The following is a 59,495-nucleotide window of genomic DNA, read 5'->3' on the forward strand; positions in this document are numbered from 1 at the left end:
TGTATATGCTCTGATTTCTACTTTTATATTAAAAAGCATACAAGTTTTTGCATAGAGAAAACATTTTGATGGACATACAGTCAATGTGTTAACAGTGGCTATTCCTGGGTAATGTGTTTTATGAGTTGATTCTCTATACTTCACTACTGTCTGATCTTTTCTTTTTTCTTTTTCAATAAGCACATATTACTTTTATAAACAGAAGAAACAAAACTATTTTTAAAAAATATGTCAATGTGACAGGGTCAGATAAATATTATTGATCTAAACAGGTAGACTTTGGAACCTGGCAGGTCAATGATGACATGTGGAAAAGCACACAGTAAAGGGTGATTCCAGATTGCAGGCAGAGGGTATTTACTTTCTGAATCATGGTATAACTCTCACTAAATGCTGGTGGTCAAGTAAGAGGGATGTCAGAAACTGGTCTGCTAAATGGAGGAGTGTTATGGGCTGCACTGCATCTCCTTAAAATCCATATGTTGAAGCCCTAATCCCTAGCACCTCAGAATGAGACTATTTGCAGATAGGGTCTTTAAAGAAGTGATTAAGATGAAGCTAGATGGTGGGCCCTAATCCAGTCTGATTGGTGGCCTTATAAGAAGAGGAAATCAGACACACAGAGAACCACTTGCGATAGGCAAGTACAGGAAAAAGACCATGTGAGGACTGTGAGAAGGCTGCCATCTGCGAGCCAAGGAGAGAGGCCTCAGAAAAAAACTAAACCCACTGATACCTTAATCTTGAACTTCCAACTTCCAGAACTTCAAGAAAATAAATAAATTTCTGTTGTTTAAGCCACCCAGTCTGTGGTATTTTGTTAAGACAGCCCTAGCAAACTAATTCACAATTTTAAGTTTTTGCATGTTGAAATGTGTAAATATTTCAGCCAAAATATTCAGCCAGATGCTGCCCTTTTGGCCTTAATTCAGAGTACCTTTCTTCAACAAGTATTTCATAAGGAAAACCTCATCAAATAAGTTGTCTCTACATATGATTCTGCATAATGTTAGGCTTCCTGAATTTCATTCCATTCCATTACAGAACATAAATTTATCAAATTAAAAATAGGTGCTTCAACAAATGAGTTATCCTGTAAGTTGAGATATTCTGAAATGCCATTACAGAATTTCAATATTTATATTGTATACCATTTGAGGGCTCATTTTTTAATTTGTTTGGTATCTCCTGTGTTTATGAAAGGATAAATTTCAAGTCTTCCTGTCTGCAAATCTTGCTTCTAATAACTGCATTTTGGCATTTCATTTGATAAATACTTTGATTAAAAAATTTCATAAGTACATGAAAAGATGTCACCTTTATTGGTCATCAAAGTGATGTCAATTAAAATCACAATGAGATATCACTATACAACAGAATGGATAAAGTAAAAAAGACCAACGCTACCAAGTGTCAGCGAGGATGTGGTACAGCGGGAACTCTGAGACTCTGCTGGTAGGAATACAGTCACTTTGGCAAACAGTATGGCATTACCTTATAAAGATTCATTACCATTCAAGCCAGAAATTCTACTTCTGGGTATCTACCCCAAAGAAATAAAAATATATGTCCAGACAAAACATGTACATGAATGGTTGTCGCAGCATTATTTATAATAGCCCCAAACTGGAAACAATCCAAATGTTCATCACCGTTGAGTGGATAAACCAAGGGCGGTTATTCATACCTTGGAAAAATACTCAGCAACAGAAAGAAATATGATACAGACAACAACATAGATCCATCTCAAAAATATTACGCTAGGGGAAAGAAGTCAAACAAAGATTCTATACTGGCAGAGTCCATTTATATAAAATTCTATAATATGCAAAGCTACAATGATAAAAAGCAGACCGATGGTTGTCTGGGGTCAGGGTGAGAGGAGATGATTGAATACAAATGGGTATGAGGAAACTTTTTAGGGTAAGAAAATAATATTATACCTTGATTGTGGTGGTGGTTAAATGATGGTACAAAATTACCAAAATTCACCAAATTGGACACTTAAAGTTAGTAAATATTACTTTGATTAACAGAAAAGATAGGAAAGAAGCCAACTATTTCGAGCAACATGCAACCAAAATTTAGAGGAGCTGCTTACAAAGAGTTTGATACAATGGTAGAGCACTTACATTGATTTACAATAATTTCCAGGCTCAAATATTTTTAATATCAGATTGAGGACATGCTACCAACTCTTTGAGGAGTTATGATCTTCATTTTGTAAGTGATCAAGCAGTCTGAGAGAACATGAGTAACTTGCCCAGGGAAATAGCTAGTAGATGGTGAGGATGGAATTCAAAGTAGGTCTGAGTTCAGAGCTCACATCCCATCTACTACATACATGCCTTTGATTTCTTTTCCCTTTTTTGCCCCTGACTTATTAATTGGATCTGACAATGGTGTTTAACATAGTCTTTTGGGGCCATTTGTACATGTTGTCATTAGCATTTAATGACAGGCCTCAGTTTTAACCTGTTTCAATGTTTTTATCACACCCTCTACCACAGTCACAGTGCTTGCCCAGCAGTGGGCGAGTGAGTCTCATGTGTCCCTCCTCCACACATTTATTTATTTATTTATTTATTCATTTATTTATTTAAATATGTCTTTATTGATTTCAGAGAGAGGAAAGGAGAGGGAGAGAGAGAGATAGAAACATCAATGATGAGAGTCATTGATCGAGCCCGAAACCCGGGCATGTGCCCTGACTGGGAATCAAACCCTGATCGCCTGGATCCCAGGTCGACGCTCAACCGCTGAGCCACGCTCGGCCGGGCGTTCCTCCTCCACACTTTAATCCCTTCCATTTGAATCACCCTGGAACACTCCCCTTTGTTCTCCATCAGTGGTTCACACCCAGGAAAGCACAGTCCTCCAGGGGGCATTTGGACCCACTGGTACTTAGTGGGCAGGAGTTAGAGATGCTAAATATTATGCTATGCCATGCAGAAGCATGAATGGATCACCCAGCTCCAAATTTCCAACAGCGCTATAGCACTCCCCCCAAAAACTCTGGCTAACTCTGGTCTTTAGAAACCCAACTCAGGTCATCTCTGTGAGGCTTTCTCTGCCCAACCTGGCCAAGTCACCTCTCCGCAGTGACACCAGGTTGTTGCTACCTCTGCTGCTCCTGCATAGCTTTTAGTCCTACGTTCTCTGGTTCTCTTCTAGGTAGAAAAGATTGTCTGTGAAACACATTGGAGGCACTCTGACCTCCGGAAGCCAGTCTGAGATTCTCTTGTACCCAGCAGTTCAGAAGCACCATGATTTGCTTGCTTGGTCAGTCACAAAATGATTTAAAAAGGCTTCAGTGGCAGTGCTGTAGGAATTCTGTTAGGGATTGTAGCTAGAGAGACAAAAGGGGGTCTTTCTACAGAATGAGTATAAATATGCATGCTACAGATAACTGTGAGAGCCCTGGGGCAGGGGTGGGGGGCCTCAGCTGTGGCTGACCTTTGCTTGGTACTCCAGGAGGCATCAGAGATGGCTCTCCTGAAACCTCCAGCTAGCACTTAATTCTGCGCAGGTAGCTACAGTGATTCATGTACCAGGCCATTAATCCAGTAAGAAGCCGCTAAATGGGCAGACGAACAAAAACAGGAGGCCCTTCTGAGAGCTGTAAATTATCTCTCATAACAGCTTTATATACTTGAAAGTGAAGGGTATCCGGAGCACCGTGGAAAGTACCTGGGACCTCAGTTTCTAATAGAAACCTTGGAAATTTGATTCAACCACTAACAAATTGAAGGCTTATTTTATACAAGTGGCTGGGCTGGCACAGAAATGAATAAAAAGACAGCCCTTAATGTGTCAGGAGCTCAAAAACTCGCAAGAGTGATTCTTGAATGCGATTTTCCCCTCCCACGCCCCCACACCCAGTGCTAAAGTACTAGCCCCTTAAAGCCCTTTCCAGGCTTTTCCTCTTCTTCACCCCTATTTCTGGATGATGGCTGAACAGCCTCTTAACCTGGCATCCCTGCTGTTGCTGCCCCATTCGAAGTCAGGATGCATACACCAGCAGGTGAACGTTTCCCAAAAAAACAGTCTAATCGTATCACTCAGTCACTGATGCAAAACCTTTTAATGGCACTCTGTTGTTTTAAGGATGAAACCTGAACCCCTTACCAAGGCCCTTCACCACGGCAGCCCTGTTTGCATCTCTTACCTCTCCTTAATATAATCCCCCAGTCAACCCAGACATACTGAGCCTCTGGCAGCCTCCCAGACCTCTATGCTCTAATGTCTGCCACCTTGTACCATGCGTCCCAACCTCCAGTCCAGATAACCAGGCTTTCAGGATTCAGCTCTGGTTCCATCTCCTCCTCCTCCTGGCCCCGGGTGAGGGGCACCAGTTTGGGCTCCCCTCACCGTCATGCTTTCTCACTCATCACACACACCACATCTGACTCCTTATTTGTCTTTCTCAGTCAACTTTAATTTTCTCAACTAAACCACGAGAACTATGCCCGATCCGTCTTTGCCTCCTTAGCACCTAGCTGTGTGCCTGGTACCTGGTAGGTACACAATAAATGCTTGCTGAGTGTATCTGATCAAGCGCCTATGCGAGGTCATAATAAATAAGACAAGAGTGATGCATTCCGAGATGCTATAAAGTGTGTTTATCTCTGTGTGGTCCCTGCTCTGTTTCTAATATTGCATTTGGAAAAGTTGTTGTGGACAATTGAATGCCTCATTGTTCTTAAATGGTGTATGGGAGTAGAAAAGAGACAATATTTGTTATATTTAGGGAAATCAAAATACAAGTCTCCAATATAATTCTGCTTCACAAATGATATGAACACTCATGTTCAAAATGATATATGCATAGAAGATGTACAGTTTAGAAGGCTGAACATTTTGATTAATTAGTTGAGTTAGAAACTTTATGATTTTGTTAAACTACCTTGTTTTGGACTTGGTTTTATTTACTTGGACTGTGTATTAGTTTCCTAACAAATGACACAAGCTTGTTGGCATAAAACAACAAAAATTTCTTCTCTTACAGTTCTGGAAGTCAGGAGTCCAAAATCAACGTGTTGGCAAGCTGTGCTCCCTCCAAAGTCTCTAGGGGAAAAATCCTTCTTTGCCTCTTCCAGCTTCTAGCAGCTCTAGGCATTCCTTGGCAAGGAAGCTACATCACTCCATTCTCTCCCTACATGGCTTTTCCCTGTTTTCTCTTCTGTCCCTTCTAGGGACACTTGTCATTGGATGTAGGTAATTACCCAGGTAACCCAAGATAATCTCATGCTGTGATACTTGACTGGATTACATATGCAAAGACCCTTTTCCAAATAAGGTCACAGGTTCCAGAGATTAGGGAGTAGACATATCTTTTTTGGGAGGGTGGGAGGAGCAAAAGTCAACCCATCATGAACTGGAAATAGTAATTTTAAGTACATTTATAAAAGCCATTGGACATCTGTAATACTTTCAACAATAAAGATAAATTTTTTAAAAAGCCATTGGGATGAAATTCTAGGGGGGTTACATAATAATTTCACCTTAAATAAATATGAATAGCCATTTTGAAAGGCTTGAGAGGGGCCTTATTTAATCAAATTGGAAGGGGCTGCAACTGAGTGAGGATTCAGTATTAATATTAAATGAGGACGCCACCTATTGGTTGCTAAGATTCACACTGGCAGAGCTCTGTAGTAATGACACTGAACTCAGAATATTTAACTGTGGTGGCACAAAGATTAAACCTAATTATGTGGTACCTGTTAGAACATTTGAAAATGTAAAATGGCTATATAAATACGCTGGGTATGTGGAGTCCAGTAAGAACACTTGGAAAGTTTATTTTTCTCTTGGGCTTTGAAGCCATTAACTTGAAGGGGTAAAGGGTAGAAACCGTTTTCCCCCTTAGCGCTAGTGATATTTTATATTCATTAAGGAAGAAGCGAGGAGAAGCAGTTTAGCTGTAGGAATCCTTGAGCATCAATTCGAGAGTCTACAACAAAATAAGTGGAAAAAGTAGTGAATAAATAGTACTATGGTGCCATGAAATTGGTCAGTTCACATCGTCCAGTGGTTTAGGCAAAGTGCTTAGTTTCAGACAAAATGTAGTGTACTGCCTGTTTTTGTAAATAAAGTTTTATTGGAATGTAGCCATGCCCATTCACTTACATGTTATTTGTGGCTGCTTTTGCACTCCACTACAGAGCTGAATGGTCAGGACAGAGACATCATGGTCCTCAAAGCCAAAAACATTTACTGTTTGGCCCTTTACAGAAAAAGGTTGCCAACTCCTGATTCTACTCAATAATATTGAACATTTTTGAACATATACCGTGTGCTAGATGCTGTGTTGTTTTATATGCTTTATTCATATAGTTTTATTTCATCCTCAAAGCTACACTATGAATTGCTTATTATTATTGCCTTTTTATAGATGAGAAAACTGAGGCTTAAAGGGACCAAGTAATTTGCCTTGGATCACAAATCTGCCAAGTGACAGAAGAGGGAATTGAACTGCTGTCTGTTTGATTACTGAACTAGAGTTTTCATTTATCAAGCACTTCTGTTTCTTAATTACCTAAGTTAGCACAGAGAACCAAAAAAATATAGTATATGTTGGCATATATTTGTTGTTGCTCTCTGAAAAATACAAAAATGCTTTTTAAGCCTTATTAGAACAACATTTAAAAATAAGCTATAGCTTATTTCAATTACTTAGTTAGTATTTAATATCTAAGTGTCATATACAAAGAGGCAATTAATTCACCTGTGAAGTAAGCCTTCTGCTCTTGGTTCTAAACATGATGAAAATGAAGGTCTCATTCAAAAGCTACACATGGGACGGGAACTTGACCAACAGATTTTATGAAATATTGTGGTTCTATTGGCAAGACTATCTTTGAGGAGGGGAAGAATGCCTTAAGCCATTTTATCTGAGGACCACTGCTAAACTCTTCCTACCCGACTCTCCTCCCTCTGGTTCTGTGTTCAACAGTGAAACTACCAGTTATTCAGCTCTGATGCACTGAATAATTGTGGGGGTGGGGGTGTACCATTCACATTGCAGTCCACAGGAATGGCAGGCCCAGGGTTCTGCAGTATGCAGCCTGGAATGGTATAGACAGGAGGCTCTGGAAAGAATGGACTAATCTTGCTGACACCTATAGTTTTAATGAGAGTTATGTCACTCGTAAAATAAATTGCCATCCAGCTGCATGCATTGCTATCTGTGAGCCTGAATTAATGTGAGTCCACCACTGAGACTGGTCTATTTTCTCTGTGCTCACACCACCAGAGCTTTGGATTTGGCAGGCCAAGAACCAGTCCCTGGAGCATTGTAATGTTGTCAAGGAAATAGATGCCACATTAAGAGGTCTCTGGGTAAAGAGCTATCAACTTCCTTGGCATTACTACGATTAGACCGCATGTCTTCCCATTTGTGGAAGAGGCCTTGCTGTGCCACTCAGAAGTGAGGAACTAACTTTCCAGCTGTTGGGTGTGCTGCTGGCAGTGAGCCCTGAGCTGTCTACAGGGACTGCATTAGTTGCAGGGCTGCCTTGTCGCACTGCTCCAACTTTTAAGTTCCAACAGTTTCAAAGGCTCAACCTGTTTTCAGAACTCTTGGTAGAGTTGGCTGGGGCTCCTATGAAGATTGTATTGCAGGTCTACTTGTCCTTCTGCCCAATCCTGCTTCTTTCCCTTCCTTGCATGGATGCTGATACATTGCCTGCATACCAATCTCCATCTCAGAGGCTGCTTTCTGAGAAACCTAACCTGTGACCACCACTCAAACCTCAAAATCAGAGACCCCACCTTTAGGGGCTGTCAATCCATAGAAATGACAATAAGGAACTCAATCTCCACTTATTCATCCAACAATTATTTAGTGAGCATTATTATGAGCCAAGAACCTTCCAGACTCTAGGAATAGAGCAGTGAATAAGAAAAGTCTGCCTTCCTGGAGAACTTTCTAGTGTGGGAGGCAGACAAAAACAAATAATTTATTATGTCAGGCAGAAATATGTACTTAAAGAAAAACAAAGCAGGGTGAAGGGTTAGAATGTTGGGGTGGGAGGGGCTGCCATAGGGAAGGCCTTCCTGAGGTGGTGACATTGAGCAGGGACCTGAAAGAAGTCAGCAATGCAAGGATTTGAGAGAAGAGCACTCCCAGCAGAGTCAACTAAAATGCAAAAGGCAGGTTCTTGTTTAGGAATGAGCATTGGGTTTTTGAGGAATATCAGGAAGGCGAGCTTGGCAAAGTGGAGTGAGCAAGGTGGCAAATAGTAGGAGGTGAGACCTGAGGCACAGACAGGTGTCTTGCATTTTGAGCACAGTTGGGAGCATTAAAGGGTTTTGAGCAGGAGAGCAACAGGATATAATTTATGTTTTTATTTATTTATTTTTAAATATATCTTTATTGATTTCAGAGAGAGGAAAGGAGAGGGAGAGAGAGAGATAGAAACATCAATGATGAGAGAGTCATTGATCAGCTGCAGCCCGCAACCCGGGCATGTGCCCTGATCGGGAATCGAACCCCGATCGCCTGGATCCCAGGTCGACGCTCAACTGCTGAGCCACGCCCGGCCAGGCTAATTTATGTTTTTAAAAGATCACTTTGATTGTAGTGGGGTAAAGAGTGGAAGCAGGGGAACCAGTGAAGAAGCTATGCTGCCATCTTGACCCAAACCTATTCAATGTTCTTTAAAAAACAAGCTTAGGGTATTTTCTTTCTATTGTCTTTTATATTTTATTAACTTTAGCTTTTATTCATTACTTTCTCCAACTTTCTTTGTTTTATTTTATTCTCTTTCTGGTTTCTTAAATTGACCACTTATTATGTTTTTAGATGTTTTTAAACAATAAAAGCATTAAGCCTATAAATTTCCATTTGAGTGTAATGTTACCTTTATGCACAGGCTTAGGTATGAAATATTTTCTTTGTTGTTAATTTCCATATCATTTTCTCAGTTTTGATTTCTCTCTTTGATCCAAGTTGTTCAATTTTGTTTTATTTTCAAAAGATAGTTCTAAAATTCTCAATTATTTAAGATTTTTTGACATAATTTTGTTGTTGACATAATTTTATTAGCTTATGGTTAGAGAAATCGATCTACAGAAACAATATATTTCAAGAAGGTTGTCTTTCTGAACAACTATATGGCCAATTTTTGTTTAAATAAGTAAAAAATTATAAAAGCCTAGAGAAAGTGGGCAAGAAAATAGCTTATTAGAGTGGCATAAACATTATTTAATTTTTCTATATTAGTTGAAAAATAAAGGTTGCTGGTTAAAGATGGAAAATTGAGCACATAATTCTACTCTGTTCTCTACAAAGTCCTCACTAAAAATGACAATAAATGGCTTTTTAAGAAATTGTAAATCCATCCACAAGAAGAAAGAGAATAAGAAAAGAGAGGACTGGAGCCTAATTTTGTGAGCTAAAATGTACAAAGATGAGTGGTAATTGACTGGGAGCTACTGACATAAAGTAATGAAATAGTAAACATCTTGAAACCTACAGAAGTGGGAATGACCTTTCCTTGTATCTTTCATGGTTCCTAACAATGGGACTGGCATATGACAGCTTATTAATAACTACTTTTAATCATAAAAATGTAGGTTAAAGAGGGAACTGTAAATACTAGAGGAATTCAAAAGCCTAGAACTTTCAGGAAACTAGGGACTAAAATAAGGAGGAACTGTGAATATACAGAAACTTGACCAAGCTTGCAAAAGTAAAGAAAAGAGAATAGAAGAAATGACCAATTAAAATATGTAATAAAATAAAATGGGGTGGAAGGAATGAAACCATGTGAGATATCATAATGAAGAAAATGATGCACCTGACCTAAGATGGAGACACCAGTAGAAGGTAAACATATCACGAGTATGTTCCACAAGGTATCACAGGATATGAAAATCCACCAGTTTCCTTTCCTTTCCTACACTTATGTTCATGCATACAGGGTGTCCCTCAAAAATGTATATACAATTTAACAGCTGATAGCTCAATTTTGAAAATAAAATGTATTTTAATAAACATCATCTTTATAGTTATTCAAAGTGTGTGTATACATTTTTTTTGGACACCCTATATGTACAAAAAAACTAATGGCCATGAAGAACACAGAAAGTCAGTGCCCAGATAGGTCTGCAAACCAACCCTACTAAAATAACCCTTACCTTCCATTAGCTGCCCCCATATTTCCTAATCATTTTCCAACCCCTAGCCCAACCCTCTTTCCCTTCGTCTTGTCATATCTCCACAATTCATCATATCCTGTTAAAAAGAGCTATATACAAGTTCTCAGGCCTAATCACTCTTTTGGGTATTCACTTTTTCACAAAGGCCAAATGCATAAAAATAAACTTTTCTCCTGTTAATCTGTCTTGTCAGTCTAATTTGCAGGGCCCCGGGTCACTAGACGCAAGAGGGTAGAGGAAAAGTTCCCCCCCCTAAAATTAGTTCCCCCCCTTACATAAGTATAACTGGAAAAGAAAAAAGAGCTCATGAAATTAGGTAACTGGCCTGATTTGGTCAATAAAACCAAGTCTCAGGGCATTGTTGTTTTGTTTTTTAATCTATGGGCATATCATCTCTCTAGGGGAAATTCTCTAGAAGCTTTAAATTATATTTGATCCAAATGCCTAATTAGAGCAAACTGCCTTGGAACTTGGTCTTATTTGTTGAAGATGTCCAGCTTTTTTGAGAATACTTGCAGGTTCTTACTCCTTACTGCTTCCTCTGGCCAACAGAAGTCCTTCATCACCTTATTTACCCTGGTTAACTCTTTGGATCTGAGCAACTTATTAGCAAAGAGGGGAAGGGACTGACAGATATCTTTCCCTTCCCCTCCTACCACCCCATTCTACGTTCCCCTTGATTAGTGCATTCTAGGAAAAATACTTCATTCTTTCAACATTATTTAATATCTTTTATACATTGGATCGGGTAGCAAATGTGGAATATAGAAAATCAACAGACAATGGTTCTTGTCCCTGAGAAGTCAAGAATATTCCAAACCCAAGTTCTAAAAATGGAACAGACAGAGCTCAGAGTCCCAAGGGTATAAGAGGCGTGTTCTTCAAGTGTTCAGGACAGTGTTTGGCAAATTAGGTTCTCATAATTTTTATAAATTCAGATGCTACACTGTGTCACATGGGCATAGAATTTTCCTTGATGTCCTGACCACCTGCTAATCAGCTTTCTCCCTCTCTTTGTATTGACTTTTATTTCAGCTGGACATCTGACATCCTGAGATGGAATTGTTCCTAAGTTATAAAGAACTTGGGATGTGTTTTTCAAAAGTACATTTTTTTTCAACATTCAAGGAATTTTAAGAAATGTACCATTTGCCTCGGGGTGGATGATTTAAAAGATCTCTCTGTGATGGCTTCAAATAAGTTGGTGATTGGGAAGCTGATGCATGAATATAAGGCATTATTATTCCACAGTGATGCTTCAGAGAAGGAAACCAGTTAGGGGACGATTTTCCTCCCTAACATTTTATTCCTGCTGAAATAAGTCAAAATACCCAATGTTCTTTGTATTCAGAGGTGACACTCGTACAAGCACGACTGTCAGCGGCTGTCAATCCCGGGCTTTGGAAGCAATGTCACGGTGCTTTAACTGGCTTTTCAGTTTGCTCAGCATGTCTTTGAAGCACTGCCTCTACTCATCTCCTCCACAGCTCACTGTTCAGCCAAATTACACTATTTCAGCAGGAACTCAGCTAAATACTTAAAAGGTAGCGAGCCAGCTTCCTCCTTGTTGAGGATTAACTCCTGTGTTTTTCAAAAAGTGAGCCTCTGGTCGGCACCATCCACATGCCTGGGGTGGTTGTTACACTGCATATGCCTCTACCTCATTCCCAAACCAAGGATTCAGAGACTGGGAGTGGGAGACACAGGTAACCTGCATTTGCCCCAGTGATTCCTGTGCACTGGTGGTTAAGACCTCTGAGCTGGGGGCTTTTACAGTCACTATGTTTTGGCTGAGCTGCTTGTATTCCTTTATACGCCGGGACAACAACAATCTGCAGAAGCTCGTTCCCACAAAGACACCTGAACATCACGAAGGGCAAGTCTATTCACATGATTCAAATCTTCCCAGAAAACTTTCTGTCCCTTAAAATATTTTATGGCCTATATTTTGAAAATGTCCCACATGCACTCAAGTATACCTTTCTAAATGGCCAGCTAGGTCCTAAGCAAAAGCAGAAAACAAGTCAAATTCAAAACATTCATACTTTGAAAGAAGAACAGCTTGAAGAGGGGGAGTAGGATTCTAACCTTCCACAGGAAGGGAGGAAGTGCTCAGCGTGGCTGGCACACAGGCAGAGCCCTTTTAGGTACTGCTTAAGAAAAGCAAAGCAAGTGCAACACCACCCTGGGCTTCCTCCCAAACGGCCATACGCCCAGCCCTCTAGGACAGACCGCACTCTTTCCTCTGGCCACCTGGAGCTCAGGTCTCCATTTCTAGCTGCATGATTTCTAAAACCACAGACAGCATTTCTACCCAACTGTTTTGTTTTTTTAAACTTTTGACTTTGAGATAATTATAGATTTGTAGGAAACTGTAAAAAAAATGCACAGGGAGGTTCCATAGACCCTGCACCCAGTTTTCCCAATGGTAACATCTTGCACAACTATAGTACAATATCACAACCAAGAAACTGACACTGGTCATTGGTACAATTACAGAGCTTATTCAGAGTGCACCAGTTTTACGTGTGTGTGTGTGTGTGTGTCTGCAGTTCCATGCAATTTTATCACATGCATAGATTAGTACAACCTCTACCACAACTAAGCTACAAAACTGCTGCGTCACCACAAAGTTCCCTGTGCTATCCCTTCAGAGCCATGCCCATCCCTTCCACCACCATCTCTAACCCCTAGCAACAGCTAATCTGTTTCCCATCTCTGTATTTCCCACAATTATTTTTTAATAGCATTTTAAAAGCCTTGAGGCAACCTCCAACCATGCTGAGCTTCCTGCCTGGACTGTCCAAGTTGTCTCTCAAGGAACCAATTACTGCTTTTGTCAGTGCTCTAGTTACAAAGTTACATAAATTTTTAGTCCTTCAACTATCACCCTAATATTCTTAAAAGCATTATTTTGAATGTACAACTTTGCTGAATGTGTGGTTTTTCCCAGCAATTTCTATTCTGTGTCACAGCAGAAATAACTATATAATGGCTCCAACACAATAGCAGGTTTTTTTTTTCATCTATTTGTACTGATTTGAGAGAGAGAGGAAGGGAGGAGCAAAGAGAGAGAGACATCGGGGTCAGAGAAACATCGATCAGTTGCCTCCTCACACCACAACCAGGGACATAACCCACAACCTGGGCACGCGCCCTGACCATGAATTGAACTAGAGAACTTTTGGCGCACAGGACGACGCTCAACCAACTGACCCACACCAGCCAGGACTGGAAGGTGTTTTTTTCACCCACAGCAAAGTCCAAGAAAGATATTCTGTCTGGCAAGATTTCTCCTAGAGTTGGCAATTGAGTAACCCGGACTCCTTTCACTTAGTGCTTCTGCCACTCTGGTGGTTAATTTTGTGTGTCAAATGGGCTGGGGCATAACACACGGAGAACAGGCACAAGGTTGAAAGAGGAAGCTCGTGGCCTGGGTTTGAATCCTCGCTCCACAACTTATTAGTTGTTCCACTTTGGATGAGTTATCACCCTTTCTAAGTCTCGATTTCCTCATCCACAAAATGAGAACACTGGCAATAAAAACATCGACCTCACTGACTTGTTATGAGGCTTAAATAAAATATTGTTCTCCTAGTTCAGGACTTGGCACGCAGAAAGTGCTCCGAGAGCTTAACCACTGTTATCATGATCATTATTAACAGTAACAGTACACTGTTTGAGGGCAACTCGAGGCCATGGGGTAGCACGGAAGTATTCGCACATTCTCTCCACTCCTGAGCCAAATATTAACCTTCAGAAAGTCCTGCTTCTTCCCCCGAATCTGCACTGCTTTTCTTTCATCTCAGTTTTTACACTATTCTTGTTCATAAACTTTCAAACACGTTCACTGCTATCGATACCATTCGGCCTAAACTCTGATCTCATTTTAAAACCGTCCACAAATCATAATTTTTATTTCATTTTAACAGAAGATCAGACCATCAATTAGTCATCATTAAAGATCATTTCTGAAGAATTTGGCTTTTAAGAAACTTCTAAGCAATTATGATGACCACATTTTACAGAACATGTCTCCCTCACCACCACCAGACACATACTTGTGCCCATTCCTAGTGCTTCTTTTTAAGTAGAAATAACTCTGCTGGCTCTCCTCAGCCCCTCACTCACTGCTACTCTCTCCCCGCTACCCCCCAGCCAGGCCTTTCTTTTTCCCTGTCTTTGGGGAAGGCAGCAGCCAGACTTCCCTGTGCCAGCACTGATTATGGATAAGCCTGGTTAATTCTGGATATTGCATAGGAAGCCATTGGACAATGTCTCTAACCCTAGACTTTATCGGTGATTAAGATGAATTTTGGCCTCTATCTGCCTTTATCCTTTGTCTTATTAAGTGTCCCAAAATCTGGATGGAGAAAGCAGTCTCATTTATGGGCCCTACTCAAAGTTCCGAAGAATACAGACACACTCCTCAATGAAAATACAGCTTCAAAAGATAAAATACAACTTCATTGCAGGTGCGAAGGAAGCTATACTGAAGCATCCAAAGAAGGAAAAACAATCTGACCAGAATGTGAAAGACTAGGTGGTGCTCAATGTAGATTCAGTTTGCATTTTTAGGTAGGATAGTGCTTCTCAAACTTTAATAGTCCAAAGAATCACCTGTGGATGTTGAAATTCATATTCTGATTCAATGAATTTGGAATGGAGCCCAAATTCCATATTTCCAGTAAGCTCCAGGTGATGTTGATGTTTTTGATCCACACACAACACCTCGAATAGCAAGGGTACACGATATCATGAATTGCTACCTTCTACACTCAGTCATCACTCATCAACTTCATTTTGAAGCAAATTTACATTAATAATTATTTTGTCCAGTCTAGTATTTATGATGTGCCTCTAGTTTTCTAAGTGCACATCCACCTGGATGTTTACTCATGTTGCTCACCTGTCCCCACCTTTCAATGGTTCTCCATTATGAGCAGGCTTTTGCTGCATTAACAATGCATGCCAAAATGTAGTGGCTTAAAACAACAACTATATTTTGTTCACTGTTCTGTGGGTTGTTTTGGGTTGGGTGTGGTGAGCTGCAGGGAACTTGGTTGCTGCTCCCCTGACAGTGCTGACTGTTGCACTGGACCACGAGTTTCTCAGCATCTCACTGGCTTCAGCTGGCTTGTTAACACGGCAGCAGAAAGGTTCCAAGTGCAGCGGTAGGGTCAGCCCAAATGTGCAAGCCCTTTTCATTCTACCTGAGCCACATTTGCTACCACCCATCTTACTGGTCAAAGCAAGTTGCAAGACCAAATTCAGGGTCAGTGTGGGGCAGAATTACCTAAGGGTGTGGCTACTAGGAGGGGGAAGTCCTTGTGGCTGCTTTTGCAATCTGAATATTCAAGTTCCAACTGGCCTTGAAGGCCTTCCCCAGAGAGGCCTATCAGGCTTGTTTTTTCTCCGCACTATTGCTCTTTCACGTCATTCCTCCTGGACCACTTTCTATCTACTTTTGAACAGAGCCCTAGACCACTTTCCAATGCTCCCTCCCACTTAAGCTTGATGTCTAAGTTGGATGGGTTCCTCTGGCACACGGCACATCGCATTCATACTCTTACGTTGACTTACGGGCAGGCTACCTCCTCGCCTCCTGGACCAGACATTTGTAAAGGATTTTGATTGTGGCTTGCTTTCCGCATTCCTGTAATGTCCAGCAAATAATATCAATTGCTCCTATTTATTAAGTGCTACTATTTATTGAGTGCAGTTACTTTATATATCTTTTATCTCATACAAAGTAAGTATTCTTATTGGCTCCTTTTTACAGATTAGGAGATGAAGCACAGAGAAATGAAGTAACTTGTCCAAGATCATAGAGCCAGGAAGTTGCAGAGTCAGGATGTGAACCCATTATCTATTGAACTCAGAGCCTGCCCTTTCCAACTAGTCTTCTCATTGAATCAAAAATAAATGGTTTGAATGAGCCACATGCAGATAATTAAGAATTGATCAAGGAGTGTATGTCTGTCCATTTGTTGGGAATGCAAGTCAGGGCTAAAAGAAGGTGTCAGGGTTAATGGGCTTCTCACGGAGATGAGCTCACATTTTTACTCAAGTCTATAGGTTCACAAAAAGGTCTTGGTTCTTTGTAGAACAGTTTCAGGCTCTGTAGAACTGAATCATTGATCAAATGATTTCAGACTCACAGAATACTGAAAAAAAAAATCTAGAATGCTTACTTATAAGTGTCTAGGGAGATGAAGAAGTGACAACTATACCAACACAGATATCAAATGGTCAGTATAACGTTTGATCAAAAGGGAAATGAAACTAAGATGAGAAGGGTGCAGAGCATGTTTACTTTCTACCTCCTTCCAAAGAGGATTTGAGCCCATTGCAAAGGGAGTGGCTATTTTTAAGTAATACAGTCACAGATGAGGCAGGGTGAGTCATTCTCGATTAAAATGCTGAAACTGCCACGAGGAAAGGAAGACTCATATTGAGTCATCGATGCTCCATCTCTCTTGGGCAGTACTGGAGAAATTCTCTTCTCTCAATGTCTCCATTTTCAATATTCCATGAGAACATCAATATTGATTGGGCTTCGCTCTCCTGGTTTGGGGTTGTGAAGTCTGCTCTATTCTGACTCTGATTACTCACTTCCTAGCATCATAGTTGCAGTTTGGGCAGCTGTCACCAGGGGATGACAATGCCTTAGGCTTAGTTATACAGATATAACATAATTGGTCAGTCTTTCTGTAGGTGTGGATAATGCAAGAAAAGTATTATTATCAAGCAAAGCAAATAATGCATTAACATTTTTTTCACTTGTAAAATATACGGTACACAACAGAGACTGTGAAGGAAAGAAATGTAAACACCTGGTGCAGCAGTCAGGATTGAGTGCAGGAAGCAGATATGACTGTGGAAGGGACTTGATGTGAGGAGCAATGTGTTTACAAAACCACTGGGAAGTCTAGGGGTGTGGGATCTAGACTGATTTATAGAAATGACTCTGAGAATACTTCGGAACTGACCCAGCAGGGGGAGCTATCACCTCTGAGGCTGCCACTAGGGCTACTGATATCAAGAACCCACTGCTGAGGCTGTGTTTCTGGTACTGGGAAGCCACACTGCCTCTGGACACCCAGAAGGCTGGAGACTGAATTCTGAAAGGCTGAAAAGACCTTTCATGTCTCATGTCTCTACTTCGTAGTTTGCCAATGATAACACACAGTCAAAAGAAGCAGGATGTGTTCTCCAACTTCCAAGTCTCATGCAAGTACATCTAATTGGCCAAACTTAATCTGCTTCCAGAATTAAGAACTGTGAGTTGGGAGGGAGTCTGGAAAATGTAGTTTGTAGTTGTCCGGCCTCTGGTAATACCCAGAGAAGGAAGCTGACCCAGCCAGTCTACACTTTTCACACCCAGGGTCTAATGGCTTGCTCACCACCATGGCAAGGACTGGCTGCAACAGCAGAGATCACGGTCTCTCTCTCGCATTTGCTGAGTGCTCCCTCTGTGGCACCTACTGCACTGACCCTTTTACATCTGGCACTGCCTCCTCCTCGCTATTATTATGCCCCTTTCACAGTGGAGTGAGCTGGGACCTACAGAGATTGGGTAATTGGCACAAATTTACACAGAAGGAAGAGGAGGCAGGCTCTGAACTCCACTGGCCTGATTCCCACCACTACTTGACCACTTCCTGTTACCACTGCTCTGCCACCTGTGATGGCTCTAAGTCCAAGGCCTCTGAAACTCCTCCTCGCTCTCTTTGAAATGTCAGCAAGCCCAGGCTCTGGGCCAGTTCACAGACTCCTGACAAGTCTCCTGCAGCTTTTCTCTGGCTCCTGCTTTTAACTGGGTATTGTAACTTTGTAACTGTCTCCCCAGCCTTACTGCTTGGAGGAAGCTTTCTCTACCTACCTGTCCTTCCCCTGGAGAGAGAATTGCTTTACTCATCCCAGGGAAGGTCTGAAATTACTTTCTGCTACATCCACATCTACTTTTATTTCATCTCTCTCCATCTGAAATAGAGAAGATGAAGGCAAGACCATGCTTTCTGAATTCTCTGAGTCTCAGCAAAATGTAATTACCACATTTTTTTCCCTCTTTCTAATCACAGGAGACTTCTCTGAACAACCTAGTTACTGATTCTACTGCTCCCTCACTTCCTCCTTCCAACTGCTCTTTGAAGCTTGGCCTTGGTGCGGAAGTTATTTTGCTTCAAATTGCTTGAGCGGCCTCATTAATGAGGTTGATGACAGCCAGATCCTGCCATGCTTCTTAAGAGACTTGTCATTTCGCCTACCCCAAACATTTTAGAACACATGTGAATGGAATGACAAAGGGATGTGGTCATTATTTGTCTATTTGCACCTGACACTGGAAAACACGTCCTCAATTTAAAGTACCCTAATCATGTGAGGTGTCACCTATTCATCCCTGGTCCCTGCTCTCTCTCTCCTCTCTCCACATCTGGGTTTCTTCAGCTACCATCAAATGATAAGTCATCATTGGGACCCATTATTATCATTTATTCACTCAAAAATGTTTCTGAATGCATGACTTGTGCCAGGCACATGCCTAGGTGCTAGGAAGAGTAGGTAAAAAGTCAGAGTTCCTGTCTTCCAGAGGCTTCTAATCCAGTTGCTTACACAAGTAATAAACTCATAAAAGAATTTGAAAATATATATATATATTTTTTTACTTCAAACTAGGTTCCTACTTCGATAAGGTGGTCAGGGAAGGCTTCTCAGAGGAGGTGACATTTACAATGAATGATAAGGAGGAGCCAGCCATGCAAGATGAAAAAGGGCAGATCACTTAAGGCAGCAAGCACAGCAGGGAGGTGGGAAAATAAAAATTTGGTGTACTCATGGTCTGCAAGGAGGTCAATGGGGTAGGAGCCCACCAGCTCGAGGGAGGATAGTGCTCAGTATCAATGAGAGCCAGACCTTACAGGGCCCTGTAAGTCAAGGTAAAGAGTCTGGATTGTAAGCTCAGTGTGATGGGAAAGTACTGAAGGATTCCAAGCAGGGGAAGGATGTGATTTGATGAATACTTGAAAGATAATTCTCTCTGCTGAGTGGGAACTGGACGGGGATGGGAGATAAGCAAAAGTGGAAGCAGGCAGGCCACTGAGGTTCCTCTGCAACCAGGAGATGACAGAGGCCTGGACTAGGCGGTGGGGGGGGAGGTGGAGAGAAAGGAGTGGGGTCTGGCCCGACAAGATTGCTGATAGATGAGATCTGAGTGGTGGGAGAACAGAGGTGTCTGTGATGACTTCTGGGTTTTCGGCATCAAGGAATCCTGGTACCAGTATGGTGGCGATCTTTTCTGCCCAGGGGATTTAATGGGCTTTCTGACTTGACTTAATAATATACTTTTGGCAACCCGTCCTCTCTGCATTTCTGACTATATTCTTGTTACTCCACCCACATCCCAGTGGACAGAACTATGAGGCTGCATAAATACCTGCCTGAAGCCTAGAGCACACAGTGCCTTTTGGCTCTGACAGTAGGGGGAAGTGGTTAAGAGCACAGCCTCCAGAGCCAGACAGCCTGGTGTGAATCCTGGCTATTTCTCTTGTCTAATGGTGCAATCTCACCTGGCTTCTCTGGGCTTAGCCTTTTCTCTTGTAAAATGGGATGAGAAAATCATACCTACCCCACAGGGTGGCTAGGAGGATTGGATGAGCTACTGCAGGTAAAGTCCTCAGAGCAGCACCCGGAATACAGGCTGAGTTATCTCATGTTAATGTAAGTCAGAGGAGCAGGTGCTTTTGATCTGCCTTCACTCTACACCCACCTTTATGGCAGGATTTAGTGCTTCGAGGCATCCCCAAAATAGATCTAATAATCCTGTAGTGGGTTAACAAGAAAAAATGATTTTATTAAATATTTCATAGGGACGTGGAGGATGGAGATTTCCTCTAGAAATTTCATTTCAAAACCCCCATTGAAAATTTGGCCTCTTCTCTCCCTCCCTGGGCACTTGCTGCATAGCTACATTCCCCCACCCCACTTCCTTCTTGCAGTCCTGGCCTCTGGACCTGGATTCTTCCTCTCACCTCACCTTTAGTTTTTTCACAGAAACCACAATTGGTTTTGCTAATACTGGGCGTGTGGATTAAAAGAGCATATAGCAGAAAAGAAAAAAGCCTAAACCTTTCTGGGCTAAGGTTTTATCTCAAGAGTTCGTAAAAGAATAGAAAATAAACCCAAAGAAAATAGAAGGAGAGAAATAATAAAGATAAGACTGGAAATTAGGGAAATAGGGAACAAAGAGAGGATTAGCAAGATCAACGGTGAAACATTCTAGAAAATACCTGACCAGTACTCCTCAAAACTGTCACAGTCATGGAAAACAAGAAAAAACTGAGAAATTGTTATAAACCAAGGAAACTAAGGACACATGGTGACTGAAAGCAATGTGGTATCCTGACTGACATATTTAAAAAGGCAAGCAAAGGTCCAGTACAGTGAAGTAAGTAGCTTCAGGTAGAATTGATGCCAAGAATTTTGTTGATTGTTGAGGTCTTGACAAAATCGATACCCTTACCCAATTTGGTTTCTTTCCTTTCAAGACTGAAGTGTTACAAGAGCTAGTGCAGAGTCTGAGAAGACCTTTGGATAAAAGGCCTTCAACTATAGCTTTGCACCCTTCCTTTGCTTCTGACTTCAAGGGATATTGGAGATGTTTGGGTAATAGTTTGGTAGGATCTATCTACTCACTGGGTTCTGCCCCAATTATGTTTTCAGTATCAGTGGACTTTGAAGGTCATAGAATGTCAGGTACCATGTTAAAACCATGATCTGGGTCTGTATCGAATATAATGGGCAAGGCAAAGGTATATCCAGGGCACACACAACTTGATTATGGATAGAAAAGTTCTCTGGAACCTTAAGAAATAGTTCCTCTGTTGAGCATTTAATATTACAATTCCATTTGCAAAGTAAGTCTCTTGTTATTAAATTTGCAGGGGTCATGTCACAGAGCAGGAAGAAATGTTTTTTGTTTTGTTTTGTTTTGTTCTGTTAATACTTGCCCAAGGATATTTCTTCCATTGAGTGTTTAGAGAGTGGAAGGGAGGGGTAGAGACAGAGAAAGAGAACATCGATATGAGAGAGACACATAGATTGGTTGCCTCCCGCACGCACCTGGACTGGGACCAGGGATTCAGCCTGCCACCGAGGTACATGCCCTCGGGAGCATTGGGAAGTGAACCTGATGCTCTAACCACTGAACAAACTGGCCAGGGCAGGAAGAAATGTTTTTCATTCAAGGGCCCAAGTGTTATAGTTAAGGGCTGGGAGTTAGGAAAAATATGTGGGTGATTTGAAAGAAGAAGTTGAGCAAAGATGTAGAAGGGTTTCACGTAGTAAGAGTAGCACGCTTACCTACCAGGATTCATGAGGCTGACCATCTATATTTGTTGAACTTGAATGTTTAAGGGTAGAAATCAGGATATTGGGAGCTTTTTCCTTCTCCAGAGCACCCACATTGATCGGAATTGATTTTCTTTGTCTTGGTTTTTGTAAAATGGGACATTCTTTTTTCCAGTGTTCCTTCTGTTTACACTATCTACACTGTCCTTGTCACAAATGGTGGCTTGGGAAGTGGGCCACCTAGCTGTTTCCAGATCATAGTTTATTTTGGATTCTATCTCACTTTTATCCTAAACCCCTCTCAAAATGTTCTGACAGGTGTTTTAGTTCAGACAAAGGGGTCATTCCAATTTCTATTTTTGAATTAGGCTTCTAGTTTCAGGTTTAACTCCACTGACAGAATGAGACGAAAGAGCTGTTTACTCCTGCACCTTCATTAACTGCTGTATGTTGCCGGGAGGTACTTTCTAGCCTATCATGAAAATTTCCTAGCATGCTTGAACTATGGCCCAATCAATTTTTATTGGTTAGTATCTGGGGAGACTACTTTTAGGAAACTTTGCCCTATTTTTCAGTTTTTTTTTTAAAAAAAATCCTAGGTTTATTGTGGAAAGAGAGATCCTATAGGTCCCTTTTTGGGCCACTTCAATCAGCCATCCAAGATTTAGCATTTGAGGTTCTGACCAACATGTGCTCAAGTTGATATAGGTTAGGTAACTCGGAATCATATGCACCCAAAAGAATTTTTAATTCTTCTAGGAATAGTTGCTGGTTTTGTTGGAGAGTAGGGAGGATCCTGAATTACAGCCCTTAATTCATCTTGGGTCCAAAGTTTAAATTCTACAGTTGCCTGCATATCTGGCTCGTTGGAGGGATGGATTTTTATAGGCAGCTAGTATTTGTGGTCATAGCAGAGTTGTTGAGGAAAGGTAGGGGTTCTGGTCAAGAGGAAGAGAATGGAGTAGTTGATGAAGGTGAGGAAAGAGAGATCAGAAAGATAAAGGGCAAGAGGGATATTGGAAATAGGGAGGCACCAGAATTAGGATTGTAATGAGAACACATATAAGCAGCATCAGTTTTTCCTGAAGGAGGAGAGGATTTAAGTTTAGAGGGCCCCAGGAGAACTGGCAATGGGGCGATGCTTATGCTCTTAGTGTCTCGGGCCCCCCACCTGATGGCTGACCCCTCTGAACACAGACCTGACAATCTGTGCCCCATGGCAGGTGGCAAATTAGAGTAAACTCTCTCTTAAATTTAAGGCAAACTCTCAGGACAAAAAAGAAAACAACAAAAAAATCAAGACGGAAGGAATCTCACCTAGTTTTATTGGTTACCGCCCAACAAAATTTGTCCAAATGGATGCCAGTCTGGAGAGAACTGCAAACTCATTGGTCTGTAAGGCCGCTCCAACAACAGGCTTATAGCGCCTGTGCCTGTGTTCTACCCTGTGATTCTGCTTATTACAAACAACACTTTTAGGAAGCACAGTACAAAACAGAAGTACAAAAGGGAGCCAACAAGGATGAAAAGGAATAGCCTGATTCCACCAAAGATGCCTAACAAATGGGAACCAATAACAAAACCTGGGTACCAATTTTAGAATAAACAGCTGAGGAACTCAATGCAAAGACAGCAGAGTTCATATCCAGCACTGACATACCACGAGGACACAGACTTGACAAGTGATAAACAAGTGATAAACAGACTTGACAAGCAAGGTACAAGGGGCTCTCTGTGGGTACCTCATCTGGTCCAAGGCTGGGGTCTACGGTGATGGAGAGTGCAGACTATGTCTCAGTGGAGTCTTCAGGAAAACTGTGGAAATAAACAAAGACCACCCAAATAATTAGATTTTCAGAGCTTGCTAGAGCAAGGGAGTTCATCACCATCACTTGCATTTGGAAGACTCAAAGGCAGTCAGGGGAGTGGAAAAGCTTTATGGTAAAATAATGAGGTAAAGTTTGGGGGTGCTCTGGTTGGAGAGGAAGATAGGTTGGCTAAAGAAACGAGCATCTTATGTCATTGGTGTGGGGAGCATACTTGGCTTTCTCTGGTTTGTTCTGAGTTGGAAGCAGGTGAAAAATAGGGAAACTGGCAGTTATTGAAAGTGTTCTAACTGTTCTGGGCAGGTTAGTGCAGGGGTTTGGTTTGGCTTCCTGGGCTACTTGAGGCTGATGCTGTGTGTTGGGGTTCTCATCTGGCCCTTGTCCATTTGTAATTTTTTTTTTTTTTTTTTTAATCATCACGTGAGGATATTTTTTTCATTGCTTTTTCAGAGGGAGTGGAAGGGAGAGAGACAGAGAGGAACATTGATGTGAGAGAGACACATCAATTGTTGCCTCCTGCACGTGCCCTGACATGGGTGGGGATTGCTCCTGCAACCAAGGTAACGTGCCCTTGGCTGTAATAGAATCTGGGATCCTTCAGTCTGCGGGCTGACGCTCTAACCATTGACCCAAACCAGCTAGGGCTGACCCTTGTCCATTTGTATAATCAGTCTGTCAAGGTGAAGATGTCATTGAGCAGTTAGATTTTATTAAACATCATAACTATCTCCTCCATGTCCCTATTTTACAGACGAGAAAAGCAAAGCTCAGGGACTGCGAGTAATGTATCTAAGGCCATACAACTAGCGACACAAGCAAAATTCAGAACTACAAATGTTGGACCATAAAATTATTCTGATGTTGCCTTAGCTGTTAGAAATAGTAGGTACTTAAAATTTTTCATTGGATGACTGAATGGATGACAATAATTTTGGAAAACTTCTTTTGAAATTGTCTCCACAGCCTGCGTTTTTTAAATCCTTCAATGATGGCATGTGTTGCTGCATTCCGTTTTTGGAAACAAACATTTTTCCAAATAAAGACTAATGTGAAAGAATGTGGATAATGTGAGAGAATCTGCTGGCTCAACACCTAGTGTGTGCATTCAGTAATAAGATGGATCTTGGGCTTTCTGCATATCCTGCATGTGATCAACAAGGCAGCTGTGAAGGCTTTTCCAAAGGAAAAGTTGTAAAAATAGTTGCATTTTAGGAATAAGAGCCCAACTTTTCTAAAGTTTGAAGGCCAATGCTTATTAAAAAAAAAAAAAAAAAAAGTGAAATCCTCATTATTTTTAGTTTATCTTTCTGTGTAGTTTTACACAGTTCTCAAATTGTCTACATCATTCAACAAATATTTGTTGAACATCTATTATGTGTTCAGTGTGTGCTTTGAACATAGATTTGAAACATAGCTCTGTAAACCAGGAGCTCAGAGTCTAATTAAGGAAGACAGAAAGTTAACTGAAATGCAATTCCACAAGTACCATGGTTGATAAATGGCAGGATGCCCTGGGAGCATACAGCAGAAATGGTGGTGAGTTGGTACATGTTAAACCACTGACTCCTGGTGGGGCGGAGGTAGGGAGGTAAGGGCCTGATTTTTAGTGGTTGCTTATTTCCACGGTGTAAATACTCCCACCACGACCAATTTCAAGCTACCAACAGGATGCCACCAAAAAGGAACTTGGATAGAGATGTAAGCAGCACACCATTATATCCTATTTCCATTATTCATGTATACAACAGATGGAAATAATGGCAAAAGCGCAGAAAATAGTAAAATAATTAGGAAGTGATGAGTTTGAGTATTTAATTTTGCTTTCAATAAAGTTAACTTAATTGCAAACTTATCTAATTTATTTTTAAAGAGCAGCTATATTTAAAAACCAGCTCACAAAATTACTGAACATTTAACAATCGCCTCTTGCGAGTGTGAACCAGTGCAAATGGGCTGCAGCACACCCCTGCACAAGAGCAATGCCAGGAATTACTGTAGATTCACCCAAAACGAAGATTGGAAGGAAACCGAAGGCAGGGATTCCGCCTTTTCATTTCTGTATCTCTGGCACCTAGCACTACGAGGCTGTTGAATGGTCACCGTAAATCATTAATGCAAATTTTAAAAAATTAGCCGCTACTATATCCTGGGCACTATTCTAGGAGCTTGGGTGGGAGCGATGGCGGTAAAAACCAAGGCCCTGCCTTTAGGAAGTTTACGTGTGTGTATAATGACAAATGTCTGTCCTACAAGGTGGTGGGTGATAGGGTTAAAATTCTGCAGTGCAAAGAAGTGGAGAATTGCCATTTTGTCAGGGGTTGTGAGACGGCCGGAGGTGGGATGAGCAGCTCCGGCGCCAGAAGCGCGGTCTAAGGCAGGCTGAAGCACAGGCCGCGCGCCAGTCTCACCGGGCGACGGGGCTGCAGCACCCAGTAACTCGGCGCATTTTTCCTTCAGACCCCACGCAGCGGCTCTTCACTTACTGCCTCAGCCCTTTCGCACGCCTGCCAAGTCCCTCCTTCAGCGACACTAGGGCTTAACCAGCCCGACCAGCGGCCGCGAGGCGGGGCTCACCTCCAGTCCCGCCTGAAGCCCGCCGACACCACCGCGCATGCTCAGATTCTCCAGCGCCCGGCGCGCCGTCCGCGGCGGTTCGCGCATGTGCGAGAGCGAGATGCAGACTTTGGACCCGAGGGCTCGCCGTACCGTCCGGGCGGCGAGCGGCGTCCTGGAGGTGCCGTGTGTCCGTCGCGCGTCTCCCGGGCTCCCGCCGCAGTTACTACCACTGGCATGAACCAGGAGAGTTTCTCGGCCGGCGAGAGGCTGGTGTCGCCGGCGTACGTGCGGCAGGGCTGTGAGGCCCGCCGCACGCACGAGCACCTCATACGGCTGCTTCTGGAGAAGGTACCGCGCGGTCGGGCGCAGCCCCCGCCGCCGCGCCCCCTGGCTCCGCCCCGCGTCGCCGTCCCGCGTGGGCCGAGACCCGTCCCCGGAGCCCGTGGCCGCCTGGCGTGCACGGTGTCGGCTTGCTGCGCGCAGCCCCTTCTCAGCCTCGCCAGAGCCCGCAGAGTCCAGAGACTGTTGCTAGGGGGAGTGTGGGCTCGAGGTTTTGAGCCCCAACTTGTGTAACCTCGGGGTGCGGAAGGGAGTGGAGGCCCCAGTTGGTTTCCTTTTTTGTTTGCGGAAAGGGCCAAGGTCGCTCCTCCCATCTTTCACTTTTCCCGAGAACTCAGGGAACACACGTTTGTGAACCACGAGGCACTGACTCGAACCACGTGCTGCCTCCGAGTGTCGCAGTCACCGCATTCTGAGTGCGCTCAAGTGTGAGCACCTCTAGTGTTAACAATCTGGTTGGAAGCGTCTTCGTTGAAGATAAGGTTTTACTGGTTTTTCAGTTACTGCAACTTTACTCCCGAGTATATCTCGTGTTCATTTACCCCTTCTCGCAACGTGTAGGTAGGTCATTGTAATACATGTAACATAAACGTTTTTCCCAATTGAGGTTTCTTCATAGTGCTGAGTTTTAGACAGCAAGGAGCCTGCCCAAATAACACATTAAAAAGTTTTAAACTTCATCGAAGTGTGTTCTAAAAAAAGACAAAACCATCTTAAATAGAATTATCTAATTATGTGTTTTTTGTTTGTCTTAAGGGCAAATGTCCAGAGGATGGTTGGGATGAAAGTACACTTGAACTCTTTCTCCATGAGCTCGCAATCATGGACAGCAACAATTTCCTGGGCAATTGTGGCGTGGGAGAAAGGGAAGGGCGAGTGGCCTCAGCGTTAGTTGCTCGGCGTCATTACAGGTATTTTTCTCAAATAGCATGTGAAAGCATTTATTCCCCCTCCCCCCCCCCCTTTTTTTTGGTTAAAAACAATGGTGACAATAGTCATCAGATTATAAAATGTCTGTCTGGAACATACTTCTTCCATACTCAAATGGGCATGTAAACTAGATGCAACAATTTAATCTGAGTAGGTGCTTTTCAAGACGGGGTAAAAGTTCTTGCCAGGTTCTGGGTGATTTAACAATACTGGCTAACAGAACAGTTAACCTAATAAACCTATTATTTGTAAGAGTTTAAAATATGTTAAGGTTATTTATAGTTTTCTGTGTTCCTTTTCTATAGTTGCAAGTTTTTTTAGAGAATGCTGTATAGCTAGAACTTTAAATCATTGTTCATCTGCATCTAAACTCACTCCCATTTTATAAACACCTTGCTTTGTTGCAAGAGATACAGGAAAAGTGTATATTAAATTTAATTTTAGATTATTAAGTCACTCTTTTGTATTTTTTCAAAACTTTTCATCAATTCTGATAACCATTTCATTGATAGTGGTTCCAAATATAATCACTTCTCTATTCTCCAACCTTCCTGTGAAATACAGGTAAACTTTTAAAAACTCCTGTCTTCCATGTCTTTAAATCATGATGAAATATTTCATTCCATTGTAAAATTTTATTTCCATCAAAACCACCAAACTTCTAGTTCAATCAAAAGGTACAAACTTCAAGTTATAAAATAAGTAAGTCATGGGATGTAATGTACAGCATGGTGCCTATAATTAATAATACTGTATTGTATATTTGGAAATTGCCAAGAGTAGATCTTAAAAGTTCTTATCACAAGAAAGAAAAATTTATTACTATGTGTGGTGATAGATATAAAACTATACTTGTGATCATTTTACAATATATACAAATATTGAATCATTATTTTGTATACCTGAAACTAATATGTTGTTATATGCCAGTTTACATGTGTCAGTTAAAAAATCTATTGCAGTTAAAACCAGTGATAATGTATAACTTGTGTGAAAAATTTATGTTAAAAATGGGCTGATAACAGTTGATGTTATCTGGAAAAAATGCTTTGTATGTGAGATTTCAGTGGTAATGAAGTGCAACAATATTCATCAGATTATTCTGTGATAATTTAGTGTTCTGTGATAATTCCAGTGTGCAGAATTTCCAATCTTTTTAACTATAAATTACAAATAGATTTTTGATTTTGAAGCATATTCAGAGATATTTTAAAATAGTGCATAACATCTAATATAAAATGAGTGGATTTGCATATGAATTTTCAAAGAATAGATTAAGCAATATTTGAAATATCAATGCATCCCCATTGGAACTCAGCCCCCTGCTCTGGTTAGGGGAAGAGGAAAGAAAGGAGAGAATTTAATGTTGCATATATTTTGCTTTTCTACTGTTGCACAACAAACTACTCTAAAACTTACTGACTTAAAACAATCATTTATCATCTCATAGTTCTGTGATAAACTGTCCTCAGAAAGGTGATGATTGCTTTGGGTTTCTCATGTAGTTGTAGTCAGACCTTGGCTGAGAGTTTAGTCATCTGAAAGTTCAACTGGGCAGTTTATCCAAGTTGACGCACTTAGATTGCTGGGAGCTCAGATGGCTTCTCTACATGGCTTTGGCTTCTCCCAGCATGGCATCTGGATTATAAGAGGGAGTCCGTCAAGAACAACCCTTCTAGAGGCTTGGTAGAAAGCTTTAAGACTTCTTATGCTCTAACTCAGAAGTTCTAGACCGTCACTTCTGCTACATTCATTCTGGCCAAGCAAGTCACTAAGACCAGGCCAGATTCAAGTGGAGGGAATTAAACTCCATCTCTTGGTGTGGCAGTACCATATGGGCATAGGAGAAAAGGAATTAATGGTGGCCATCTTTGGAGACTAGATATCACAGCATAATTGATGAATTTGTTTCAATTTAATAGGATAGTTTCATATTACTTATAGTTTGTGAAATATATCTATAATAGTCAAGTATTGCTTCTGGCATTTTTTTGTTACTGTATTTGTATAGTTATACAGTGGATTACTTAGAACACTGAATATTTTTGTCCAGTTGTTGGCCCATTTTTTGCTTAGGTTCATTCATGGAATTGGACGATCGGGTGATATTTCTGCTGTGCAACCAAAAGCTGCAGGTTCTAGCCTTTTGAACAAAATTACCAATTCTTTGGTCCTGGACATCATAAAGATGGCTGGTATGTACTGTTTTTTGTGTGTTTTTTTTGTTTTTTAATACAAGCATGCTCTTTTTAAAAAAAATGTATCTTTATTGATTTCAGAGAGAGGGAGAGAGAGAGATAGAAACATCAATGATGAGAGAGTCATTGATGGGCTGCCTCCTGCACGCCCCCAACTGGGGATCAAGCCTGCAACCCGAGCATGTGCCCTGACCGGGAATTGAACCCCGATCGCCTGGATGCTAGGTTGACGCTCAACCGCTGAGCCACGCCCGGGCCCATACTGTTAATCATAATACTTTTGGCTGATGAGCCACACACACCTGTGCCTAGTTTCAAAAAGGATATAAACGGCGTTTGAAAAGACCTAGGTATATAAGAAAAACCCTTTAGAGTAAGATAGGAAATAAGGGTCATAATGGATGAATTTGGCTGTGAGCTTCCTGAGAATGAGTACAGAATAAGCAGCACTAAATGTATAGCTCATTATTTGCTAGAAGTGTATCATTTCTTCAAGAAGAATGCTGGTTTTTCAGTGGAATAACTAATTTCTGTTTTACTTCTTATTCCTAGGTGTCCATACAGTGGCCAATTGCTTTGTAGTGCCTATGGCAACTGGTATGAGTTTAACTCTGTGTTTCTTGACATTACGACACAAAAGACCAAAGGCAAAGTATATTATATGGCCACGAATAGACCAGAAGTCCTGTTTTAAATCCATGATCACTGCAGGTAAAAGAAGAGAAGTGGTGCATATAATGTCTTCAATATCACAGACATTTCAAACTTTTTATGTAAATATAGATAAATGAAAAAAACCTAAACCTGTTCCTATTTCTTCTTTTTATTGTGATAAAATATACATAAAATTTACCATTTTAACCATTTTTAAATGTACATTTCCATGACATTAAGTACATTCACATTGTTGTGCATCCATCATCACCATTGTCTCCAGAACTTTTTCACCCTCTTAAACTGAAATTCTGCCCTTTGGACAGTAGCTGCCCCCTCCCTGCTACTCCTGTTCCCTAGCAATCATCCTACTTTCTTTCTCTACGCAGTTGACTACTCTAGAGCATTCGTCCTTTGTGACTGGTTTATTTTACTATGTCTTTGGGTTTTAATCCATGGTATAGTATGTGTCAGAATTTCTTTCCTTTTTTAAGACTGAGTAATTCCATTTCCTCTGTGTGTGTATGTGTGTGTATCCTACATTTTGTTAATTAACTTGTTGATGGACACATGGGTTGCTTCTCTTTTGAGTACTGTGAATAACATTGCTGTGAACATGGGTGTACAAATACCTGCTTGAGTCCATGCTTTGAATTCTTTTGGGTATATATGCAAAAGTGGAATTCCTGGATCATATGTCCCTGGTCTTTAAAATAGGATTATGATTAGCTATTTCACTAGATTGTTTTGAGAATGAAATGGGATGACATAGAAAATGCCCAACAATAATCCCTGGAGTATGAAGGGAGTTTAGACGTGTTTGTTGTATGTACACGAGTGGAGTACACATAAATTGTTACCATGAATCAAAGTGCAAGGATAACAGGTGTCATTAAGTATAGCTGAGACAAAACTTTACATTGGTATTTTAGTATTTGGTTTGCTTAATTCAAGTCGAATTTGAGAATTTAAGGTTATTTTTGAATGGCTTCAGTCTGTTGTATGAAATTGGGCTGTAATTAAACTGCATAAATAATCCTAAGGAAATTCATGTAAAAGGATTTATAATAAGGACATAGAGCAGAAACTGATAGACTTTTAAAAACATACTGATTTATTTTACGTGGTATAAATTTGTCATGTCTGTTAATTTGCATTCTATTAACCAAAGAATTGATAGATAAATTTTTGGAATTTGGAAAAGATTGCCTTTCTGAAAAACTGGAAACATTTTTCTAGCAGGTGTCATGATTTGGACTATGATCTATAGTTTATTCTTTTTCGAGATAGCTTCTAAGGAAGCAAGGCCATTGTATTCTTAAAGAACACGCCTGTATTTTAATTGTTTGAAAGTCAAAGTAGGGTTGAGTCTAGAGAATTTGAGAAATAGTAGAAAGTTAGCCATCCTCAGGAAGCTACTTATTTAAGTTGTATATGTTTGTTTTAATAGCTGTGAAGGTATAGATTTTAAAGTCCTGTAATACATCTCTGAACCACATATTTGAAATTATGATTATATAGTGGCAAAGGTTTTATATTTCTGTAGATAGAATTCAGACAACTTGATGTGGATTCTAAAACACTAAAGAAAACTACTTGCTCTTAACTTTGCTATAACTTGCTGTGTGACCTTGGGGAAGCCACTTAATCTTCCTGAACTTTGACTGCCTTATCTTTGAAATGAGTGAGTTGAGCTAAATGGTTTCTAAATCCCTTAGGCTTTTAAATCCATGAAACTAGCTTGTTGCTAGGTTTGGTATTTGGGAAGACTGAAGATGTGACTACATAATAACTTTATGTGCAAAATTTCCCAGGCATTTTCTATCCAACTTCTGAGACTTAAACTGTTAGGTTTTATTTTTACCCTAAGTATTTACTAGTATTACAGAGTACTTAGTTATATAAGAGCTTTGTACATTATTTAGTGTATACCTTATGCAACTTTTTATGTTTATGGATACCTAAATGTTTACCTAGGTTACATAGTTATTATTTTGGTGGACCTTGGATCACATGCTAGTTAAGTGTACTAATTCAATTGAAAATTGAAAAACAATTTTATATTTAGGTTATAGAAGGCCCTTGTAAGCTGTGAGATGAGCAGTGATCCCTAGGCTACTAAAATTCATTACCCTTTTCTTTAGAGGTAAAACATTAAGTTGATGATTGTGATTTGTTTCAATACTTGAGTTATTATTTGCTCATGTCTGAAATAAAGTGAACTTAAAAATAAAACTTTAGCATTGCCAGAGAATGTGTAGCTTTACTTTTCTGTGGACTGATATTGAACTGGACTAAGTGACCCTTTTTGTCATTAATGACTGTTACTACTTTCATAGGTATCTGTTTAACATTTGTTCATCTTACTTCCCAGAATTAGTCTTTCTTGTCATATCAAAGTGCTAAATAGATTTGTGGTGCTAATTGTGGTCTAGTGGTCCTCCACATTATTTTGACCTGCCTTTGATTCATTCCAGAATTGAGCCAGGTCTTTATTGCTAGAGGAGGGTTCATCAACCAAAATAAGTATTTAGAGTTCTTGTGTGGAATAATGCTGCTTCCTAGAGTTCCAGGACCTTCTCTTATTTTATTTTACGCTAACATTTTCATTTCTGCTTGGCTTGGTTAGGTTTTGAGCCTGTGGTGATAGAGAACATTTTAGAAGGTGACGAGCTGCGCACGGACCTGAAAGTAGTGGAAGAGAAAATCCAGGAACTTGGGCCCGATAACGTGCTGTGTGTTCATTCTACTACATCCTGTTTTGCTCCAAGGGTACCTGATAGGTAAGTGATTTGTGAATGTTGTCGTTTAGGTGTTCACCAGTCTTTTAAATAAAGTGCACATATACTAATTCTCAAAGATGCTTAAGTAACTTAAAGCTTAAGTAACTCACAGATGCTTAAATAAGATGCTTTATTTGACAGTAAATATGAATGGACTGTTCTAAGAGAATAGATTGACCTCATGGAGAAATAAGCATCCTCTCTTGAAAAAATAAAATTTTGATATAAAAGGAAAAACAATTAGCATCAAGTGAAGATTCCTTTATCACCCAAGTAGATGCAGAACATTTGTTTTCTTGCTCTTTTTTCTGTTTCTGACCTTTTAGCATATTTCCCCTCATTATTTAATAGAAGTTTCTAAGCTAAATATTGGGTTTACTTGTTTTATTGCTATCTCCACTTTTTTGATCTTACAGTTAGTTTTCCTATGTAGGAACTATCAGTAGTAACCGATTTTAAATGGAAAATTTTAGAATTATTTACTGCCCTTTGAATATTTTTTAATTGGAAGATTAATCCAGATGTACACTTAGGTGTACACAGTAATTATCTTTGTATTCTGAGAAAAATGCAAATGTTTAAGAAAATAAAAGAAAAAAGAAAAAAAGCAAATGTTTACTTTTCTAAAGGATGGCCACAGATTTTTATTCTGAAAATGTAATAGGCTTAGTTATAGGAGTACAGATTTCTAGTTTTGACAGCAAGTCTTTGTTTCATTTTAACATTTTAGATGAAAGTGCTAGTAATTTGTTAAAATTATATTGAGTTTGTACTGTTTTTGTAGCATCAAGTTATACTTTGGTTTCCATGGAATCTAATTTGGCAGTAATCAATACATATTAGCTTTTACTATCTTATACATGGACTTTAAGAGACAATTTTAGAACCATGCTCATGAAAATTTACCTTGCTTTAATCATGAGTCTATGAATCCTGTTTTAAGATTATATTGAAAATAATATAATTAAAAAATAATAATACAAGAATAAACTCCGTGTTTCACATACTCGCAACTGTAAACCTAGTTTTGCCCCCCCATATTTTATATGCTTTATTTATTACCTACCAATCATATTTTAAATTTACATTGAAATATTATACATCTGTATTATTTCTTCATTGATGGTTTTGCTATCTAGAAAAATTTTAATGTGATAGAAATAAATCACATTTCCAAAAATAGCATATGGATATTTGTTAGATTATTTATCCCTGAAGATAGTATTGTTTTTGTCTCATCTTGACTCTTTTTGGATGTACAGTCTGCCTGGTGCGGTATTAAGTATTTTGCATGTATCATGAAGTTTTTTATCAGTAAAATTCTCATTTTAGTGGTAATATATGATGAATGTTTCTTATAAGAGTGAACTTCAGGAAAATGGTGAGACATCGTTATTAGTAATATGTTTGAATTTCTCATTTTATTAAGTTTAGAAGTATATTTTCATCTCTTTATATTAAGCTTTATTCTTTTGTAGTCTTACTTTGAATGGGTAGATATCGTCTTTATTAGTTCATTAATTGGGCAGAGAGCATTGTGGGGCAAAATCAGCCAAAGGAAATGTTAGAAAAAGGAAAGGTATTGTGTATTTAATTGATAAACAACTTAAATTGGCCTCTAAGTTAGAATACATTTTGATTCACATGGAAAATATTTTTTCAGCATCTCTTTGCCTTTCACTAAATACCTTTATACACTCTAAATGTTAGCAGATTTGATCAATTTAGAATATTTAAAACTACTGACAAGTGATTTTTTTTTTAAAAAAGTGCTTTTGTTATTATGGTGCCTTACTCTCAAGTTTATTATTAAGGAATGCTTTCGTTAGAACATAAACATCTGAAAGTGACTTTTATGAAGAAAATACTGTGTGTGTCTCAGAAGGTCTATTTTGTTAACATCTGGTTAGTTTAAGTAAGGTTTTCTGTGATTTGTGAGATTTATGAAAATGAATGGTAGAATGAGTTTTTAAGTCATAAAACTCTAAGAAAGTAAATTGAAAACTTCTGACAGATGAACAGAACAAAGTTATTTCTATTTGTAGTTTAAAAACATATTTAATGCACATCTACTATAAAAAGAAAATGAATTATGCATAAATAGATAATAAAACTATGTAATATATATTTGAAATACGTCCTGTGGGAAGGAACTTTTATTGTATAAAAATGCTTTGCTTCCAAATGCTTTATATTGTAGAAAGAATATATATATATATTTTTTTGTTAATCCTCACATGAAGATATTTTTTCCATTGCTTTTCAGAGAGTGGAAGAGAGGGAGGGGGAGAGAGAAAGAGAGGGAGGAAAAGAGAGAGAGAGAGAAACATCAGTGTGAGAGAGACACATCTACTGGTTGTCTCCCATGCTTGCCCTGATCAGGGGTGGGGAGCGAACCCTAAACCCAGGCATGTGTCCTTGACCAGGTGTCAAACCCATGACCCTTCCGTGTGCAGGTCGATGTTCTATTCACTGACCCACACTGGCCCAGGCTAGAAAGAATATTTTTAAAAAATTAATTTTATTAAACCATAGGATTTAGTCTTAGTTTTATAGTGTGAAGACATTTTTGTTAAAGATGACCCCAGTCACTATTTGATTTTGTAAACGAATATCATTTATTGTACTCCAGTTGAAATTTAATTACCTTACTTTGCATAAGCTTAGGCTCTCAAATTGTGTTTTTTTATTTTTATTTTTATTTTTTTTTAAATATATCTTTATTGATTTCAGAGAGAGGAAAGGAAAGGGAGAGACAGAGATAGAAACATCAATGATGAGAGTCACTGATCGGCTAGCCTGCAACCAGGGCATGTGCCCTGACCAGGAATCGAACCCCGATCGCCTGGATCCCAGGTCGACGCTCAACCACTGAGCCAAGCCCGGCCGGGCTTTTGTTTTTATTTTATGTTTCTTTTTTTAATTTAAATTTTACTTTTCAGTTAGAGTTTACACTCAGTATTATTTTGTATTAGTTCCAGGGGTAGAGCATAATGGTTAGACAACCATATGCTTTACAAGGTGTTTCCCCTGATATTTCCAGTACCCGTCTCGCACCATATTTAGTTATTATATTATTGTCTATATTTTCCCTGTAGTACTTTACATTCCATGTCAGATTGTCTTAATATAAGGAGTGTCAAGTGAAAAAGTAAGAGTGAATTTAAAAACAGATTCTTTAGTATCCAAGTTGTTGGAAACTGTTATTATGGTACTGAAATATTTTAATGTTCTGTACTTATTAATACATTGAAGTCTACTTGAATATATATTTTTTACATTATAAGTTGTTTAATATGAGATTTCTTAAGATTTCAAGATATGTTCTCACCAATTTTTTTTTATAATTGATTTTAGAGAGGAAGGGTGAGGTGGGGGGAGAGAGAAACATCAGTGTGAGAGAGTAACATCGATCAGTTGCCTGTGGTACCCACCCCTACATGGAATTGAACCCAAAACCTGGGTATGTGCCCTGACTGGGAATAGAACTGCAGCTTTTCGGTGTGTGGGACAATGGTTTAACCAACTGAGCCACCCAGCCAGGGCTGCAGATATTTTTAGTATGATAAACAACCCAAAGCATTTAAACATGAGCATACCACGTTATAAGGGGTCATTATTAATAACCTGCTTCTTTCTTTTTACATAGGAAATTTTAAAGTGACTTAAAAACTACCATCTATACAGATTTTTATAAATACACATTTTCTCATTTATTGGTAACATTATAAATTTAAAGCTTTTTGAAGTTTATCCTAAAGTGCCTGCTATGTCTTGCCAAAATGCCTAATTATATGCTAAAATACTGCTGTAGAAATTTCAGTTTTGTCATTTTTTTTCCTTGTGTACATTAACAATAACTATTAAGTTAATTTTCACACTGTAATTTATAAAAGCATAGTATGAGTGTGTCTTTTGCATATTTATGTTTATAGATTAGAAGAACTGGCTGTACTTTGTGCTAATTATGACATTCCACATATAGTCAACAATGCTTATGGATTGCAGTCTTCGAAGTGTATGCACCTCATTCAGCAGGTAAGAGAGTTTAAAAATGTATATCAAGAAAAAGTGGATTTTAACATATAGGATTATTACTTTGTTTTTGTTGTAATCTAATATAGTAAAAACAGTTATCTGGCACCCTCTACTTTATGAAGCAATAGAAATTTACATCCAATATTCACTCAGTAAAAGTCATTTTTTGGTAGCATGGTGGTAATTGGATTAATAGCTTTAGTCAGAACCAACATAGAAATATGTTAGGAGCCTGGCCGGGTGTGGCTCAGCGGTTGAGCATCGACCTAGGATCCAGGTGATCGGGGTTCGATTCCCAGTCAGGGCACATGCCCGGGTTGTGGGCTCGATCAATGACTCTCTCATCATTGATGTTTCTATCTATCTCTCTCCCTCTCCTTTCCTCTCTCTGAAATCAATAAAGATATATTTAAAAAAAAAAGAAATACGTTAGGAGCTTAGTTTTTAACTTTCTAAGAATGTTGTATTACCAGGATTCTCATTTTTCTAATATACGGATTATAATACTTTTAAAACTATATCAATGATTTGTTCTGTATTCAGGGAAATCACTTTACCTTCTTGTCCTAGACTGGAAATGACTTTATTTATAAACATTCTAGCATATAACTATGGAGTAGGCAAGTTTTAAAATATTTTATGACTTATTTTATTTTTATAAACATCAACTAGATCCCGGTCATCTGTTTTAGATCCTTATTTTGAAACTATGCTTGGGTTTCCTGTCCCACTCAGAATAAGGGCCACAGCCACTTCGTGTATTCAGGCCTCTGCACCTTCTCTGATTGCATTCCTGCTACTCTCCTTGTACCCATTGTCTCGTCGCACCTGCCTTCTTTCTGTTCCTCCGTCACGCCACATGTGCACACACCACCAGACTTTTGCTCTTGCTCATCCCCTCCCGGGATTGCTCTTCTAGAGAGTTGCATGGCTTCCTACCTCACTTTTCTTTAGGTTGAGACCTTATCGGACACCCTGTCTAAAATAACACCTCCCTCTTCCTTTCCAGCATTTTAATAGTTCCCTTACATTTACTCCAGTGTTGTTTATTTAACCTGGGAGTGCTGTGTTTTGGTGCTCTCACACATTTTTGAATACCAGAAATCTGTTTTCGTACTTGAAGAGATTAAGACTAAAAGAAAATGAGCTCCAGGCTGTGATATGAAAGGTTCCCTTGTAGTTGTGAATCAAGAATACCCTACTCTGTCATCACCTCTCTTCATTCATGAGGTAGTTTTACTAAAATTTTAACCAGAAAATACTATAAGATTGGTGAATGAATTATTTTATTTTTTAAAAATATATCTTTATTGATTTCAGAGAGAGGAAAGGAGAGGGAGAGAGAGAGAGAGAAACATCAATGATGAGAGTCATTGATCGAGCCCACAACCAGGGCATGTGCCCTAACCAGGAATCGAACCCCGATTGCCTGGATCCTAGGTCGACGCTCAACCACTGAACCATGCCTGTCCGGGCTGAATTTTTTTAAATGTAGCTATTTTGTTGTTGCAGATACTGTATTACCTTCTAAAATTGTCATTTATTCACAATTTTTAAAAAGGCAGTACACAAACATTCCATTTTCCCCACAAAGTGCTCCTCACAAGTGGAGGTGGTGGCACAGTTCCTTTAAATCAAATAAGTACTTGGGTCTTATTGAGTGCTGGTCACTGTTTCATGACAGTCTTAAAAAATTAGTTAGCTTTAATTCTTCCCAGTAGTTCTTATTAGTAATATATACCATTTAGTCAGTACCCACTATGTGTCAGGCAGCCTGCTAGACTTTTAAAGTTTATTAACTTAACCGTAACAATTTAAGGTGTGCTTCTTATTGTTTCTAGTCAACAAATAAAGAAACAAACTCAATAGGATTAAGTGACTTGACCAAAATCTGAAGCTACAAAATGGTGCATACAGTTCACTGTGACTCCAAAGCCCCATATTTTGCTCTAAAAGACAAAGTAATAAAACTGCAAATAGTTCCTTAGGAAGTTGGTATTGTAATAATGAGGCAACCAGTGAAGCAAGAGCTATAACTAAAATGTGTCAGGATTCTCTTTTTTTAAAGGGCAATGCCCTAAAATGACTTAAAGCTGCACATATAGAACCTTCAATATGCACATGTAGTCCCCAGGAAGTTAGCTTTGAAGAGCCTATACTTCCATTTATGTACTGAACTAATTTAGGAGACTCATGGAATGTGGATGTTAGGACAGCTTAATGGCAGGGGATATAGTAGAATTACAAAAATACATAGAATTAATTACTTTAGAGTCAGAATGGATTGTAAAGATCCAAGGTGTAGGAAGCAGCAACTTAGCTTGTTAAGAATTTGAGAGAAATAGGCCTTATACTACTCATTCACAGATGTAATTGTCAGGTCATTCAACAGATATATACAGGGTTTCCACAGGCACCAGGATAGGTGTTAGGGATAGGTGTTAGGAATGTAGTAGTAAATACAGCAAAACCCTATCCTCATGGAGCAGAAGCAGACGGTAAACAATAAGTAAGACAGGTATTGGTTAACGCTCTGATATTTTGGCGGGGGAGGGGTGTCAGAGTAGATGGAGTGATCCAGGATCCTCTTCTGGAACCAGGCAGTTGGGAATCCGCGTATGTAGAGGACCAACTTAAGTTATTAATGGATTTTTGACTGCAGGCGCCCAGTACCCCTAATCCCCTCTTTGTTCAAGGGTCAGCTGTAAGTATTATTCACTGCTGCTATCCCCAGAATCTAGAACGATGTTTGGCAGGTGATGAGTGCCCACATATTTGTTCTGTGAATAAATGAGTAAATGGATGAACTGATAAGTGGCAAAAACCTTTACTTCATAGAACATGCTTCTGTTTCCAGTTCTACTTTAGCGCTCCCACCCTTCGAGTGTTTTTTCCTGCTCTTTGATAGCTTCTGATTTTAGTGTGGAGAATGAGGTCTGTATATACCCTTCCAGAGATTAGGGCTAGCCTGTTTTCTTTCCACAGGGTGTGCTGCCTTTCCAATACTTTCCTGTGTTTTAGTGATGAAGGGGTTTAGCAAAGTCTGGGGCACTGATTATTCTCTCAGCACTCCTCCCATGTTTCTCTCAGGAAGCTTTGGACAGTAGTACTAAAGTGTTAATAAAAGGCAACTGTAACTGTTCCACTTTATTTTTATGTGCTACTACTTTGCATGTTTTTCAGTTATTTATTCTATTAGTCTTGTATGCTTCTGTTTTCCTGTGATATGGTGAGATTTTCTCTGATCACAGTTCATGAGGAAATTAGAAGAGTTACGGGAAGTTTAAGATTTAACTAATCATGTGATAGCCTCCAGCCTTTGCTGCTTCTACCTGTTGCTTGGATCTGGTCTCTTAGATTAGGCCAGCTATCTGCTACTGCCATTCTTTCCAAGATACGGATGTAGAGAGAAAGTGTAAACTGAAGGTCAAATGCGTTTATAATATTAATAGGAATGTAGATTCTGAATACAGATTGAAAATCTGTTGCCACAGATAAAGAAGAAAAACTATCTTAGCTGAAATTTAGATAGTATCTCTATTTAAGAGGAGAAAATTGAAGCATATTAGACAGAAGGTCATAGACTGTGTTGGATGGGGACTAGAATTTGGTTTTATATTTCTGGTAAGTAAGTATTCAATTTTTCACCAGAATATTAGATTTTCACTTGAAGTTCACCTGCAGTAGAATGAGATCATCTAAGATAATAACATTAGGAATCATGAGTTAATATAGAAACATTGCCAAGAGTATACAAAAAAATTTCCGTTAGTTGATGTTAAAAATAAAAATTTTCTTTTTCTCTTTTGTTATCTGAGTGGTGATAGGAGCAGATTTACTGCTTTAAGTGCTCATGCGGGTAGTAGATTATCCAAGAATCAAAGAGAGGCACTTAAATATGTAAACTAATTGATTGGCAGCGTGGGTTGCTAAGTCCATTAGATTATGGTGGCCACCCTTACCGAGGGTGTTTAAAATTACTTAATAGTTTTAGGTTCCACTGTTGACATTTATTACCAAATAGAAGATCACAGATGAGAGGCACAGGAGGAAACCACTCTTTCTTACCCAATTTTAAGGTGAAAAGCTCTGTTTCAATATAGTTCCTACCTGAACTGATACTGAAACCCTGCCTTTCTCACAGGGTTGTTGTGAGGATTAAGTGATTTTTGTGTGAAAGCAGGCTGTAAACTATAAAGTGCTCTTACACATATAAGGAGTGTTTAAAAACTCAGTTTAAAACTTAAAAATGTATTATTGGCACTGTTGCAAAGATATAAAAATATTTTGTTTTTTTATTTTCATGCATTATGTTAATGGTATTTATTTGTTAATAGCCATTGTTGTCTCTTCTTCTAGAAACAAATATGTAATGCTACATGTTATTTCATTCTAGGGGGCTCGGGTTGGTAGAATAGATGCCTTCGTTCAGAGCTTGGACAAAAATTTTATGGTTCCAGTAGGTGGCGCTATAATTGCTGGCTTTAATGATTCTTTCATTCAGGAAATCAGCAAGATGTATCCAGGTAAATAAATTAGTTGCTCTTCAGAAAAAGTAACTAACAAACAAAAGTCCATTTGTATATAAGCTACTATAATAAATCTTAATTTCTAAAGCTTTTTTACCCTCGTGAGTATAACTTGTTCTTATTTCAGGAAGAGCTTCAGCTTCACCTTCTTTAGATGTCCTTATTACTTTATTATCACTTGGATCAAATGGCTATAAGAAGCTATTAAAAGAAAGAAAGGTAAGCCTTTCCTTTAGGTGTAAAATAATACTCCGGACTAGAATGGCACTCCAAATCATTGGTGTTTTTGCCTATTGGTTTATCATTTTGATTATAGGTATCTAGTACAGTCCTATGGGATATACTTTGATCTGGAACCACCATAAGTGGTTTGCAATTAATCATTGTCATCTTGTTTATCCAGATATTCTGAGGAATCTTGGACAGGTGATTTTGCTTTTTTGTTTGTTTGTTTTGAGAAACTCCTACATCAAGGATTCTTAGTTCAGTAAAATTCAATTCATTTATCACTTAGATAGAGGTTCTTGAAAGACAAATGGAAAAGGCTTTTCTTTTTAGTTTTTGGAAGCCTGGAGACCTGTTTAGGTGAGATATCAGTTAAAGAAGGAAGAATCAGGTCAGAAATAGACCAGCTTCTCATTCTAAAATAAGTTTATCCCTTGCCATTATTGGAATGTTGAACTCATTGGTTATATTGACTATGAAAAGAAAAGTGACATTTGTGCTTGAAAACTGGGCTTTGTCTCTGACACTAAAAACTAGCTCAATTCAAGATAGCTCTAAAATTGTAGACAGTGTTGGCAGGGTGAGTCAGACTAAGATGTTTTATTCATTTATTTTCTGGGAGAGCTAGAGGTCCCTGGTGCTGTGTTTGTATCTATAACTTTTCTAATACTTAGTAGCACTTATAGTGTCTTGGATTCTCTAATAGTACTTTACATATTTTTAAATATTTTTATCTATATTATCAGATAGATCCTCTCAACAGCTTTATGAATAAGTTGAATAATTTTTGTGCCCTATTTTACCCTAGTTCCCCTACCCCACTTATTCAGTCTATAGAAAAGTAATGATTTACTTTTTATTGTGAGAATCTCTCTTAAGATTTACATGATATAGGAAAAGATGCTCAACATCATTAGTCATTAGGGAAATGCAAATTAAACCCGCAATTAGATTACCACTACATACACGTCTATTAGAATGGCTAGTATCAAAACAAACACCTGAAACTGTTAATTGTTGGCTAAGATCTCAAGCAAGTAGAACTCAGACATTGCTGGTAGGAATGCAAATGGTACAGCAACTTTGGAAAACACTTTAGCAGTTTTTTATAAAGTTAAATATATACTTACCATGTAAACTAGCCATCCCACCCCTTACTACTTACTCAAGAGAAATGAGAATTTATGCCTGTACAAAAACCTAGACATGAATGTTTATAATGATTTTATTCTTAATTGCCAGAACCTGGAAATAATTCAAATGTCCATCATCTGGTGTATAAACAAACTGTGGTACATACATACACAGCAATAAAAAGGAACAGACTACTAATATACACAACATCATAATGACTCTCAAATGCATTGTGGTAAATGAAATAAACCAGACTCAAAAATTCTACATATTTTTCATATGGTTTCATTTGTATGTCATGCTGGAAAAGGCAAAAAATATCAGGACAGAAAAAAGATGAATGGTTGCCAGTGACTTGATTTGGGGGAGGGGACTATTGTGGTAAATTGTGGGAGTAGTTTCATTACTGTTCATGTTTTTCAAAATTCATAGAAGTGGACACATGGAAAGTGGACATTTGAAATTTTACTATAGGTAAATTATGCCTTGATAAACCTGAGAAAAAATGATTAGAATAAAACTCCAGTTTGATAAACTCCAAAATGTAACTGGCCATAGATTGTAGTAGCCAAGAGAAGACCTCAGAAAATATTTTAAGGAACCTTCTCCCAAGGACAGATGAAGCCGTTGTTCACAGATGAGGAAAACTGTCATCTGCCTCTATGAGAGTTTAGTTGTATCCTATACCAATGGGTCTTTGCTCTCTTGTAACTAGTTGTTTCATTATGGAAAAGATACTTAAATTTGCAGATTTTATTTCCTCATTTGTGAAAGAAATAATTGATATCTCAGGCCGCTTCTGGTTTTACAGACTAAATATTTCTTAAAATAAAATAGGTATATCTTAGGCCATGGGCATTATAATCATGGTAATTGGCCTGTAATTTAGTAATCGAGCACAAGTCACATTGGTAATTTATAAATCAGACATTTTGTAAGGGTGAAAATTTTAAGATGATGGTCTCTTCAATTTCATGGTACCTCATATCCATTTCTACCCCTATCAGTCTGTCTTGGCCCCCCATTTGAACATTGACAACCCCACATAAAATTGAATGGTCTAAAGTATGGACCAGTGTTTCTATGAAATTCACAGTACGTAAAATTGAGTGTGGGATAAGTTTCCTGGAGTGAATACTTAATTTACTAAGTATTTATTGAGCATATATTATGTTTCAGGCACATTATATTGACATAGCAGTCAATAAAATAGACAAAAGATATCTGCTCTTGTGGAGCTTACATTGCATATGGGGGAGATCAGCAATGAACAAGTAACATAAAACATGAATTACAAAGGTTGCTTAATACATAAATTATAATGGTGAAAGGTACTCTGGAAAAAAGGAAGAACAGAGTAAAATAAGGGAAATTGGGGATGATGATGTGGTGGTGGTGGGGATTGATTATTTATTTTTATTTATTTATCTATTTTTATCCTCACCTGGGGATTTTTTTCCATTGCTTTTTAGAGAGAGTAGAAGGAGGAGAGATAGAGAGAGAAATTGGTGTGAGAGAGACACATTGATTGGTTGCCTCCTGCACGTGCCCCAACCGGGGCCAGGGATCGAGCCTGCAAAAAGGTATGTGCCCTTGGCCAGAATCAAAACTGAGACCCTTCAGTCCATAGGCTGACGCTCTAACCACTGAGTCAAACTGGCTAGGGCAGAATTGATTTTTTAAATACAGTGGTTAGGGCAGTCTTCATTGAGAAGGTGACAGAATCTGAGTTGATGTGAAATTTGAGGGAATATACACATGTGATGGAGAAGAGTGCTTCAGGCAGGAAGCCAGTACAAGGACCCAGGGCAGACATGGTGTGTTTAAAGAGCAGTAAAGTGGCCAGTGTGTCTGGAGCAAAGTGAGCAAGGAGAGTTGTGGGGGCTGAGGCCAGGGTGGTAATGGGGGTGGGCTGATCGTATAGGGCTTTCCAGGCCACAGTAAGGCCTTTGCCTCATATTCTAAGTGAAATAGGGGGTTAGTTACTGGTGGGTTTTGAATAGAGGAGTATCGTGACCTGACTGACTGTGAAGGACCACTGTGATTGCTATGTTGAGAATAAGTTAAAAGGGCAAGAATAGAAGCTGGGACCCTCATTAGGAGGCTTTTACAGTAATCAAGAAGTGATGTTAGCTTGAATCTAGATAGTGACAGTGGAAGTGATGAGAAGTGGTTGGATCCTAGGTCTGTTTTAAGCCAATTGGAGTTCCTGATGGATGTCTTGTATGACAGAAAAAGAGAAGTCAAGAATAATTCTGAGCTTTTTGACCTGAGCAATTGGAAGGATGGAGGAGCCATTAACAGAGATGGGTAAAGCCTGTAGGTTTCGGTAGAAGGCCAAGAGTTCAGTTTCTGACAAAATTGAAGTCAGGATATCTGTTGACATCTAGATAGAGATGTCAGGTAGAGAGTGGGATATGAGTCTTGTGTTAAGAGATAGAACTGGGCTGGAGGTAAAAATTTGGGGAGTTAATTGGCCAGGAGATTAGATGAGATCACAAGAGTGAATCTAAACAGAAAAGAAGGCCAAGAACTGAGCTCTGGGGCACTCCAACATCAAGAAGCCTGGGAGAGGAAAAGGGACCCGCAGAGGAGTTTCAAATAACAAAAACTTGAAGAGGAAACATAATGTTAGCACTTCTTGACATAGTATTTATTAGTTTCAGGTGTACACTCCAGTGATTAGGCATGTAACTAAGTGGTCATCCTGATAAATCTAGTACCCGTCCGACACCATACATAGTTATTACAATATTATTGACTATATTCCTTATGCTGTATTTTACATCCCCGTGACTATTCTGTAACTACCAATTTATACTTCTTAATCCCTTCACCTTTTTTACCCCTACCCTCGTACCCCTCCCACCTGGCAACCATCAAATGTTCTCTGAATCTATAAGTCTGTTTCTGTTCTGCTTGTTCGTTTATTTTCATTTTTAAATTCCACACATAAGTGAAATCATGTGGCATTTGTCTTCCTCTGACTTACTTTACTCAGCATGATGCCCTCTAGGTCCATCCATGCTGTCGCAGGTGCAACATTTTATTCTTTTTTATGGCTGAGTCATATTCCATGGTGTATATGCACCACTTCTTTATCTGTTCATCTTCTGATGGACACTTAGGCTGCTTCCATACCTTGGCTATTGTAAATAATGCTACAGTGAACATATGGGTGTATGTTTTTTCAATTTTTAGTGTTTTGGGTTTCTTTGGATAAATATCCAATGAAACTTGGTCCTTAATTATAGGTAGTCTAGGAGACTAGTGTCTACCTTGGAGTTTGTCATTGATCCTTTTTTTTTTTTTTTTTTAATATATCTTTATTGATTTCAGAGAGAGGAAAGGAGAGGGAGAGAGAGAGAAACATCAATGATGAGAGTCATTGGTTGGCTGCAGCCTGCAACCTGGGCATGTGCCCTGACCCGGACTCGAACCCCGATCACCTGGATCCTAGGTCAACGCTCAGCCGCTGAGCCATGCCCGGCCGGGCGATCCTTCTATTCTTGGCATCCTTTGCTGGATATATAGTAGATGCTCATCAGATGTTAGTGAATGAACCAATGCAGTGTATTTGAGAACACATAGGTTCAGTGTTGTATAGTCATCTCTTGTTTTACACAGAATAAGTATCTTTCTGGAAATTTAGTCAGAAAGCAAATAACATTTTGCTGCTGACTTCGTTAAATTAGATGTTCTTATAGAAACATCCCCCTATATGAGTATAGTAGAAAACTTGTGAAGAGGAATGAGTTAAAATGGTGATAACCTGTTGTGTATAACAGGTCCTGTACTTCTGGGAGTAGGACTTCTTCCCGAGCAGGTAAACTCCTCTTCCAGAGTACTTTCCTTACATTAGAATTATGGAACTGTTGATTTCAGGGTGTTCTGTCATCATTTTGGAATTGAAGTATTTCAGTTATGCCATGGTATTTCTAACATTTGATGTTTAGGGTTTGACTTTAAAAATTTCAGCTACTTTTAGATGACTCAGACACCTATGCACGTGTACATTTTGCTTAGCTTCAGTGAAAACCCATCTGCTTTGAGAGCAACCTGCAGGAATAGGTAGCTCAGCCTGTGCGTGGCTCCAACAAGCAGCCCAGCTCGCTTTTCATTGGGACTTTGTTCTTCATTTATCACTGGGTAAATATTTTATGGGAGAAATTGTATGTTCTAGTAATATTTATGCATTGGATGACTCCATCTCAGATGTCAAGAGGTAACCCTAATACCCAGAACTTTGTTTTGTTTTTTTTATCTGGATGGAGTGGAATAAACAGGGACAGGGCAAGAAGAGGGTTATAGCTACTGGGTATTTGCACGATTCCATAGGAGTCCTGTTAGTTAGTTAGTAATGTTAGTTATTTTAACCTGAAAACTCTTTCAGGCTAAGGGTAAAGTAGGCGGTGGGAAACAGACATTTTTATGAATATGTACTGTATTCCAGGAACTCTGTGAGGTTTATTATATTCATTATTTCATATTACTCAGTAAGTTTATGAAGTAGGTATTATTCCCATTGTACAGATGGAATTGAAAAGTCAAGTACTCACCCAGGGACCACATATTAGTGCCAGAACTGCCATTGACACTCAGGTCAACGTGGTGCTAGAGCCTCCGCTTTCTGTCTGACCACTCTGCTCTCACTGCTTCCAGTGTTGGGGAAGTGTTTACCTGCTCTGTGCCTGGCCTTTGAGCCATAAAAATGATGAGCTCATGACCACTCCATTCTTACCTAGTGGAGGTATGTCAAACCCCAAAGGCTCTGTTGTATTAACTGGTTTTATTTAAAATTCTTTGTATAGAATTTACTTAGAATACTGATTGTCTGCAGTGGTGACCGTCAAGTAGGAGAATGCTCATTTGAGAGCTCTGTCACTGTGACTAAAATGGTTCTTTAACAACCTCATTCAGCGGGCGAGTCTTCTCATGGAAGACTGTCGATGTCCCCATAAGCCATAATTGCACATGTGTGGCACAGCTATTTTTATTAGATTTGTTGCAGAAGTAAGGGCCTGTTTTGTTTAAATGGACTTGCTTTTGAACTGTAAAAATTTAATCGTGATAGTTTATTGGTTCAGCTCTGGAGAAGCTGAGGCAAAGCTATTTTGCTCCAGCCAGAGCTATTCATATACCATCCCTGAGAGCTTCTTTTTCTATTATTGGTGTTACTGCGCACTAAAAAAGGGGGTGGTAGAGAAAACTTAGGGTTTTTATTCTGTGCCCTTATTCACCGCAGTGATATTTTTAGATGCTTTCATCTAGTGCATCTCTTCAGAAAAGGCTTTATCCTTTTGCTGTAGAGGCAAACAGGAGCTCGGCTTGAAGCCATTCCTTCTCAAGCCGGCTCTTTAGAAGGGTGAAGGGATCAGAGAAAGTGGAACTCTGTGTGTGGATTGAACCTCTTTGCCCTTAGCCCCTTCCTGATCAACACAGCTGCCTCATTGAGGGGAGAAAGGACCATGAATTTAACTGAATCGGCCTTTAAGAAAAGGGGTTAAATTTAAGAGACTGTTTCTTTGCATTTCTCTAAGCAAAAAGAAAGATCAGTTTTAGAGTTTGTCCTTACCCGTTTTGCTTCTGGAGAAGACCATTATTCTGCTTAGCTTTCCTTTAGAAGAGTGCTTTGTTGAGCTGGGCAGGCAGGTAATCGTGGTTGCAGATACCTGCTGAATTGGACAAGTGCAGAAGAGAATGACAGCAGAGTAGCTGCTTTGGTGGCTGGAATTTGTTAGCTAAAGCTTGGAGGACAACTACATTCTAAAGAACATCAGACATCTACTTCAGTGTCCTATAGCAAAGCTGGGTTTGGGAACATTAGTAGATCTGCAGCCCCAAAAGTGGAGTGGTTGAATCTCAACAAAAGCATGAGATTTCAGGCCTGGACGTGGGCCTCAACAGAAGAGTTTGAAAGCAGTGCTTTAGCCTGTGATGCAAAGACTGCCGAGTGTGCCTGGATCCTTTAATCTGGCCGCAGTCTTAGAGAGCAGCACATTGCATCTGTGCTGTTATCTTCAAATACGGACATCCGTGCATGGATATGTACCTACAGCCTGCTGTCCATCCATCCTTTTATGTTATCATTGAAATATTAGACTACTTATTATGTTTCCCTTTTGATGTATTACCCACTTATGAGGCATACAGTAATAATATGTGAAGTTCTATTTACATCTTCTCCTGTAACATGAAACAGTATGTTTCAAAAAACAGGATTACATAAGACCTTTTCATTAAAATTTGATGAATTATGCACATTTTTGGGTTATGGGGAGTGATAGGCTGAATGTTGGGCTTCATGACTGCAAATCAATTTGCAAAAGGCCATAGGAAAGGTAATGCTTAATATAATTCAACTTCTCCTTCATTAACATCTTGAACTATGGGGTAAAGTTTTGTATTTTTGTTCTGGAAATATAGCTGACATTAGCAGTCAGGTATACAGCTCAGTTTATCTCTAGTGAAGAGTCTTTTAAAATTAAGTTAAATACAGCAAAAATGACATAGAAATCAATAGTATTTCATTTCTTTTAAGTAAGATCTTTCTATACGTATTTGCTTGGGGTGCTAATAAATTTCTCCCTTTACAGAAGTATTTTATAATAAATGTCAGTTATAGATTTAACTGTAGCAAAAAAATAGGCAGGGTCTGTAGTACCTTTAATATATCAGGTAAAAAACTGCTTAGCTAAGTATTAGTGTAGGAAATAGTGGTAGTCTCCTAAATAATCTATTTTAAATGTAGTGATATTAATGGGAGAGCATTTAGGACCTTAATATGTGGAATATTGTAGAATTCAGTATATCGTGCTTTCAGATAATTTAAGCTTCTTTGCTTATTGGATTACCTATCATAACCCTTTACACAGAGTAGAGATACTATAAATATTTGCAGATGGATTTGAACTTGACTCACAGATATTTTCTTTTTTGTCTGATTACTCCCATAGTATTATGAGATTTAGTTATCTTAGTATTTTGATTAATGTCTAAAGATTTTAATCCTAATATTAGCTGCAGTTAAAACTGAATTCTAGTGGCTTTAGCAAGTAATTGATAGAACTAACTTGGTTAAAACTAATTTATTAAAATATTAGTAATTGAGCATTGGGAAAAATCTCAGTTTTTTAATCAACATGTATGCAGTAGTAAGTTTAAAAGCACCACTAGGGGTGCTACTAAGGAAACATTTCCTCTCTCTAGCAATAGCTAAGTACAAGTTAAGTACAGTTGACTCTTGAACAACATGGGTATTAGGGGTGTCAACACCGTGTGCAGTTGAAATTCCATATGTAACATTTGACTTCCCCAAAACTTAACTATAGTGGGCCCTTGGTATCTGCAGGGGATTGGTTCTAGGAATTCCCTTCACCCCATAGATATCAAAATCTGCAAATGTTCAAGCCCCTATATAAAATTGCGTAGAGCAATGTATACAATAGGCCCTCCATATCTACAGATTCCAAACCATGGATCGAAATACTTTTTTCGACCCTTGGTTGCTTTAATCGTGGATGTGAACTTGCGATACAGAGAGCCGACTGTATTTATTGAAAAAAATTATGTATAAGTGGATCTGCAAAGTTCAAACCTGTGTTCAAGGGTCAAGTATACAAGTGTGACCACATTGGTGTTTATTGTGGCAGCCATACTAGATAGAATAATAGATTAAATTGTTCCTCACCTCTGATATAAGTTTTTACGTGTGTTATATTGGGGGGAAAATGTAGGAGTCTGTAAAAGTTATTTCTGGGCTATCAGCTTTATTTCTGTTTATAAGACGTTGATGTGTATGAGAGTAAGAGAGATAGATGCAGATTAAGACTTTGGCTTATAATATAGATGAAGAAAAATCAGCAATTAATATCTAAATTAAAATGTGACTTTTTTAAAACACTGGTGTGGCAGTAAAAGATTATGAATTGCTATAGTTGCTGGAAAAACACTTAATTTCTTTATTCCATTTGACTGTCATTTTACTTTCTGAAGTGAATATTGGAATTTTAGTTTAAGAAGGAGGGGTCAGAAATCTTTATTTATCTGAGTAAAGATACCTACCACACTTTTTTTCTTCTGTTTCTGGTGATAACATTTGCCCCCTTAAATATTTCTCTATACTTTTTTTAAATGACAAAAGAAAAAGACATCACATGTATTAGTAGTTTCAATAGGTATGACAAATGTGGGTGTTAACTTTTTAAATATAAAAAAAGTCAATTTCTTTTAGTTATCTAAGATTTCATAATTTTGACATGCTGAGATTGACCTTATAAAATATCCTAAAAATTCAAGATCAACAGTTAGCTAAAAAAAATTTTCAGGTCAGAATATAAAATACACTGTGTCAACAAAGGTAAAAATGTTTGTGGTCTTCAGTAGACTCATTCATGTTTTATAAGCTTGGAATTTTTCTCTTCTCTTAATCTTTACCTAACAAAAGATAGAGTTAGTCATCAGTGTGTTTTAGACATGAAAATATTCTGAGTCCCAGTGTGAGATCAGACTCTGCAACTGTTACCTTACAGAAAACTGAAGCAGCTTTCATGACCTTTAAAGTTGGAGAAGTATCATTTCCTGTTGTCTCCACAACAGGGTACTCTGTTCCCCTTGGCTCTTAGGTGTATCTCTAGAGTTTATAGGTTTTGACTATGGCTGGAAGAGGTCAGTGCAAATGGGCTCATCAGGGGCCGACTTTCATGGGCAGATTTTCATTTCAGTACTTTCGAAAGGGCTTACTAGGAGAAGAAAGTATAATTTTAGGTCAAACAGTTGCCAACTTAATATTTATTTGTAACTTGGTAAAACTACCACTTCTCACATGTGCACGTGAAATTTTACACTTAAAAATTTATTTTATTTTATTTTCTACTATTTGATGTACATTGTTCTAGAGTACCATTTTTAATTTTTAGTTGCTATATTTTTTAATTGAGTTTAGAGAATTGTTAAGTTTATGTCATTTAAAAGAAATACATTTTAAAACTACCGCTAGGTACTTGCTAAATACCTGGCATATTTTTCTTGGTGTTGAAAAAACTGGTGAAGAAGACAAAGTCTCTTCTTTCAGAGTTTTTCCAGTCCAGTAGGTTGTCATAGGCAGTATTCATTTAAGCAACTAAATGAGATAATTTCAGGTTGTGATAAGTATAATGAAAGAACCAAAATAGGTAATGGTGTTGCAGTGAGTTCAAGAGCTGGGAATGGGTGGAGTTGGAGAGCTACTTTTACAGGGAAGTAATAAAGGAAGGTCCCTTTAGTCTGTCAAAATGGACTGCTCATGGAACAACCTGGGAGAAGAGCAGGCGTCAAGGTCCTGACACTAGAATGAGCTTGGCTTGTCCAGCTGATGGAAAGGAGGCTGATATGCCTGGCGCTGTATTGAGTGGGGGTAAGGACAGTGCTGAAGTGGGCTTGTTGGCTGTGCCAGATCATCAGGGCCTTATAGATGAAGAGTTTGGTTTTTTTATACATATAGGAGGAAGTCATTGGGAGGGACATGATCTGATTTATGCTTTTGAAAGACCACTCTGACCTCTGTGTGTAGAACAGATTATAGAGGGGAGAGAAAGGAGGCAAAGAAATCATTTAGAATGTATTGTTGTGGTCCAGGGCAGAGGTTGACAGCTGCTTGGACAAGAGCAGTAGCCCTGGAGGTTCTGAAAAGAAGATGGATTTGTGATAGATACATAATAGCCCCAAAGTAGGAAATGTGCTGGTTCATCGCTTTCTTTACCTAAATCCTGTGGTTTCTGATAATTGCAGAAGCTTTGAATCTCACTATAATGCAGCAAAGGAAAGAATTGCTCCTAGGGCACATGAATGAGTTTAATTTAATTTACATTACAGAATTTACACCAGTCAGATTTTGTCTTATTAAATTTGGCAAGTTGCAATACCCATTTTATTTTCTTTAAGTGTAGCATTTTGTTATTGCAGGAAATGTTTTCATATTTGTCCATCCAACTAAAGAAGCTGTCAGAAGCCTACGATGAAAGACTGCTGCATACACCTCACAATCCCATATCTTTAGGTAATTTTTTTTCCTTATAAAAAAAAAATAATCAGAGCTTCTGAACCGTCCCCAGCAGGAAGCTGGTATTTCTAGAATAAGTATGAATTCCTTCTGGTTATAATGGTATTTCTAAGTTTATTACAGTATTAATTTTTAAATTGAAAAGGTTTAGTTAGCCTTTCTTTAGAAATGCTTTAATATATTTCTAAGGTAAAAAACTATATGCTGAAAGAATCCAAATCAATATTAAGTATTATAACCAATAAACAGAAAATAATACTTTTAACTCCTGCTTCTATTGAAAAGCATTTAGTCACTAGTAAGGACTCTATAAATACTTAAAATTCTCTACCAGTTAATAAAACACCATAATATTAGAAGTTAAAGCCATTCTTACGTTGTTTTTAATGCTATTATTGTTTGTTTTCTCAAGGGTCTCTATGTTAGAGATTCTGCATTTATGATAATTCCCTTTGTTTGTGTAGAGACTGTGATTTTTGTCACGTAGACAAGAACTGCCAAACAGGATAATATGAATGTTGACTTTGATGCATTTAAGTATCTTTTAATCTTCATACTTACCCCTTTTAATTTGTGAATATGTACGGTATAATGTGCTTCACATTTCATGTGTATCTGAGGAAAGTTAGGAAACAGTCATTTGTAACTGAAACCTTTTTCAGGAATGGGCTTCCACGGAGAACTGTTTGGCTCTCAATGTATCATAAAACCCATTCAAATCAATCCTTTGCTGGCTTATAATCTATGTAGATATTATGGAAGGTGATATGGTATGATTTGAATCCCAATTCTAACTTTCTTTCCCTTATCTGTAAAATAGAGATAATGATCCCTCACCTGCAAAATTGTTAAAGAATGGTTGAGATTATATTTGTAAACTATCTAGTATGGTAAGTCCATCCTCGGGAAATGGTACCTAGTATTGGTGTTTGGTGGTATGAATAGACCCAGTTTACATAACCTTACTAATATAATTTTCATTTCCATATACAGAAGTTGATCTTACTTAGTCTTATATATATGCTGAAATATATCCCACATTCTCATTTTACAAGTTCTTAAAACATGGTTGAATTTGAATAAACTACTATGTGATCATGTCATAGTTCCATCTGTTTAATTGGAAAATTCACTCTTTAGAGAGGTAATATGGAAATTCTGTCCAATTCTGAGTATGTTCATTTATATTAATGTATTTTTGCCTGATATGCAAACAGATCTTTACTGTAATTTATTAAGTGCATTCAAGTAAAATCATGCCACTTGACAATGAATAAAAAGTAATGTCTCTGTGAAGTAAGCCGGTTACAAAAGACAAATACTGAGTGATTTAATTTATAGGAGGTACTTAGAGCAGTCAGGAATCATAGGGACAGGAAGTATAATGGTGGTTGCCAGGGGCTTGGGGAGTGGAGAATTGGGAGTTATTTTTTTAACAGGTACACAGTTTCAATTTTACAAGATGGTAAGAATTATAGGGATGGATGGATGGTGGTGATGATTGCACAACAATGTGAATGTATTTAATACCACTGAACATACATTTTAAAAATGGTTAAGATGGTAAATTTCATGTTATGTGTATTCTAACACAAAGAAAAGTAATGTCTCCATTATTAAATGTTGTTTTTTGAGTGATTTTTGTGCTGGTGAACCAGGGCTCACTGGGATGCTTTTTTCTTTTTCAGCTGTGACACTTAAGACACTAGATGAACACCATGGCAAAGCTGTCACTCAGCTTGGCTCGATGCTTTTTACCAGGCAGGTTTCTGGAGCCAGGTATGTATGTTTAAAAGAGGCTTGGATTTATTTGGCTTTTTAAAGCTATTTGGCTAATAAAGTACCTTCTTTAACAATAGACCCCTAAGTATATGCTGAACTACCCCTGAGAATTCATTGTGGAGTAAATGGTGATGAAGTAGAGTCTTCAAATCTGTTATATGCCCACTGTGGGCTGCCTACACTTGAAATAGCCACAAAAAGCTATGAGTCTTGTTTGTTTTAATAGATATACAGAAACAAAAGTTCATTACCTCTCTGTACAAATGTTTATCTTTATTTCCTTGTTAGATAATCTTCAGTGATGCACTTAATGGTGTTAGAAATGATATCTTCATTATTAAATTTAAGCAAAAGTGTTTTTTAAGGAAAAGCCCATTTCCTAAACTGAAAAGGTTATGCAATTCTTGTTTAAGTACCACCTTTGAAACTGTACTTTTTGGTCTTTTATGTACATGGTTTAAAAATTAATTTTATTTTTTAATTTGATGATGGCAGAGAAAAATGACTTGAAAAGAAGTATCTTGTTCTAAGTATTCCTGTTTACATTCTTCTATTATTTTTTCTCTACCAGAGGTTAGAGATTTCACATCAAAGGACAACTTTCTAAAAGAAAAAATCTTAGATGAATTCAGCTTTTACCTTGGTGAACTGTATGTGTATAACAGCATAGTTTGACACTTCTAGAATGGTTTTCTTGGCCTTGCTTTTAGTGTTGCTACTATCTCTTTATGTTTTAGTTGATCTTAATTGTCTTCTTTGAAAATAAAAAAGGACACCTAGAAATCTGCTTATATCAAGTATGCCAGTGAAATGAAGCTGAAAAAATGCATGTGCCATTGATGAATATTACTGATTGCTGACCAACATCCCTTATAAGCAGTTACATAATTTCTCTTGCATCCTGGCTTTAAAACCCTTATTGCATAGCACTGATCAGATGGGTGTAATTTTAGTTTGTTGATTATTTGAGGTGACACATGGCAATTAATCAGTGGTTTTGACTTACTAGTTTCACCATGCCACTCAGGTTCATATATGTGAAGTCAGAGTCCATTTTTGGTACAAAACCAAATAATTTTCTTTTGACCTCTTTGAAGAAGATGTACAGGTGTTTGCAATTCCTAAAGTTTGTACCTCTTTAATAGAAGAAAATTAAATGGTAATCACTTTTCCATGTAAAATTGAGTGTATTGTATACTTTTTACTTAAAGGCTGACAGTCTTTTTTCATAGACCCTGAGTTATGGTCTTTTATAAACTTTTTAATAAGTAGATGTAAGGCTTAGTAATGCAGATACCTTTTGTTTATGGGTGATATATTCTGATATCACCAGACATACTAAATTGGTAAATTTTTTCCATTTTAGAGTTGTGCCTCTTGGGTCTGTGCAAACTGTGAGTGGCTACACTTTCCGAGGCTTCATGTCACATACAAATGATTACCCTTGTGCTTACCTCAATGCTGCATCAGCCATCGGAATGAAGATACAGGATGTGGACTTGTTCATAAAGAGACTGGACAAGTGTTTAAAGACAGTAAGAAAAGAACAAAATAGAGAGAACAATGTATCTGGAGTTGACGATGACAACACTGAAGATGTGGATACTGAAGAAATGGGCTTAAAACTAGAGAATGTAATTCTTGACACATATCAGGATTCTTCTTCATGACATGTGAAGGCTTTCTTCTTGATAATTTGAAAGAAATGATGAGGCAACAGTACAAGTTTAAAGAGAGGACTTGAGACTTTTGAATTGAGAATGTCATGGACAATGTGTGGTCAGGGAATAGAATATGGTCTGATTTAGCCATTTATGATTGTTAACATTTTTTCTTCTTACACAGCCTCAATCATTATGATCCTTAACAGGTTATAATACACAATTAGCATTTTTCTAATTGTGAGAATATTTGTCAATTAAACATTATGATTCAGATAATTCTTACTAATAGAAGGACAGTAAAATTACCACCATACTCTTTGAAATGTTAGACTGCTTTTTCCCAACCCTTCTCTACCACTTACAAATGACTTATGTTTCTGATCACACAGAATTTAGAAAGATCTCTAATGCTACTAATTACTAGGTGTTTGTTGATGTGTGCAAGTCACAGTGCCTGTAAAATGGACATTCCCCAGGGAAGCAGGGGAGAGCTTTCATTTTCTCCCAACATCAGTGGCTTTCAACTGGGGATGATTTGCTTCTATCTAAGCAACATCTGGGACATTTTTGATTATTATGACTGGTGGGATGGTATTGACTTCTAACATCCTACAGTAGACAAGACAACTTCCCCAAACAAAGAATTATCCAGCCTTAAATCTCAGTAGTGCTGAGGCTGAAACACTGCTCCAAGGTAAATGAACTCAAGTGAAGAGGTTTCCACAACAACTTCAATTACTTAGCAGTGCTTCAGAGAAGATAGCTCTATAGTGTTAATCTCTCTTTGTGGTACGGACTCCTTCCTAGGTAATAACCAGGGTTACCAGTCCTAAATATGTAATTATAAATTGTTTTATATGGCCTTGTGCATCTTTCCAGTTGGGCAAGTGAAAACTTTATTCCACTGTTTTTGCTTTAAGCAGCCTTCATGTATTGGTTAGTTTGCTCAGGTGTTGTGCACAGCCATCAGCAAGAGTGGTTAACCGTGGGTATTTTGAACATATTTTGCTAGGGAGGTGAAAATGATGTAGTATGCTAAAGAGGTGTATTCCCCCCTCCCTGCCCACATGCTCATTTGCTGATTCTGAAATTCCAGACCTGTTGGCTGTAACAATCATTTTTGTTGTTAATTTTAAGAAATAGGCTGATGTCTCATAGTCTGAGGAGTTAGTGAAGCTTCTGAATATACCAAATGGTGAAGCTGTGTTTCTCAAGACCTGCTCCGTGGAGTGTTGTTCCTAAGAGGTGCTCATGGGAATAAAAGATCCTGTGGACAGATAATTCAGGGACTTTGCAGACCTGCCTATTGGCATGTCAAAGGCTGTAAGAGTTCCTTTGAAACCAGTTTGAACGTTTCATTATCTGAAGACTTACGGACATCCATTGTGAACATACTTTTGAAAACACTACAGTAGAGAAGGCTGCATTGGTTTCTGGGTTGTATTTTTTCTCTCTATTGATTTAGCAGTGTGAACTGTTAAACACGAGCTCAGACAGATCCACTCCCACTAATGTGTAAGTTAGAATACTTTAGACACTGGCTTAACAGCCTTGGAAGTCAAGACTGTTGAGATAAAGTACTTAATTATAAATATAAAAGTTGCTCTTAAATTATTATATCTTTGGAGTTCAAATTTTAATAGCTGTTTTTTAAAAATAGCTTTAATAAGTCATTTTAAAGGAGTAAATCCTGGATTAAAAAGTTGTGTAATGTTTTCTATGTGAATTTGGGACTGAATTGTAGAACCAATAAAGCTGAATAGCCTCCACAGAACCCCTAGAGTCTACGAAAGGGAATGAAGTGGCATTGCCAGTGTAAATGCTGGCAGCGCACTTGCTCTCCATGTAAGCCAGAACTGGTTTATAGATCCAGTGACCTGTATTGTGTGATCATCATTAAAGAAAGGCCAAAGCCGAGAGACTAGCAAATGTCTCATCTGCAGTGTATCAGCAGTTCTTGGGCTTCAGCTGCTGAATAGATAATCATTCTAATTGAAGATAAATTACATGAACCCACATATGAATGATAGATATGCTATAACATTTCATTCCTGGTGCATAAAATCAGCCATAGTTTTTATTATTAGCACTTTCTTTTCAGGGGTTTTGGAATTCCAGTTCTATTTCTGCTGGTTTAAGTATGACCTTGAGATCATAGAATTCCTAAGAGTTTTTGAAGGGATGTTGTAGGTTCTGTTTATACTGGCTTCCCTTTGCCCCACCCCAAGGTTGTTTTCTGTGTTGCTCTCTCCCCTTTCCGCATGTAAGTATAAAAAAGTGTGTACAGACAATTGTTTATTTTAAGTTGCTGGTACTGATTGGTGACCCTGACAGTTGGCCTTAGTTACCCTAGAACTGTGGCAGAGGGGCAAAGGATGGTACATGTCCCAGTTATTGATTAAGATGACCTCTTCTGTCCTTATGATCCAGCTGCTCTTCTCAGGCTGTAAGGTAGAATTTTGGAGTTTGGTTTTTAAAGTTATTGGGCTGTAGTAGTCTGCCCAGAAAAGAAAATTGAATAACAAAATATTCTTTAGGTCAGTACACAATGTGTTCCTTATACACGCAGAAGGGAAAGGTATTTTAAACCCAACTCTCAATTTGGCTCTTATGTTCCCAGCTGATGAATTCTCACTCTGTCAGGGAATGATATGTGATACCAGCCTTAGGAACTCTGTTCAACCATAAATCTTTCTAGTTAGCTTGGTGTATTAGTTGAGTGAAATTATAGAATATGAATTATTGAATACAGTTTTGTTCAACCAATAGGCGTTTGATATACAGAATGGTAAATTTAAATATAAATTAAGATTTTTCCATATTTTGCCCCAGCACAAGACTCTTCTGTGGCTCTTTTGCTTTAACCACCCCATAATGAGAACTTTAATGAGGCCTAAGCTATAAGATGTGCTTTTACTTTAGACTATATGCCTGGGATAGGTTTCGGCAAAATTTAAATTAAAGGTAATTTTTTAAACCAGTGATGTTACTCTAATATTGAAGTAGTAGCTCATTGTGAGTTAAAGTCTTGTGTTTTTTCATGGAGGAAGCTAGCCAACAATTGACAACACCAACAAACGCTAATGAGTCTCATTCATGTTACACTCAGAGAAATTTTTTTGAATACACATCCATTTGGTGCATTTAAAAGTTGGATTTTCTTCTCCCACTTGCTAAGATGTACTGATTTCTGCCAAACCCTTAAGTGGTTTTGTTATCTTGTGCATTTCATGAGGCCAACCTTATTTTGTAACTAAAAATTAATTCAGTTTATGTACACAG

At 38.6% G+C, this 59,495-nt stretch overlaps 1 protein-coding gene across 2 annotated transcripts; it reads left to right on the plus strand.

Moving 5' to 3' along the window:
• The first annotated feature begins 25,996 nt into the window (after positions 1–25,996).
• Positions 25,997–59,190, plus strand: SEPSECS (Sep (O-phosphoserine) tRNA:Sec (selenocysteine) tRNA synthase). 2 transcript variants are annotated; one of them, XM_016218237.2, is made up of 11 exons: positions 25,997–26,246; positions 26,994–27,148; positions 29,244–29,362; positions 29,918–30,076; positions 32,649–32,802; positions 36,738–36,840; positions 41,237–41,366; positions 41,497–41,588; positions 52,671–52,764; positions 54,456–54,546; positions 55,916–59,190. In XM_016218237.2, exons 1-11 carry the CDS (start codon positions 26,133–26,135, stop codon positions 56,217–56,219), a joined length of 1,515 nt encoding a protein of 504 aa, XP_016073723.2. In that variant the 5' UTR covers positions 25,997–26,132; the 3' UTR covers positions 56,220–59,190. The 2 variants fall into 2 exon arrangements, with proteins under 2 accessions (XP_016073723.2, XP_016073722.2); XM_016218236.2 differs by lacking the exon at positions 25,997–26,246 and adding an exon at positions 26,353–26,719.
• The last annotated feature ends 305 nt before the right edge of the window (positions 59,191–59,495 follow it).

Source organism: Miniopterus natalensis, chromosome 1, assembly GCF_054644295.1.
Source record: "Miniopterus natalensis isolate mMinNat1 chromosome 1, mMinNat1.hap1, whole genome shotgun sequence".
In the NCBI taxonomy this organism is placed as follows: domain Eukaryota; kingdom Metazoa; phylum Chordata; class Mammalia; order Chiroptera; family Miniopteridae; genus Miniopterus; species Miniopterus natalensis.

Excerpts from the sequence above, each read along its gene's own strand:
- SEPSECS (XM_016218237.2), top strand. The coding sequence starts at position 26,133 with ATGAACCAGGAGAGTTTCTCGGCCGGCGAGAGGCTGGTGTCGCCGGCG. Across the intron at positions 27,149-29,243 it reads GTTGCTCGGCGTCATTACAG|GTTCATTCATGGAATTGGAC; the intron begins GTATTTTTCTCA and ends TTTTTTGCTTAG. Across the intron at positions 52,765-54,455 it reads TCACAATCCCATATCTTTAG|CTGTGACACTTAAGACACTA; the intron begins GTAATTTTTTTT and ends TTTCTTTTTCAG.